This window comes from Lytechinus pictus, chromosome 8 (assembly GCF_037042905.1).
Source record: "Lytechinus pictus isolate F3 Inbred chromosome 8, Lp3.0, whole genome shotgun sequence".
In the NCBI taxonomy this organism is placed as follows: Eukaryota; Metazoa; Echinodermata; class Echinoidea; order Temnopleuroida; family Toxopneustidae; genus Lytechinus; species Lytechinus pictus.
The window spans coordinates 38016624-38088712 of record NC_087252.1 but is presented as its reverse complement, the minus strand read 5'-3'; the positions used below and the strand labels follow the sequence as shown (position 1 = coordinate 38088712).

Sequence of the window (72089 nt, the reverse complement as noted above, 5' to 3'; positions counted from 1 at the left end):
CAGATCATTTTGCCAGTACAGTTTCTAAAATTAGGGATGATATAGAGGGCACTGTTCCAAATAATTGTAGTGTATCTAACGTATCTTCAAATACATGTAAACTTGATTCAACTTTTGATAAATTCGATACTGTGAGTGAGAATGTCTTACAACGTATGATCTCCAAGTGTTCCTTAAAATCTTACACTTTGGATCCCATGCCTACATGGCTGGTTAAGAAGCATTTGTCTGTTTTACTTCCAGTACTTTCACGTATCCTGTCAATGTATACTGGTGTTTTCCCCAGAGAGTCTTAAGTGGTCCATTATAACACCGGTTTTCAAGAAGTCTACTCTGGACAAAGATTGTTTAAGTAGTTATCGACCTGTGTCTAACATGCAATTTGTTGGCAAAGTGATTGAGAAGGCTGTTTCCAAACAGGTATCTACTTTTGTTACACAGAATAGTTTACTCGATCCAATGCAGTCTGCATATCGTGAGGCACATAGCACTGAAACTACACCGATTAGTCTACAGAATGATATGAATTGTGCAATTGACAATAAGCAAGCTGTTTTGTTATTAATGCTTGACCTCTCATCTGCCTTTGATACGGTAGATCACAAAATCCTTTTGCAAAGTTGGCGGATGAATTTGGCCTATGTAATAATGCTCTTTCCTGGTTCAATCGTATCTTAACAACAGGTCTAGTCGAGTACACATAAAAGGGTCAATTTCAAGTAAGAAACCATTAGAAGTTTGGTATACCGCAAGGGTCAATTATTGGGCCTCATTTGTTTACATACTACATTCGTAATACTGGAAGCATCATCAGTCGACACTCTTATCAGTATCATGTTTATGCCGATGCCATTCAGATGTTCACCATTTTTTATCATATCAAGCCTGGAAATGCAGCCTGCACGTATTTTCGGATTTCAAAATCTTTGTCTGACATTCAGTTGTGGCTTGTTGATAATCTATTAAAATTAATTTCTTGTAAAACAGAGTTCTTTGTTGCTGCATCTCCTACACATCTTAATCGGTTCCTTGACCTTTCTTTTTCCTTTAATGACATAGATATTCCAATATCTTTAACCATTAAGGATTTAGGAGTTGTTTTTTATAGTGAAATGAAAATGACTAAACATATTAGATACTTGTGTCGTACACTCAACTGGCAAATATGTAATCTTAATCACCTTAAAAGTTTCCTTGATAAGGGCACATGTTATAATATTGTTAGGGCACTTGTGCTCTCCAGGCTTGACTGTGGTGGCTGCTTGCTTGGGGGTATTAGTAAACAACGTCTTGGAAGACTTCAACGCCTTCAGAACAAATGTGCGCGATTAATCTGTCAAAAACCAAAATGGCGTCATGCTACCCCTCTTCTAAATGAACTACATTGGCTACCTGTTTTTGATAGAATACATTATCGAGTACTTGTTCAAACCTATAAATATCTGTCAACTACACTTCCTTCTTACATTTCTTCATTATTTCAGCAACAAAGATATACATACTCTCTTCGTTCTGCAGCTGCTCCTTCCTATGTCATTCCAAAATAAAGAAAACTAGCCGGTTTCAACTCCGTTCAATCTCTTTCCCCCCGTTCTTGGAACAAACTCCATCTCTTCGAAACCTTTCTTCTCTTGACCTCTTCAAAAAACGTCTTAAAACACACTTATATAACCATAAACCTTAACTTGTCTTATGCCATCAACAGCGCTTTGTATCTTCTGAAAAAGCGCTATATAAATCAAATTATTATTAGTTTTATCATTATGACAATTAGTTATTTTTTGGAGGCAAGAAGTGTGGCGAGATCACCGATGATAATCAAATAAAACTCTAAATAAAATCAATTCCAATATCAAAAATTTCATACACTCTTGGTGATAACTATTACGTTATCTCCAAGATGATTAGATTAAATCTAAGATACGAAAGTAATATAAATGGTAAGTAGGCGGCAAACTTGCTGGAAAAAATAAAAGGAAAAGAATGGGAAAAGAAATTTAGTGAAATACGATATATATATATACATATATTAAATATCATTGCAAAACCTATAACAATATTAAAGATTTTACATATAAAAAAGCAACATGTTTGCTTGCTCGCAGCTTCTTGTTTGATGTTGCCATTTGCACCATGTCTAACCCCCTACAAATTTGATAATCATTCTGCCACTGACCGCCCCCCCCCCTCCCCCCGCCCTCCTAAACAATATTTTTTTTAAATGCTCACAAAGAAAAAAAATTGTGTCAGTCGCCCCCCCCCCCCCCCAACCATGGACACCGATCGACACCCATGACCACTATGTTAAACACGTATAGTGATGTGTGACTCGAGTCCGTGAGGGCCCCAGATTCGATGACTCGGTGAAAAATCCGGCACGAGACCAGGTAATTTTTGCGCTTATGCAAGCAGTTTTAATACTCCAAAATTTTTCAAATTTCACAAGATATTTTTAAACATCACTGACACAAAGTTCAGCCAAGTTGGATCACGGAGAACGTTATTAGTAGTCAAATGTCTATGCAATCCCTATGGTATAACAATAGTATGTGTACACCCACGGAAAAAATGGCTGCCTGTTTTCGCGATGAACAAGGCCCCAGTCTAGAGTCCAACAGAGGATCGCGCCGTGTGACCTCGCGATTGTGCTAGATTGTCAAGGGTAGTATTTACCTCGCGATTACCTCAGATTCAAGCTATGTGCTTTTTTGCCGAGACCGTTTAGATCTACAGTGGACAAAGGACTACCTGCGGTAGCCTCCTAGGTTACCTCGCGTTTGATGGTAGATCTAAACGGGGAATGAGAGTCGTGCCTGGTTCATGCTACAAGGATCGTCCCGTGTTTCTGATAATGATAAGAATCCGTTGGTAGCTGCCTTGATAACCATTTTTTATTTTATGAAATAATTCCAATTACATTTTATGCAATTTATTCACACATGATCTCGTGAATATTAATTATACATAAAATGATTCGACCGTTTATCAAAGAATTGTTCACAAGTCATGATTATTCATTATCTAGGACATATTCACAATATACAGTTGAATCAATGCTTTATCAAAGTCATGCGAGGTCTTGCCCACTGCCTTTGATATGCTATAATTGAACATTTTCTGATGAATACAAAATTTCGAAAGCATTTTTAAAGAATGTTAATACCTTTCAACATTTTTAAATGTATCAATTACTTTTTTTTTTTTTTTTTTAGTTTTTTGAAGATATTTTGGTACTCGGGTACTGATTATGGTAACTCAAGTAACAATATATTTTAAACCTTAATTTCTGATATATTTCATTATGTGTGTATCTGAATTTCACTTTAATGTAATAGAATACCTTCAGTGCATCCGATCTGGCAAAATATTTTCTCAAAATACATTTACACGTATAAGGGTTGTATAATTTTTTTTCTTTAATATAAAACGGGAAGGGTGCTTAGACACAAGTGAACACTTTATCTTGGTATGTTTCTGAGGATTTTTTTAATAAACTACGCATAATTTTAAAACTGAAATCAGCTGCATACTTTCGTCTTATAATTATTTTTGTGCGTTTGTATGCATATCTATTTTCTAAAGTACAGATATTTTGAATGAGAAAGTTGATGTTGATTGTTAATGTAATACATTTGCACATGTGCCGGACTCGGATTCGGACATACCGGACTCGGACTGACTGGACCCGGACACAACACTGGAACCAATTGTACACCTTCAGGCTTTATTTGGTGGTGTCAATTAAACTCCTTCCAGGGGTGCATGCAATCAAGAACCATTCCATTTTTCATAAAGGAGTATATTGTTTGCGCATAAATCGTGTGTAATGCATGAAGAAAAATATAAATATATATAATGCATAGTTGATATGACAGCAAAGTAAGCGAGTGTGGCTCTTTTCAAAATACTATCAAAATAAGCTGAAATCATTCATTGTCATAAAATGTCTTGTATTGGGGAAGATAATACAAAAAAACAATAATGATAATAATAATAATAATAGGCATTTATATAGCGCCATCTATCTAGACATATTCTACTCCGAGGCACGGTGTTATTATTATTATTACCCCGGCCTTAGCTCGAGCTGCCTTTCAGCGCTCATGCATTCAATGAATTAATCTTGTCGGGTACACATTCACCTCACCTGGGTTGAGTAGAGCACAATGTGGGTAATTTCTTGCTGAAGGAAATTACGTCATGGCTGGGATTCGAACTCACGACCCTCTGTTTCAAAGTCAGAAGACTAATCCACTGGGCCACAACGCTCCACGCTCCAACGCTCCAATACATACATGCATACTGTATATAAAATATGTATATAGCGCCTTTCCATTAACATACTCTAAGCGCTTTACAATGATATGACAAAAAAAGTAATTCTGCTCTCCAAGTGCTATAAACAAAAAGGCGTATTATTAAAAACACATATGTTTTAGCTTTTTTTGTCAATACTCGTAATGAAAAAACATGAACGGATAGTGATAGGGATGCTAATGCAGATACAGGGACCAGTGAAGCTAATACATTGCTGACCTTTCTTGGAGTTCATTTTAGGAATTTGTAAAGTAACGAAAAGGTTCTGATCTAAAACGTAATGAATAGTGAGATTGTTGGACTGGAGAAAATAGGCATGAAATATGTTGCGGTATCCGGTTATACAGTACATGTAGGCAAACAAAGCAATTTTACAAGTAATGATTTTTGGACCGGCAACCAGCGAAATTCTTTGAGCAATGGAGACACGTAATCACATTTTCTGGCCATTGAGATGATACGAGCTGCACGGTTCTGTGTGTGTCCGTAATGTAAATGTTAGACAACAGAGAATTGGAATTGTCCAGACGACTTCACACCAGTGAGCAAACAGCATGACGGCAGACATCATCTGTCAACATCTTCCTGACCCTAGACATGCTAGATATGTTATATAAATGAAAGTTGAGCGTTTTACTAAGGAAGTTTACTTGTTGAGACATTGTTAGCGACGAATCCCGTTCGACACCTAGAGGTCTGACAGATTCAGACGGATGAACAATATAATCACCAATTAACAAATGAATATGGTAAGGTAAGTAGTGCCTAAGTCTAGGAGAAATAATCAATAGAGATTCTGCTTTCTGTTCATTTAGGAGTAACTTATGTCTTACCATCCATACATAAACTTCCCGAACACATTTTTCCATCAAAGAAAAAGCATTGCGAAATCTAGCTTAGCAATGTGTGATCAAAATAATGGTATAATTGGACATAATCAGCGTATAAATGAAATTCAGCATTGTTGTGCCTTAGAATATCCCCAGTGGTCCTGAATACAAAGTGAAGAGTAGAGGTCCTAATACGGAACCTTAAGGAACTCCGTATTGCAAATCAACTCTCTGTGATAATGGGTTACCAGTTGACACTCTACATGGTCCATCATTCAAATGCTACCAAAACTAATTAAGTACTGCATCCGACAAAAAGAAGAGTGCAAATGACTGACATTTACACACATAAAATGTTGGACAACCAATAGTTGTGTGGGCAGTATGTTGCCCAGTGATGTTTTTGCACAATCATTTTAAGAGTGTATATATAGTGTGATCAATGATGTCAAAGGCCGACTTCCGGTCAAGCGTGACCATAAAAACACCTTTACGTTTATCCATGGCTAACAGCAAATCATACAGTAATATATACTACAGTAATGTTCTCCAGGAAGTCGAATGTGATCTTTTTGAAATCATCATGTTTGAAAAAAAAAACGCCATAATTATTTTCAGAATAGTAGACCATTGGTTAATTACGATCAATTTCAAAATTAGAGGTGAATTTTGTAATGTTAGTTTACAACAATGGTATGAGGAACAGAGCGATTGAAAATTTACTCGATTTTTTAAGTCCTTCACTTTTAGTAAATGGTCTCTCTTTTTTTTTTCATTCTTCAGGATCAATTTAAATACAATGAATATCAAATTTAAAGAAAGTGAGGAAGGTAGTGACCAAAAAGGAAGAAACCTTGTGTGAGGCCAACCCATATTAAACCAAAATTGTACTTAAAAAAATATTTAAAACATCATATAATCACAAATTCAATGAGAAAAAAAACAACAACAAACAAACACCTAACTAAACCTTAACCGAATGAGAATGGGGGGGGGGGAACAAAAATAAATCTAAGACTTAGACAATCAAAATGATGAACCGCGTGGGTGGGATATATATTTACCAGCACTCCTCTTTGCATTACGTGAGACCCCTAATTATAGCCTTAGGTATTCCCCATTCGAGTTGTTGTATGGGAGGAATGTCCGTGGTCCCATGGATGTGTTACGTGAATTATGGACAAAAGATGAGGTAACACCAGAGTTGAAAGATGAGTATGAATATGTCATAGAGCTTCGGGAGAGATTAGTCAAGTCGTGGGAGCTAGCTCAAGAAGCATTGATAGGTGCTGCAGGAAAGTTCAAGAAGCATTATGACAGAAATGCTAGAAACAGGAAATTGAGCATTGGAGATCAGGTGTTGATCTTGCTTCCCACTGATCAGAACAAGTTGTTGTTGAAGTGGAGGGTCCATTCCCTGCTGTTGGTGTGAAGTATGACTATAACTACATTGTAGATGTAGATGGTGTTTCCAAAACATATCACATTAATCTGTTGAAGAAATACTTTCCAAGAAAGGAAGTTAGCTTGTCAATGGCTGGTTGCTTTGATGTTGATACAGGGAGTAAGAATCTGTGTGATGACTCTGAGCTGGAGTGTGAGGATGATAGATACCAGTGATGCCATTTATGCAACAGAAAGAGTTTGTAAGGCATGTCAGGGTGAATGAGACTCTTGAAGAGGATCGTAAGAGAGAGATATCTGATCTATTATTTGAGTATAAGGATGTTTTCACTGATGTACCAAAGAAAACATGCGCAGCAGAGTGCAAGTTGCAGTTAACGAGTGACTAACCGATTCGTTCTCCCCCATATAAGGTGCCTCAGGCAGTGCAAGAGAGTGTAGAAAAAGAAATATACACCATGCTGCGGATGGGAATTATTGATCATGCAGATTCCCCATATGGCCATCCCATAGTTATGATAAAGAAACCGGACGGGTCCAATAGGTTTTGTATTGACTTTTGGCGTCTGAACAACATTACAGTGTTCAATCCAGGACCCATACCTGACCCCAATGATCTGTTTGTTAGATTGGCGCAAATCAAGTATTTCAGTAAACTTGATATGACAAAGGGTTACTGGCAAATCCCAATGAGGGACAGTAACAAAGACAAGACTACATTTAATACCCATAGCGGGCAATATAGGTTCAAATACATGCCATTTGGTTTGGTAACAGCAGGGGCACAGTTTACCAAGATGATGCGTAATATATTGCAATGTATTCCCAATGTAGTTCATTATATCAATGATGTTCTAATACATACACAGAGTTTATAGAAGAGCACATAGCGACCATCAGGTGTTGCAAAGATTGCGCGAGGTTAACTTAGCAGCGCATCCATCCAAATGTGCGTTGGGAATAGATACCATTGAGTTCCTCGGGCATATTCTTTGGGATGGTATTATCCAAACCAGTAGTAGGCTAACAAAGAAGTTTGTTGAGTCACCAAGGCCTCTGACTAATAAAGAAACAGGTACGATCATTCTTAGGTCTTACGGGTTATTTTATAGACTATATCCCAAATTATGCTGAGATTGCTCTGCCTTTGACAGATTTGACAGTAAAGGGTAAACCGACTGAGGTTAAGTGGGGAGAAGATGAAAAAAGGCATTCAGGAAATTGAAGGAGTGTCTAGTGACACGTCCAATACTTCATCTTCCTTGTTTTTATCAGTTATTTGTATTAAAGGTAGATGCATCTGACAGGGGTGTAGGTGCCGTATTAATGCAAGAACATTCAGGAGAAGAGTTTACAATCGCGTACGCGAGTAAGAAACTATTATCTAGGGAAGAGTATTACTCAACAATAGGAAAAGAGTGCTTAGCAATTGTATGGGCAATCAAGAAGTTTGACTATTATCTATGTGGACGTGAGTTTGAGGTGCATACAGACCACAAATCGTTGGTGTATATTTAAGCAAAGAGGTTTGAGAATAAAAGAATCATGAGGTGGAGCATAATGCTCCAAGACTACAGGCTTTGGCTTGTATTAGTGAGGGGTCAGGATAATGTTGCAGCAGATTTTATGAGCAAGATGTAAATTGTAGAAAGCCTTCACCAATATTGGGTGGATTCCGACAGAAAATTATGTGTGCTGCATTTCATATTTTGTTCTTTATCTGTGCTAATGTCTAAGGCTTACCATTATGTTATAGTTTTTGTTATGTGCATGTCATATTGCAGATTCATTTCATGTTTGTGATAGTATATACATTACTGCTTTTAAGAGCATTTTTCTAAATAAAAATGCAAGGAAAAAACATTTCTTTATTACAAATGTATCACTGTCAGGAAAGATACAGTTACTGTATTGCAGTTTTTTTGTAGACAACAATGTCGGTTTGTCATATTAAGAGTCATTTTAATCCATGTTGAAATTCATGTTTGATTGGAATTTTTTGCCTATATTTATTATTTCTTGTTTATGTATGCACATGGCTGCCATAAACTTCAGGATGAAGATTTACGTTGGAGAACTCTCAAACATATTTACTGCGAAACTTGCTACAAAATTATTTGGACTTTGCGAATTATTATCTTGAAGCCGTCATCTGCAAATGGTGATTCTTGGAACATTATGAAAAATGAACATTGCAATAAGAACAATGAACAGAACAACGTAGTTGCCTTGGATGCCGTTTGTTAAAATATCTAATCTTCAATGTGGACACAAAGTTCAGACTACATCAACATAGTGGAAAATTAACTTATTAATGTGCTTCAAAAGAGGATAAACCGATGGACAATAAAGATAATGATGATGATGATGATGATGATGATGGGTTCTTGTATAGCGCTGGTATCCGCCTCAGCTGGGCGCTCATGGCGCTTGCTCTTGCAATGGACGTTGATTAATGCCCCAACTTGGACTTTAGTTACTGCAAGTGCCTATGTGATTCAAGACTATATTCTTCATTGTGATGCTAATGTATACTAACTTCATTGCCGTTTAACAGCGTTTCTAAGGACTGTCAGTGGAATCTTCCATGACGACATTGGATCACGTTTAGGATATTCTTTTAATTGTCGAAAAATGTTTTTGGTAGTCATACATGTCGCATACATTCGTAATTCCGAAGCTTCGTAATTCCGAAGGTTCGGATATTCCGAAGGTTCGTTAATCCGAAAACGAAATAAGGTTCGTAATTCCGAAGGTTCGTTAATCCGAAAACGAAAAGAGGTTCGTATTTCCGAAGGTTCGTTAGTCCGAAAACGAATGAAGGTTCGTAATTCCGAAGGTTCGTTAATCCGAAAACGAAATAAGGTTCGTAATTCCGAAGGTTCGTTAGCATATCGAAAACTTGCATCCAGTGCACCGGACATGTCAAAACATAGCAGACGACGTTTGCAGACCTCGCGATCATCGCATGACTAGTGGTGTAGAGTGTTCCATTGCGGCTTTATGGGGGAAATAGCATTACAGAGGGATAAAATGTATACACAAATAATGTTTCAGAGTTGATTCGCCATATTTTGTGTCAATTTCATGAATTATCGTTGTTTGAATACTTAAAAAATCATTATAAAGTGAAAGGAATAAGCAAAACTTAATTGTCAGACTTACCTAAGCAGTGGTAAGCTAGGATGCACCCCTCGTATACATAATGGACCCGTCACAATATTCAGAGACTTATCTATAGTTCGGACCGACAATGTATATGTATTTATATATTCCTGATAAAATGTTCAGCACTGCAATGGAGAGAGCTGGAAAACCGCTGTGACTCGAACAACACAACGACGTACACAAAAGCTCTGTCCAGCCCTATATGTTGAATGCACGTCGAGTGTAGGTTTGCTCTTCGGACATCACTATCACAAAGAAAATCTCCCCTGATTTGATGATAAAAGTGCTCTATTTATTTATTAACCAATCCCTATGGTTCTTTCATGAGTATTTGCCTTACAATGTGCCCTTAATTATAATCTGAACGGAAATTTTTGATACCATCACCCACCGATGTGACGACGAATATAATCCACCCGGGTACTATAAAAATGTCCCCCAAACCCATTATCCCAATACATATTCCTGACTTTGGATGGTTTTGAGTGATTTTAATGTAATAAAGTGCCATATTTCCCACCAATTGAACTAAATAGAATTATGGTCATCTGATAGAAGAAGTTGTTAACATTCACTTCAGGGGGACAGAAATTCTATCTGAATCCTTGATACACATTTGTTTGTAAAAAAGTGTATGATGCAAGGGAATTATGCGTGTTATAAGGATGCGCGCGTGCAGCGAGGACCTTCTGTCCGCTAGTTTTCCATATGCCGAAAACGAAATGAGGTTCGTAATTCCGAAGGTTCGTTAGTCCGAAAACGAAAAAAGGTTCGTATTTCCGAAAATGAAATTAATTTATTTGGTAACAAGAACGGTGTTGTTCTAACAAGATGTCATGATATTATGCAATAATAAAATAACGAACGATGATACATGTGTGTGTTGTGGCCAAAAACATGTATTGCGTTAAGAATAGGCGGCCGGATCAAGCATACGCTTAATTTCGATTTTATCTGAGCAATTGCTGCCCAAGCAAATGGTTTAAAGATGCAGGGGATTAAGTGTGTTGGTCGCGCGCGAGTAACCTCCAGATGATAGGATTTGTATTGGGGGGGATGTCATTTTTAATAAGAGCTTCTGCTGGTAATAAAAATAATGCTAACGATGATCATGATAATCCCAAACGATGATCATAATAAAAATGGTGATAAAGAATATAAATGTTAATAAAATTGTATTGATCGTTACGCCTAGTGTTAACAATGTTAATCCTTTTTTTCATGATTAAAAAAGATGCTCGGAATGTTTACTTTTTATTTGGGGCGTTGTGGACAAGTGGATTAGTCTTCTGACTATGAAACAGAGGGTCGTAGGTTCGAATCCCAGCCATGGCGTAATTTCCTTCAACAAGAAATTTATTCACACTGTGCTGCACTCATCCCGGGTGAAGTGAATGGGTACCCGGTAGGAAGAAATTAATGAAATGCCTTCTTTTGGGCGCCTAGGCAGCCCAGCTAAAGCCGGGGTAATGGGAGAACAGTTTTTTTTTCAGAATTGAAGTTGCTTCCCTTGGTAGAAAATACCAATATTATTATTATTATCATTATTATGTCTTATTAGGCCTACATGAAATTTCCAAAGTTTGAGCTCGTGATTCACTCGCAATTTCTCACAAGGATGCCCTTTAAACAGTAATTATGTCCATAATTGACAAAAAAGTTAGTTTTACAACTTCAGATAAATTTTTTTCCAAACCGCTTGCTCGCTACGCTTGCGAAAATAAAACCTGAATATATATCTCATCAATTACAAATCAATTTAAAAAACTTTGCTCAACTTAATTAAGACAAAACATACAATTTTACACAGATGATAATATCATGGTGAAAATATCCGTTTGCACCAAAATGCCCGTTTTGGTATACAAGTGCACCTTTTTTTACTTTGCCAAAGGAAAATACGTTCCGCCGCCCCTGGTTGAAACATGAATCGTATTCATTGCTAACTGCAAAAAATTATTAACATGTCCCTTTTAGATCAGGTCAGAGCTTATATTTAAAATTTTGCTCGCGCTTCTTGCTCGCAGTTGTTATCTAGTTACTTATGCATCTAGTTTTGAAGATCACAAACATATTGCCCATCATATTTTCAAAAAAATATTTGAGCTGCCGGTCGGGGAAATTATGTGTGAAAAAATTTTGCCCCCCATTGGCGAAATTTTGATCCGCAGGGGGGGGGGCAGGGGGCACTTGCACCCCCAAAATAAATTACAGGGAAATGCTATTTGCTATTTTTCCGAAATGGGAAATTCCCTTTTTTCAAAATAAATACTCTTTTTAAATTACACATTTTAAATTAATTTTCGGGCGGGAATATTTAAATTTTTCGCATTATTCGATTGGTAAAATAATTATGTATCCTAAAGAGGTCACTAAATGCAGTCCTTAACATGTTCTGTTTTTGGTCAGTATATTTAAGCTCGCGCGTTGCGCTCGTGTTAACTTTTTAGTTAATTCATGAACCTAGGGTCCATGTTTTAATGATAGCAGAAACCTGCTCGGGATTTTTTATGTTCATTTCTTATTGAAATGCCCTAAAGTTTGAGCTTGAGATTCACGCTCGCAACATCTCGCAATAATGACATTTTAACAGTAATTGACCCCAAAAACGAACATTCATTCGGCCGCCCTTGCCTTTCCATCCTCATAACAATTGAACTGCAACTGTGTCCCCCCCCCCCCCCCACCACCACACTTACGAACCTTATTTCGTTTTCGGATTATCGAACCTTCGGAACAACGAACCTTATTTCGTTTTCGGATTATCGAACCTTCGGAACAACGAACCTTATTTCGTTTTCGGAATAGCGAGAGTGATCACGAATTTCTTTGTTGACCATAGTAGATTGCGAGAAAAATGAATACCCTCTAGCGATTATTTCATTCCGCAATAATGAACCTATTTAGTATTAACGCCACAAATCTTCGGATTAACGAACCCTTTTTCGTTTTCGGATTAACGAACATCGAGGTATAGGCAATTTACGTGTTTCGGAACAACGAGCCTTCGGAATAAAGAACCTTCGGAATAACGAGCCTTCGGAATTACAAATTGTAACCATACATGTTAGGTTTTGGTTTCTGGTTCACTTACATTACAGTGAAATAATGTTATTATGTATGCTTTGAATTATCTGGTGGTATAAGGTTGCATGTGGCAGTTCCATGATGTCAATTTTTAGGTTACAAAAAGGAAATACATGCTTATAACCATTTTATGTGTTAAGTTAGGAAGCAAATTGTAATCATGCATGTTTTTTACGTAAAAGAATACTACTATATGCGCTGTACTATGATTTGGAGTCATGTAAAATTATTTATTACGTTCAAAGAATCCTAAAAGGAACACTAGAGAAAACTGGTCAGATGTGCTTAAGATATTTCATGGTATTGATATTGTTTTGTTATGTGTTTCAGTGATAAATTTTGAAGAAGTCATTCCATATATATACATATATAAACAAAAGAAAAGGTGGCTGTTTTAAAATGTGATGATGTTGATCACGTATTATCTAAACATAAATGGTTTATATGAAGTACATGCAAAAGGAGTTTAGGAACTTCCTTTGGGAATTTCTTGACATCTTATTAAGTGATTTTGGTCATAAAGACGTTTGTACATATGTTTATAACACAGGGTTAGTCAGGTCATTTTTTTCATGTTCAAGAAGGCTGTTTCAAACATGCACCTGTTATTCAGGTTATTGTGCAAGTATAATTCTCAAACGTTGAAGAAAATTGATCATGATTAATTGTTCTCTTAAAATGGGGGTTAATTGTCATATGAAAACCTGAAAATTACATGTAGGTGTTTTATGTTTGCCGATGCTTGTTTTTTCTTTTATATTTGGAGCTTTTGCACAGGCCATGAATACGAAGATAAAAGACTAAACGCTCTCTTAGAGCCGAGAAATAATTTCTAGCTGGCTTTTGTCATTTTTCCTGTGACAACTACTTTGGCAAGTTTTTTCTCCAACTTGGTGAATTTCACCAAATTAACACCCGACAATCAGCAAGAGGCGACCTAGTACTCCTTAAATGTCGCACAGAATACCGTAAAAACGCATTATGCTATGACGGCCCTTCCCTATATAACAACCTACCAACTGAAATAAGATCTCAAATTAGCCTTGCATCATTTAAATTTCACTTGAAGAAGCTTTTTTAGCATTAGCTAGTCATGACCCATAATCATTCTTCTTTTCAAGCTGTACCTCAATCTTCACATATAATTTAGTATTCGGCCCTCTATTTTGATATTTTTGTTCGAATCACAACTTCAGCTTACTTTCTTAATTTTACAGATTTTGGCTAATTGTAATTGAAATAATACACGTCTTAATGCTTTCACGTCATCTGCTTTTTAAATAATTTTAATTTTATTGTTAATTACATGTTTCCTTACTAACTTACTAATTTATGTATGTCTCTCTTATGATGTTGTTATGTAAATGAATTGTTATAGTTGTTATGTTATGCTATGAACATTGTGACAGGGCCCCATGGGATATCAACACATTGTTAAATGGGCTTCCCTGTTTTTAACAAACCAAAAAATAAATAAATAAATAAAGAGCTGATATTTTAATTATTATGACTTTAAGTTTTTACATAGGACCGGGACCTCTTTGGACATTCCTATTCCTCTTGCTAGCAAAAAGAACAATTTAATCATATCTTATTCATTAATGCTTAGGGCGCGAAATCGGATGATATTATGGTCTGAAAACTGGACATTTCAAGCACTTTTTTAATTATAAAAAGAATGCATCAAGATAATATATTTTAACCATTAATGCGAGCGCAAATCGCGAGCCAAAATTGTTGATAAACTGTCATGAAAAGGGGATTTTAAGTAGTTTGTTGTATAATCAATATTGAGACATAACTTGCCAATCAAAATGCAAGCGTGCAGCGCTAGCTGATACCTCTTGACAATTTGTTTTTTTATTTATTGTTTCACATTCCACAAAAACATACATCTTGAGCATAATTATGAGAAGATGACAAAAAATACATAGTTGTAGTGTTTTACAAAGAAATACAATATCGTGAAATATGAGGAACCTATTAAAAAGCAAAGCTTGTAGACATACTGTATAGGTTCCCAGAAGAAAATAATTAAGGATTAAAAACTCATAACGCAATGAAGCGAGATAAATCAAATGTAGAAAAATAATACATTATAAAGAGTTCTACATGATAGTCACTCGAGCAAGGCGCTTACCCACTAGCGTACGATTGTAAAATAAATATTTTCAGCCTACATTTAAAAGAATATAAAGAGAGTGCCTCAATTATATGGGTGTCTAAATTATTCCAAAAGGAAGGCCCTGTAAAAGTAAATGATTTAAGGGCAAGAACCGTGTGCACTGGGGAAATGTGGAAATTGTGTACTTGTCGAGTTGGGTAGGAATGGATTTCTTGATTTTGAACAAGCAAATCAGAGAATACACTCGGTAATTCCTGTCTATTTAGTTGATACATACATATACCAACAAAACAATAATATAAATCGGTTACTTTCAATAACTTGTTTGAATAAAAAAGCGGATTAGTATGAGCCAGAAAGTCAGAAGAAGAAATCATCCTCACGGCTCTTTTTTGAATTTTAAGGAAGGATTCAAGTTTTGTCTTAGAGGCATTTCCCCCGGCTAAAATTCCATTATTCAGATACGGTAACAATAGAGTAGAATACAATGATTTCAAAATGTGATGAGGAAAATGAGGCTTAAGTTTATTAATTACTCCAAGATTTCTTAAGAGCAATTTACAAAGGTGATCAATGTGAACTTTCCATGATAATTTACAATCAATAAAGATACCAAGAAATTTTCGCATACATTCGTAATTCCGAAGCTTCGTTATTCCGAAGGTTTGGATATTCCGAAGGTTCGTTATTCCGAAGGTTCGTATTTCCGAAGGTTCGTAATTCCGAAGGTTCGTTAGTCCGAAAAAGAAATGAGGTTCGTAATTCCGAAGGTTCGATAGTCCGAAAACTAAAAGATTAACTAACCTTATTTCGTTTTCGGACTAACGAACCTTAATTCGTTTTCGGACTAACGAACCTTATTTCGTTTTCAAAGAAACGAACCTTCGGAACATCGAACCTTATTTCGTTTCCGGATTATCGAACCTTAGGAATAACGCCACAAATGTTCGGATTAACGAACCCTTTTACGTTTTCGGATTAACGAACATCGAGGTATAGGCAATTTACGTGTTTCGGAATTACGAACCTTCGGAATAAAGAACCTTCGGAATTACGAAGTGTAACCGAAATTTTGTTGATTCAATTTGTTATAAGACATTACCATTCATATAAGACCTGGCAATGTGTGTAATGAGTTGCTAAAAACCATATAATGTGTCTTTTTAAAATTTAGGGATAATTTTTTTTTTTTTTTTTTTTTTTTTTTTTTTTTTTTTTTGGTTGCAGCACACTGCGGTGTAGCTCACTTTTAGCTCTCGACATTTGTGTTTTGTATTATGTTCCTGTTTTGTTTGGTTGTACATGATGTTAATGAATTGATTTATTGAGACACCAGGGACCTGGAGGACCAAATCTGTGAGTTTTGTGGACTGCGTCAGCAAGGAAATTTGAGATAAGTTTTTTACCATGGAAGGACTAGTTGATCGTGTATGAGAGAAGCCATGATTCAGTACATGCATGCACTACCTCTACACCAGCCTTTTGATGTCCACTCAACCATGAACTTGAGTTCTAAATAACGTTTGTCATACATAAAGGAAGTTTTGAGCTCTTACAATGATGCTGTATAGAATACTTTCACTGCTATGTCTGCTGATTCTGTGTAGTCTAGGGACTGGGAGTGAATATGCAGAATCCCACAATGATGGCATCTTTTCCCCAAAAATTGAATCATGGAAATCTCATAAATACTGCGGGAAAAGATTATGTTTTTACCCCAACTCCAACGCAACATTTCAATTGCTATTATTGCTTGCTGGAGATGTAAGTTCAAATCCAGGCCCAAATAGCAGCAATAATGAAGACCACATAAATGCTTTGGGTGAACTCCGAACACAACCGTCACCAGAGGGCGCAACTTATGTATACGACAAGGCATCCTTGTTGGCATTTAATACAATTCACCTACAACAACAGCGACTTAACCCTATATTATGGAGGAGACTATCTAATCTCGGTATATCTCGGAGAAAGAAAACCAGACGAAGTAGACGACCCATATTAAGAAGGACTTACCATGATAACTCACCATCTAATTCAGTTTCATCCAGTTTGCATCAATCCAAAGCTGAAGTTGACATCTCAGATAGCATCAGTGTACCACAGGGCAATACAGTCACAGATGGGGAACGTAATCGTAGAGTACCATCAGATGATTGGGGTGAGAATCACTGTCCTCATCTTGTCTCCACTACCCCCTTGAAGAATCACGATGTATCTATATATTCATTCAATGGTAGAAGCATTCGGAATAAAACTGCATCCATGCAAGCGTTCTTTCATGATCACGTGTTTTATATTATCTGTATATGTGAAACATGGCTCGATGAGGACTTCAGCACAAATGAACTTGGCTTAAATGAAGAATTTTGTATCTTTCGCACAGATCGATCCCTCAACCGTGGTGGAGGAGTTCTTGTGGGAGCTCGACCATATTTGCTGCCACAGCGAGTGTCAGAATTAGAACACCCTGACCTTGAACTCGTTATTGTTGAAATAAGTATGAGGGAGTCGAAGTGGTTACTTTGTTCTATGTACAGACCACCAAATTCAACAAATGACTTTTTTGAGAAACTTGAATGTACTGTTGACAAGATTCAGGCAATCGGTAATAGATACCGGGGTGTCTTATTCGTAGGGGATTTCAACATTAACTGGACTGATCACGGTAATAGGAATAGAGATAATTTGATTCGTGTGTTTGACACTATGGAAATGACTCAATGTGTTCATGATATTACTAGACCTCGAATTGACAGCCCTCCAGAGGGAACGGTTATCGATCTTGTATTTGTTAACCGTCCAGAATTATGTCAGAGTGTTGATGTGGTAGAAAATTGTGTTGAGAGTGATCACCATGCTGTATCTATCATACTTCACGTTTGTAAACCACAACCACCAAAGTCTGTTATTCGAAGGTTCCTGTGTTATGGTAAAGGTGATTATGATCATTTGAATAATCTGCTTCACCTTGCCCCTTGGAATTTATTCATAGATGAGAAAAATATTGACCAAAGTTGGGAAGGTTTTATGGATGTGTTTCAGGCAGCAATTAATGAATGTATCCCTTCCAAAGTACAAAAAAGTAAAAAGTTCTGTCCATGGATCGATAAGGATATAAAGCAACTGTTGTTAAAGAAAAAACAATGCTTTAAACGTGCTCAAGCATGTAGAGAGGCTGGAGGTAGTAGTTCTGAATTGTGGTCAAGATATAAAGAAATCAGGAATAGAGTGAAGAATATTGTCAACAAATCTTATTGGAAATATGTGAATGACTTATTTTCATTGCCAGACAATAGGAAACGTTTCTTTAGCTATATACGCTCAAAGAAACGCAACCCCCCTCCCCAAATCATTAATGTAGATGGTAAACCAACTAGCAAATCAGATGAAATAGCTAAATGTTTCTCAGATTACTTTTTATCAGTGTTTAGTGATTGTGATGTACTACCTGAAACGCCCCGACCTTGTAACTTGGCGATTCCCCCTTTGAGTTCACTAAAGATTCACTCTCGTGAAATCGCAGATCTCATTAGCAAGTTGCCCATGAATAAATCACCGGGACCCGATAAAATCACGGCAGTTATTCTGAAGTCGGCAATTGTTCCAATCACACCTGTATTACAAAGAATATTCAATATTTCAATTTCACTTGGTAAATTGCCTTCTCAATGGAAGGATGCTCTTATTATCCCTGTCCACAAATCTGGTAGTGCATCTAATGTGTCAAATTATCGTCCAGTTGCTTTGACAAGCATCGTGTGTAAAATGATGGAAACCTTGATTGATAATAGGATTCGAGAACATCTAGAAACATATGGATTGTTAAGCCCCAACCAGCATGGGTTTAGCCAAAAGAGGTCCTGTGTAACACAGCTAATGAATTTAACTCATACATGGTATACTGCCCTTGACAAATCTCCTACCCCAATTATTGATACTGTGTTCCTTGATTTTAGTAAGGCCTTCGACCGCATGCCCCACGACATTCTTCTTAATAAGCTCTCTGAGAATTACAATATACAAGGTAGTCTGTGGAATTGGATAAAGTCGTTTGTATCTAATCGTTACCAGGTTGTGCAATACCGTGGTTCTTGCTCAGATCCTGCAATTGTTTCTTCTGGTATACCCCAAGGAAGTGTCCTGGGTCCGAGATTGTTTAATATGTTTATCAATGATCTAGTAAGAGTTGTCCAATCACATTGCCTGCTTTTTGCAGATGACACATTGATATATAGATTGATTAGAGACCCAGTTGAGACCAGATTCCTTCAGGAGGATCTAGATAGGGTTGTATCATGGTGTAGTCTTAACAAGATGCAGTTGAATGCCAGTAAAACCAAAGCTATGAGAATTGCTCCTCGTAAAAAGAATGTTGGTAACACTAGTTACATGATAGATGATGAGGTAATTGAACAGGTCAGTTGTATCAAGTACTTAGGGGTATTTCTCAATTCCCAGTTGAATTGGGATGACCATGTTAATCATGTTGTTTCAAGGTGTAACCGTATGCTCGGGCTCCTAACCCGTATGTCGGCTGGCCTCTCTTCACGAGCGCTTCTGACATTATACAAGTCACTTGTGTTGCCCATCCTTGATTACGGAGTGCCAGCTTGGATGGTCTATACTCAGAATCATATTGATATGCTTGAGCACATTCAGAGAAGGGCAACACGAATGATTCTCAGACAGCGACGTCAAGAGATGCCATATGACCAACGTTTGCGATTATTAAAATGGCATACGCTAAAATCTCGGAGGATTTTCTTAATGGTGTCCTTTTTTGTTAAATTGTTGTATGGTTTGATCGTTTGCGAAGTCGCAAGGGATAATATTGTAATACGTGTAAGGCGTTCTGACGTAGATGTTAGATTTGTACACCTAAAGGCAAGAACAGAGAGACTCCATCAGACTGCAATTCACAGATATCCCATAGTATGGGAAGCCCTGCCCTCTGAAAGCAGAGTTGAAATAGTCTCAGGAAACATTAATCATGTTCTTTGTGTCCTCAAGAGGGATATCCTTAAGTTCCAGTTAGATTAAAATATAAATTAGAATATGTCTAAAGATCCACAACACATTATCAAGTTTCTTTTTAATTTTCTAAACTGTGTCCAATTTATTATTTCTTTATATCTTTTATCTCATTCGTTGTAAAGTTATTTATTTCCACTGTTGGCTCAATTATATTCAACCGAATATTTGTTCCTCCTGTTTTCTTTGGTTAAGTCAAACATAAGTTGGTTCCCTTTTTTTTGTGTGCAACCTACCTGTCTTGTACTATTATGTAATTCTATTTTGTAACTCTATTATGTAATGATCTTTTTTTCACCCAATCAGGTGTGGGAGGGAAGGCCTGTGGGCCATGGCCATTAAGTTGACCTATTCCCTACCCAGGCTACCTGGTTGGGTGAGAAAGGGTCTAAAAATTATTTGTATTTTTGTATTTTTTCTCAATTTTGCATTGTACATGCTGTTTTGTTTTTGATGAAGTGCCGAATAAAATAATAATAATAATAATAATAATTAGCTTGTATCCAATCACACACAGAGCATAATTCAACATTTAGTCTTTCAAGAAGGATTTGAGGATTGCTGTGTGTAAAAAATAAGCTCGTGTCATCTGCGAAAAGAAGAAATGATAATAAAGAGGATGAGTTTTGGAAATCATTGATGTATAAAATAAATAGCAATGGACCCAAAAGGGAGCCCTGAGGCACGCCACATGCAATGTGCTGTATTTCAGAATTGGAGTTATTAATGACTACAAATTGACTTCTGTTTATAAGGTAACATGTGAACCACTTCAAGGCCTTTCCACGAATTCCATAATGAGAAAGTTTGTATAAAAGTATTTCATGGTTGATCGTGTCAAAGGCCTTGGAGAAGTCCAGAAAAATATCGGCAACATGATATTTTTTTATCAATTGCCTTGGTAACTTTATCGATTAATAACATTATTGCATGACCTGTTTAATGCTTTTTACAAAAGCCAAATTGTGATTTAATAAAAACGTTACAATTCGTAATAAATTTTATTGTACGAGAATATACTGTTTTTTCTAAAATTTTGGAGAAAGTAATCACCAGGGAAATAGGGCGATAGTTACCCAATTCATCCTCTGAACCTTTTTTTATGGAAAGGTATAACTTTAACAACCTTCATTTTATTAGGGACAATCCCACACTGTAGAGAAAGATTGTATATGTGCGTCAAGGGCATCACGATTTCATGAATTATTTTAATGAGAAAATCATAAGAAATACCATCAAAACCAGAACTTTTTTTCGCCGGTAGATTCTTAACTATTTCTATAATTTCGTGTTCAGAAACAGGTGAAAAGAATATGGTTCGAGGATTTCGGTTTGGCAAAAAAGAATAAAAGGGTTTGCTACTATTAGGTATAGTATTAGCCAAATTTGGGCCGATGTTTACAAAGAAAGAATTGAATGCTTCGGCAATATCTGTATCATCTGTAATTTCCTTATTTTGGTGGACGATCCTATTAATATTCTTTTTCGATCCTTCCTTCTTAAAAACTTGATTTATCACTTTCCAGGTTGACCTTGTATCTTTTTATGAGTTTCAAATAAAGAGAAAAAATAATTTCTTTTAGCTTGTCTCAGCACAGATGTTAGGGTATTTCTATAAATTGAATATCTAGATTTAGCGTCATCTGTGCCTGTAGATTTATGTTTATAGTATAGTTTATTTTTCTTGTTTATTGATTTAAGTAGAGACCGTGTGATCCAGGGAGAGCGTGGTACTTTTTTATAATTTGATTTGGATAATGTTCTTACTGGAAAATAATGGTCAAATAAAGGTATAGAATACTATTTAGAAATTCATCATAAGCTTGGTGTGCATCAGTTGTATTCAGTACCGTGGACCAGTCAACTTGAGACAAGCATTCTTTGAAACGAACAGTATTTTGTTCTGACATTCTTCTTGAACCTCGAAATTCTGAATAGTTTTGGTTAGTATTAAATATGTGGGGAGAAGAAACAAATAGAGGGAAGTGGTCTGTTAAAACAGATACTATTATACCCGTGTCTAAATAACCGTGGATGTTTGTGAAAACATTATCAGTAAGCGTCGTAGTAAAACAAAAAAATGCGAGTTGGCTTAGTGATGCAAGGAGTTAAAGAATTTGAGATCATAGTATCTAAAAAATCATGGCAAGCTGGCTTTTCGTAGTAGTGAAGAAGATCGATATTAAAATCACCCATTATAAAGCAATGTTTGTTCTGAAAATAGGGTGAATCAGAAAAAGAATACAATATGTCTGTAAAGTCAGTTATGTTACCGTTAGGCTGTCTATAAATTTCACCAACAAGTACATTTTTTCCTGATGCAATTTCAATTTCAATGAAAATGCTTTCAATTGTTTCTGTCATGCATGTCAAATCATTTATTACTTTAAATTGGAGATTATTTCTAACATATAAAGCTACGCTGCCACCGTGTTTATTTACTCTATTATTACAATCACACCTGAAAAGGGATATTTAGAAAACTTCATGGAATACACGAAATTAATAGGTACCTGATAAATCAAAATTTGCGAGTAGTCAGGCAGCTTATGTCATCTAATTCGACAAATTGGCTAAGTCTGATTTTTCAATTTTATGTGATTGGTGACATCACAAGGAACAACTTTCAACTTGGTGGCAAATTTCTAATGGTCATTTTGACCATGTCAGGGGTCAAATTTGGGTCAATAGGGGTCATTTTTTTAAATTGTCCCAATCGTGTCGAGTCATACATTAAATTGTTTGTATTGTTATACTAAACAAGAAAGAGTACACAACCATATATTCTTGACCTCTCGTTAAAAGTTATGACCGGAAATGTCAAAAGGTCAACAAACTTTCGGTAAATGGCAAATTACACTGAAGGTTTTAAGAAAGCTATTGTTTCGTGTATTTTTTTCTTTGTTGCATGTGTGTACTTATTTATTTTCGATTTTGATAGGTTCATGTTCAGAAGTCCTTATCCAGAAGATATAAAGTGTCAAGACAAGTTCAGGGAAAGAACAAAAGGTCAACAAACTTTCATTGGTAGCCAAAATACACTAAAATTGATTAGAATCTTAGAAGTTGGTTCTTTATTTTGAAAAGTCTCTATCTATGAAGACATTATTCATTAGATAAAAAAGCGGTCAAATGTGCTCACTTAGGAACAAAATAGATAAACAGAGATAGATCGACGTCGAATACATGTGGTATATACTTTTGCAGGAATACCTTGAACTGTTGAAACGACTTAACAAACCCCAATGCCCTTAAAATCTTATCGTCTTCATGATGTGATAAGTGCAACCAGCTCTTTCCGAGTTTCTTGATTTAGGAATTCAATTCAAGTTTAATTCATTTTCACTTTACTAGTCTTTGATATGTAAAGAAACATTTCATCAATTTGCTTTGTACAGAATATTTTAATCAACATAAATTATTTAATGTATTGGGGTTTATGTTAAATACTATGGTTACACTTCGTAATTCCGAAGGTTCGTAATTCCAAAGGTTCTTTATTCCGAAACACGTAAATTGCGTATACCTCGATGTTTGTTAATCCGAAAACTAAAAAAGGTTCGTTAATCCGAACATTTGTGGCGTTATTCCGAAGGTTCCATAATCCGAAAACGAAATAAGGTTCGTTGTTCCGAAGGTTCGTTAATTCGAAAACGAAATAAGGTTCGTTCTTCCGACGGTTCGATAATCCAAAAACGAAATATGGTTCGTTGTTCCGAAGGTTCGTTAATCCGAAAAACGAAATAAGATTCGTTATTCCGAAGGTTCGTTAATCCGAAAACGAAATAAGGTTCTTTATTCCGAAGGTTCGTTAATCCGAAAAATGAAAACCGGGAAAGCAGAGGAAGGGCAAGTGTGGTGGTGGGGGGCAATTGTTATGAGGATGGGAAGGCAAGGGCGGCCAAACGAATTTCCTTTGGGAGGGGCAAAGCAAAAATTGACACTCGTACGTCAAAATGGGCACTTTGGAGATATTTTCACCATGAGATTATCATCTGCGTGAAGTCATTGTGTAGAGGAAGGCCTTTTTTTTTAAGTGACTTCTGATTATGGAAAGATGTATATTTAGGCTTTATTTTTCGCGAGAGAGTATAATGACCAAGCGGTTTGGAAAAATGTCAAAGCTTAAGTTGTAAAACTCGTTTTTTGTGGTCAATTACTGTTAAAACGGCATTATTGCGAGATGTTGTGAGCGTGACTCACTAGCTCAAACTTTAGGGCATTTCAATAAGAAATGAAAATAAAAAACTCCGAGCAGATTTCTGCTATCATTAAAAAGATGTGCATCTTACCATGGACCCTAGGGTCCATGATCTAACTAAAGAATTAACACAAGCGCAAAGCGCGAGCTTAAATATTATACTGACCAGAAAAGGAACCAGTTAAGGACTGCATTTAGTGACCTCTTAAGGATACATATTTCACTAATCGAATAATGCGAGTGCGAAGCGCGAGCTGAAAAATTGTAATATTCCAGCCTGAAAATTAATCTAAAATTTATATTTTAAAAAGAGTATTTATTTTGAAAAAAAAAGGGAATTTCCAAAATTTGAAAAAATGTAATTTCCCTGTCATTTCTTTTGGGGGTGTAAGTGCCCCCTGCCCCCCCCCCCCCCAGTGTATCCAACTTTCGCCAATAGGGGGGCGAAAATTTTTCACCCATAGTTTCCCCGATCGGCAGCTCAAAGTTGATTTTTGTTTGTTTGTTTGTTTCTTTGAAAGGGTAGACTTAACATTCATAACATTCAATAAATAGCTTTATTCTTATAAAATAAAGTAAATATGTAATAATACATGTATCATAAGCCCATTTTAAATAGTGCGAGCGCAAAGCGCGAGCTATAATTTTTTTTTAAATATGATGGGCAATATGTTTGTGATCTTCAAAACAAGATGCCTATGTAACCCGATTACAACTGCGATCAAAAAGCGCGAGCAGATATTTTAAATATGAGCTCGGAGCAGATCTAAAAGGGACATGTTAAGGAATTTTTGCAGTTAGCCATGAAGACGATATATGTTTCAACCAGGGGCGGCGGAACGTATTTTCCTTGGGGGGGGGGGGCAAAGCCAAAAGAGGTGCACTTATATGCCAAAACGGGCATTATGGTGCAAACGGATATTTACACCATTAGATTATCATCTGTGAAAAGAAGTTGTGTGTTTTGTAGTAATTAAGTTGAGCAAAGTTTTTTTACTTGATTTCTGATTGATAAGATATATATTTAAGTTTTATTTTTCGCGAGCAAGCGGTTTGAAAAAAAATTATTTCAAATCTGAAGTTGTAAAACTCGCTTTTTGGTCAATTATGGACCTATTTACTATTAAAAGGGCATCCTTGTATTAAAGATGTTGCGAACGAATCACGAGCTAAAACTTTTGGAAATTTCATGTAGGCCTAATAATACATAATAATAATAATAATATTGGTTTTATTTACCAAGGGATGCCACTTCAGTTCTGAAAACTGTTCTCCTAGCGGACCCTGCTACTATTACTAACCTGGCTTTAGCTGGGCTGCCTAGGCGCCCCAGAAAGGCATTTAATGAATTTCTTCCTACCGGGTACCCATTCACCTCACCTGGGTTGGGTGCAGCACAGTGTGGATAAATTTCGTGCTGAAGGAAATTACGCCATGGCCGGGATTCGAACCTACGACCCTCTGTTTCATAGTCAGAAGAATAATCCACTGGGCCACAACGCCCCACATAAAAAGTAAACATTTCGAGCATTTGTTGTAATCATGAAAAAAGGATTAACATTGTTAACACTAGGCGTAACGATCAATAAAATGTTATTAACATTTATATTCTTTATCACCATTTATGTTATGATCATCATTAGTATTATTTTTATTTTTATTACTAGTAGAAGCTCTTATTAAAATTACATCCCCTCCAATACAAATCCTATTATCTGGAGGTAACTCGCACGCGACCAGCATACTTAATCCCCTGAATCCTTAAACAATTTGCTTAGGCAGCAATTGCTCAGATAAAATCGAAATTAAGCCTATGCTTGATCCGGGCGCCTATTCTTAATGCAATACATGCTTTGGCCACAACATACACATGTATCATCATTCGTTATTGCTATTATTGCATAATATTATGTTATCTTGTAGTGACAACACCGTTCTTGTTACCAAAATGAATTAATTTCATTTTTTGAAATACGAACCTTATTTCGTTTTCGGACTAACGAACCTTCCGATTAACGAACCTTATTTCGTTTTCGGACTAACGAACCTTCGCAATTACGAACCTCATTTCGTTTATGGACTAACGAGCCTTCGGAATTAGGAACCTCATTTCGTTTTTGGATTAACGAACCTTCGGAATTACGAACCTCATTTCGTTTTCGGACTAACGAACCTTCGGAATTACGAACCTCATTTCGTTTTGCGGATTAACGAACCTTCGGAATTACGAACCTTCAGATATAGGAACCTTCGGAATTACGAACCTTCGAAAAAACAAAGCTTCGGAATTACGAATGTATGCGTAATACTACCATGGAGCTATTAAACACAGACACATCGATTGATCAGTTCTCCCAACATCTCCTAACATCTTATTTGGATTAACTTACGAATAAGATAATGAGGTTAGGATTGAGGATGATATGATAAGTTGGGCTCCAATTGCTCCTTAATCAAATCTAATGTGTGACGGGTATATTAATTATTTCTGACAAAGAGGCAACATCGTGCAGGCATGCTCATTGTAGTCAGTCACGGGTGTCCATCATGCTGATGTGATATATTCTGGCCATTACTCGATCTCTGGAGCCAGGAATGACTTCATATTTCTGATTATGTGCTGTCATTAACACGGCTTGTACTATTTCATCAAGTGTTTTTTTTTTCCAGAGCATACAACGTGAAACTAAAATTAATACCAGTTCTTACGATAGTGATGTGCATAGATGCATATTTTGTTTTTGTTCTTTTGTCGCTCTTGTTTTGTTCCTACTTGCTGAACTACCTGGATGTTGCTAGAAAGAATAATCAAATATTGTCATTGAAGTAAACTACGGTTATACCACAGCAGGGGGGGGGGGGGCAGTTGGCCCCAGAAATTGTGAAGACTTGCATTTTTACTGAAAAATAAATATAATTGACCAAAAGTACGCACGAAATCCTTAAATTTCACTTAACAAAATGCAAAAGGGCCCCAAATGATAAGCTCAGAACAGCACATGCACCAGAAATGTGTAGTCCTTCTTGGCTCCAGAGATCGAGTAATGTTCAGAATATATCACATCAGCATACACCCATGACCATGCATGCCCATGACTAAAATGAGCATGCCTGCACTATGTTGCCTCTTTGTCAGAAATAATATAACCGTCACACATTATAATTAATGAAGGAGCAATGGAGCCCAACTTATCATCCTCAATCCTAACCTCATTATCTTATTCGCAAGTTCATTCAAATGCAATTTTAGGTATCTTTCTTAGGAGCTGGGAGCACTGATTAATCGACGTGTTTATTCTATACCCCAATACATTACACTAATTTTTGTTAATTAAAATTTTATGTACAAAGCAAATGAAAGAAATACTTTTTTACATATCAAAGACAAGTAAATTGAAAATGAATTGGACTTGAATTGAATTCCTAAATAAAATAAAAAAAATAGGAAAGACCTGATTGCACTTATCACATCATGAAGATGAAAAGAGCATAAGGGTTTGTCAAGTCGTTTCAAGGTATTCCTGCAATACCATGATACCACACTGAATGTATTCGACGTCTATATATAATGTATTCTTACTTTTCAGAATAAAGAACCCCACGAAAAATAAGACTTCTAAATTTCTAACCGCTTTTAGTGTATTTTGGCTTCCAATGAAAGTCTGTTGACCTTTTGACCTTTCCCTGACCTTAATTGTCTTGACCCTTTATATCTTTTGGATAACGATATCTTACGATGTACTTATCAAAATCGAAAATAAAAAAATACACACATGCATAAAAACACGGAAAAACTAGCTTTCTTAACACTTTCAGTGTAATTTGCCATTTACCAAAAGTTCGTTGACATTTTGACATTTACGGTTATAACTTTTTAACGGGAGGTCAAGAGTATATGGTTGTGTACACTTTCTTGTTTGGTATAACAATACAAACAATTTGATGTATGACTCGACACGATTGGGGCAATTTAAAACATTGACCCCTATTGACCCAAATTTGACCCCTAACATGGTCAAGATGACCATTAAAATGTGTCACCAAGTTGAAACTTGTTCCTTGTGATGTCACCAATCACATAAAAGTGAAAAATCAGACTTAGCAAATTTGTCGAAGTAGATGACATATGCTGCCTGACTACTCGCAAATTTTGATTTATCAGGTACCTATTAATTTCGTGTATTCCATGAAGTTTTCTAAATATCCCTTTTCAGGTGTGATTGTAATAATAGAGTAAATAAACACGGTGGCAGCGTAGCTTTATATGTTAGAGATAATCTCCAATTTAAAGTAATAAATGATTTGACATGCATGACAGAAACAATTGAAAGCATTTTCATTGAAATTGAAATTGCATCAGGAAAAAATGTACTTGTTGGTGAAATTTATAGACCGCCTAACGGTAACTTAACTGATTTTACAGACATATAGTATTCTTTTTCTGATTCACCCTACTTTCAGAACAAACATTGCTTTATATTGGGTGATTATCGATCTGCTTCACTACCACGAAATGCCAGCTTGCCAGGATTTTTTAGATACTATGATCTCAAATTCTTTAACTCCTTGCATCACTAAGCCAACTCGCATGTTTGGTGTTACTACGACGCTTATTGATAATGTTTTCACAAACATCCACGCTTATTCAGACACGGGTATAATAGCATCTGATTTAACAGACCACTTCCCTTTATTTGTTTCTTCTCCCCACATATTTAATACTAACCAAAACTATTCAGAATTTCGAGGTTCAAGAAGAATGTCAGAACAAAATACTGTTCGTTTCAAAGAATGCTTGTCTCAAGTTGACTGGTCCACGGTACTGAATACAACTGATGCAAACCAAGCTTATGATGAATTTCTAAATAGTATTCTACCTTTATTTGACCATTATTTTCCAGTAAGAACATTATCCAAATCAAATTATAAAAAAGTACCACGCTCTCCCTGGATCACACGGTCTCTACTTAAATCAATAAACAAGAAAAATAAACTATACTATAAATACAAATCTACAGGCACAGATGACGCTAAATCTAGATATTCAATTTATAGAAATACCCTAACATCTGTGCTGAGACAAGCTAAAATAGATTATTTCTTCTTTTTATTTGAAACTCATAAAAAAGATACAAGGTCAACCTGGAAAGTGATAAATCAAGTTTTTAAGAAGGAAGGATCGAAAAAGAATATTAATAGGATCGTCCAACAAAATAAGGAAATTACAGATACAGATATTGCCGAAGCATTCAATTCTTTCTTTGTAAACATCGGCCCAAATTTGGCTAATACTAAACCTAATAGTAGCAAACCCTTTTATTCTTTTTTGCCAAACCGAAATCCTCGAACCATATTCTTTTCACCTGTTTCTGAACACGAAATTATAGAAATAGTTAAGAATCTACCGGCGAAAAAAAGTTCTGGTTTTGATGGTATTTCTTATGATTTTCTCATTAAAATAATTCATGAAATCGTGATGCCCTTGACGCACATATACAATCTTTCTCTACAGTGTGGTATTGTCCCTAATAAAATGAAGGTTGTTAAAGTTATACCTATCCATAAAAAAGGTTCAGTGGATGAATTGGGTAACTATCGCCCTATTTCCCTGGTGATTACTTTCTCCAAAATTTTAGAAAAAACAGTATATTCTCGTACAATAAAATTTATTACGAATTGTAATGTTTTTATTAACTCACAATTTTGCTTTCGTAAAAAGCATTCAACAGGTCATGCAATAATGTTATTAATCGATAAAGTTACCAAGGCAATTGATAAAAAATATCATGTTGCTGGTATTTTTCTGGACTTCTCCAAGGCCTTTGACACGATCAACCATGAAATACTTTTATACAAACTTTCTCATTATGGAATTCGTGGAAAGGCCTTGGAGTGGTTCAGAAGTTACCTTATAAACATAAGTCAATTTGTAGTCATTAATAACTCCAATTCTGAAATACAGCACATTGCATGTGGCGTGCCTCAGGGTTCCCTTTTGGGTCCATTGCTATTTATTTTATACGTCAATGATTTCCAAAACTCATCCTCTTTATTATCATTTTTTCTTTTCGCAGATCACACGAGCTTATTTTTTACACACAGCAATCCTCAAATCCTTCTTGAAAGACTAAATTTTGAATTATGCTCTGTGTGTGATTGGATACAAGCGAATAAATTATCCCTAAATTTTAAGAAGACACATTATATGGTTTTTAGCAACTCATTACACACATTGCCAGGTCTTGTTTATATGAATGGTAATGTTTTAGAACAAATTGAATCAACAAAATTTCTTGGTATCTTTATTGATTGAAAATTATCATGGAAAGTTCACATTGATCACCTTTGTAAATTGCTCTCAAGAAATCTTGGAGTAAATATTAAACTAAAGCCTCATTTTCCTCATCACATTTTGGAATTATTGTATTCTACGGTATTGTTACCATATCTGAATAATGGAATTTTAGCCTGGGGAAATGCCTCTAAGACAAAACTTGAATCCATACTTAAAATTAAAAAAAGAGCCGTGAGGATTATTTCTTCTTCTGACTTTCTGGCTCATACTAATCCGCTATTTTATTCAAACAAGTTATTGAAAGTAGCCGATTTATATTATTTTTTTGTTGGTATATTTATGTATCAACTAAATAGACAGGAATTACTGTGTGTATTCTCTGATTTGCTTGTTCAAAATCAAGTACACAATTTCCACATTTCCCCAGTGCGCACGGTTCTTGCCCTTAAATCATTTACTTTTACAGGGCCTTCCTTTTGGAATGATTTAGACACTCATATAATTGAGGCGCCCTCTTTATATTCTTTTAAATGTAGGCTGAAAATATTTCTTTTACAATCGTACGCTAGTGGGTAAGCGCCTTGCTCGAGTGACTATCATGTAGAACTCTTTATAATGTATTATTTTTCTACATTTGATTTATCTTGCTTCATTGCGTTAGGAGTTTTTAATCCTTGATTATTTTATTCTGGGAACCTATATGTCTACAAGCTTTGCTTTTTAATAGGTTCCTCATATTTCACGATATTGTATATCTTTGTAAAACACTACAACTATGTATTTTTTGTCATCTTCTCATAATTATGTTCAAGATGTATGTTTTTGTGGAATGTGAAACAATAAATCAAAAATCAAATTGTCAAGAGGTATCAGCTAGCGTTGCACGCTTGCATTTTGATTGGCGAGTTATGTCTCAATATTGATTATACAACAAACTACTTAAGTTCCCCTTTTAATGACAGTTTATCAAAAATTTTGGCTAGCGATTAGCGCTCGCATTAATGGTTAAAATATATTTACTTGATTTTATTCTATTTATAATAAAAAAAGTGCTTGAAATGTCCAGTTTTCAGGCCATAATATCGTCCGATTTCGCGCCCTAGGCAGTAATGAATAAGATATAATTAAATTGTCCCTTTTGTTAGCAAGAGGAATAGGAAGATAGTCATCATTTTTATATGCATGTCCAAAGAGGTCCCGGTCCTATGTGAAAACTTAAAGTCATAATAATTAAAAATATAATCTCTTTATTTATTTATTTATTTGTTTAAAAACGGGAGGTCAAGAGTATATAATTGTGTACACTTTCTTGTTTAGTATAACAATACAAACAATTTGATGTATGACTCGACACGATTGGGGCAATTAAAAAAAATGACCCCTATTGACCCCTAACATGGTCAAGACGACCATTAAAAATTTGTCACCAAGTTGAAACTTGTTCTTTGGGATGTCACCAATCACATAAAAGTGAAAAATCAGACTTAGCCAATTTGTCGAAGTAGCCGGTAAATCATGACATATGCTGCCTGACTAGAGCGCGCAGTACGAGCAGAAAATATTAATATTTAGACCATAAAACTGACATTTTTACAGAGCACTTTTTAAAAACAATTTTTAAATTACACAAAATAATGAAAGTTCGATTTCCAAGGGGAAATACGTTTTGTATATTGACTTTAAAAATTTGATATTTAAACTCCATATTGAACAAGATATGAAAATCAGCTAATAGGCAATACTGTGACATGAAAGATTCTTTTTATTTTCCAAGTCTTCCCCTCATCTTATTTTATTCACTCGTCTTTCTCCTCTCTTTTCCCTCCTTTTTTCCTTTTTTTTTTCTTTCTTTCCTTTTTTCTTTTTTTTTGCTCCGCCAATAGGGGGGGGGGGGGCTGTTACACCCACAAATGTAATAATCGCCTACAAATGTAATAACGCCCACAAATGTAATACCACTTTACCCACAAATGTAATAATTTCACCCACAAATGTAATAATTTTTGATCGCCCAAAAATGTAATAATAACTTCACCCACAAATGTAATAAATTTGAAGGGATTTTTGGCGAATCCGTTCTAAACTAAAATCCTATAGTAATACGTTCATATAGCACAAAAGTGCAAAGTCTTTTTTCCAGACCCGGTTGTTTCAAAAATTATAATATAAGTCCAAAGTCTTTTTTCCAGACCCGGTTGTTGAAACAATTATAATATAAATCCAAACTAAGATACGATAATGATATTCCAGTGAAATAAAAATGAGAATCGAGCTTAGTCTTTTCTCCAGACCAAGTTAATCAAAACTGGTGGAATTAATGTCTTTGTTGTTGTTTTAACAACATTGTGAATATATGCGCTAAGAGTAAATTGAGAATCAAGCATAGTCTTTTCTTCAGACCTGGTAACTAAAAACTAAAACCCTGTAGTAATGCGTTCATATAGCACAAAAGTGCAAAGTCTTTTTTCCAGACCCGGTTAATTCAAAATTTATGATATAAGTCCAAAGTCTTTTTTCCAGACCCGGTTGTTTAAAAAATTATAATATAAGTCCAAACAAAGATACGATAATGATATTCCAGTGGAATAAAAAAATAATCGTGCTTAGTCTTTTCTGCAGACCCAGTTAATTAAAACTGGTGGAATAAATGTCTTTGTTGTTGTTTTAACTTATACGGCGCATATTGTGAATACATGCGCTGGAAGTAAATTGAGAATCCAGCAAAGTCTTTTCTCCAGACCCGGTTACTTAAAACTAAAAACTAAAACCCTTTACCCACAAATGTAATAATTTCACCCACAAATGTCATAATGACTTTACCCACAAATTTTATAAATATGAAGGGATTTTAGGCAAATCTGTTCCAAACTAAAACCCTCCAGTAATGCGTTCATAAAGCTCAAAGTCCCAGTCTTTTTTCTTCAGACCCGGTTATATAAAACATTTAAACAGTCTTCCAAATAAAGATCCCAAAATTAATTCTTCTTAATGTTGAATAACATAGAAGTTTAGCATAGTCTTTCCTCAGACCCAATATTTCAAATATCAAATAAAAAATAATAAATAATAATTAACAAAAACAAAGAATCCACGATCTTATTAATGTTGAACAAAATGTTAGTATAGCATAGTCTTTCCTCCAGACCCAGTTATAAAAAAATCATTCAAATACAAAACAACAACCAAAAACAGACCCCGCAATGTTTTCAACATTGAATAGCTTGTTGTTGTTGTTGTTGTTTTCTTGGGTTTTAAGGCGCGTATCATTCAGATATGAATATTTAGTATCAAAATATGGTGTAGTCTTTGTTCCAGCCCCGGTTATTTCAAAATAGCAAATAATAAAGAACAATATTAACAAAGACCCCACAATCTCATTGATGTTGAATATTAAACTTGAAATTATAGCGTAGTCTTTCTTCAAGACCCAGTTATTTTAAAATGAAAAGTCATAAAAAAGATATATAATAATAATAAAACAAAGGCCCCACAATTTTATTGATGATGTTGAATAACTGTGTGTGTGTGTATTTGAGTTTTGTCAGACGTGTATCAATCAGATATGATTATTTACGTCTGGGACCGACCTTTAGCGTCACCATCCGAAAGACGTGACCAGGGCTCGAACCTCGAACATCTGTATCAATTTTTAACTTCCCCACATAGCTTGGATTACATGCGCACGCCAAAACGCCCAGTCAATAATATAGAAATATAGCGCAGTCTTCCCTCCAGACCCACTTATTTTAAAATTACAAATCATTTTTTAAAGAGTCAACAAGTAACAAAGACCTCCACTATCTTATTAATGTTAAATAACATGGAAATATAGCGTAGACTTTCATCCAAACCCAGATCTTTCAAATAACAAATGATGAATAATAATGATAAATAAATAATAATAAAAAAACAAACAAAGACCCACATTCTTATTTATGTTGAATAACATGGAAATATAGCGTAGTCTTTCCTCCAGACCCAGTTATAAAAAATCATCAAAAAACAAACCAACAACAACAAAACAAAGACCGTGCAATCTTATCAGCATAGAATAGCATGGAAATATGGTGTAGTCTTTGCTCCAGACCCAGTTATTTCAAAATAGCAAATTATAAAAAACAATAAAAACAAACAAACAATATTAACAAAGACCCCACAATATCATTGATGTAGAATAACGTTGTTGTTGTTGTTGTTATCTTGGGTTTTAAGGCGCGTTTCATTCAGATATGAATATTTACGCCTATGATTACTTTGTTGTTTTTGTGGTATGCGTTATCACAGGGTTTGTATAGTTTGGAAGATGTTGGGGTCTAAGTTTTAAGATTAATGTTTCGCTTATTTTTAAGAGAACTGGGTGTGGGGTAAAGGCAAGACTCTAAACCCAAGCATTTTAACTGGGTTTAATTTTTGAAGATTGGTTTTAGCTTTGATTTTGTTTTCAATATTTGTTTATCTTTTAAATAACCGGGTCTAGACGAAAGACTAAGCATAATACTCGTGTTAATCCACATGAATAAGAATATGACAAAGTCTTATCTTTTTAAGATTGTTTAAATTATTTTTTAAATGACTGGGTCTGGAATGAAGACAACGCTCTAAACATGTGCTTTTCTACATGGTCTAAATTTGGAGGATTGTTGGTTCTTAGATTCGTTGTTGGGGGTTGGGTTTTATCACTTTTTTATTCTTGAATAACTGTGTCTGGAGGAAAGTCTCCAATCGATCTTCATGTTAGATTATTGGGTATTCGTTTTAGAATATTTGTAAAAACTATTTTATTTTTTTCAAATAATAACCAAGTCTGGAGAAAGGATGTTTGCTTTACCCATGCATTGTTACAATGTTTTGTAGGGGTCTTAGTATTATTTTTTAAAAAAATGGGTGTGGGGTAAAGATGTATTTTTTACTGGGTGTAACTTTTGAAGATTGGTCTTAGATTTTAAGTTTTTTTTAATTCATTTTTTTAAATAATCGGGTCTGGAGGAAAGAGTACGTTTTAAAACTCGTGTTATTCCACAAGAATAAGAATATGATAGGGTCTTACGTTACAATATTTTTTTTTCCGTAATTTTTTTAATGATTAGGAATGGAATAAAGACAACGCTCTAAACCTCTTTTTAAAACAGGTTCTTAGGTTGAAGGATTGTTTGGTCTTAGATTTTGTGTTTTTTAATTATTTATTTTGAAGAAAAAAAAACTGGGTCTGGCTGAAAGACTGCGCTATATGTCCATGTTATCCAGCATTAATAAGATCATGGGGTCTTTATACTGTTTTTGTTGTTGTTGTATTGTTATTTATAATTTTGGAATAAAAGGGTTTGGAGAAAAGACTAAGCTCGATTTTCATTTTTATTCCACTGGAATATCATTATCGTATCTTAGTTTGGACTTTATTATAAATTTTTAAACAACCGGGTTTGGAAAAAAGACTTTGGACTTATATTATAATTTTTTAAACAACCGGGTCTGGAAAAAGACTGTGGACTTATATCATGAATTTTTTAACAACCGGGTCTGGAAAAAAGACTTTGGACTTATATTGTAATTTTTGAAACAATCAGGTCTGGAAAAAGACTTTGGACTTATGTTATAATTTTTTAATTAACCGGGTCTGGAAAAAAGACTTTGCACTTTTGTGCTATATGAACGCATTACTATAGGATTTTAGTTTAGAACGGATTCGCCAAAAATCCCTTCAAACTTATTACATTTGTGGGTAAAGTCATTATTACATTTGTGGGTGATCAAAAATTATTACATTTGTGGGTAAAGTGCATTATTACATTTGTGGGTGAAATAATTTAATTATTACATTTGTGGGTAAAGTGTTATTACATTTGTGGGTAAAGTGTTATTACATTTGTGGGTGCAACAGTGGCTCGCCCCCCCCCCCCCCCTGGATCAGCCTATGCACTGGCTTATTTGATTTGATATTAATACATTTTATATCGTTTCGTTTTTCACTCTCATATTACCTGCACTATGACTAGGGATCTGTCTCAGAATGATATCACGGTTATAGCTGAACAAGCCATTACGGATCTATCATCATTACGGTCTTTTTATTCAGATTTGATGTAGTGGCAGGTGTTGAGTGCTAATTTTTAGGGGCAGGAAAATCACACTAAATCTTCCTTTTATACAAGCCATCCGTGCTTATGGTGTTAAGATTCACAATCTTCAGCCCTTGAAATGTATTTATTGAGATATATTTCTGCTATTTGTCAATTGAAAATAGTGAAATTTTGAGCAGAAATCTTGGGTTACCTCTGGCTAGAGAGCAGAGCCTTCAGTGTGGTCCCATGTACCACTTTTTGTGTTGGATGACTCAACCTTGGATCTGGAAGTGCAACAATACATATGTCACCTAGCGCTAGCCAAAGTCCAATCTACACCCAGCTCTCCATCATCAAGCTTCACCTTACACCCAAGAGATGTTGTAATGTATTAACCATGCTCTTATATGATTTTTGAACTCCTTTTCTTGAAAACTGTAGGCCTACTCAAATTATTACCGGCTTGATTGACCTCTTAACTTTCATTGCATGTAAGCCTAATTGACTGCATTAAAAGATGGCAACTGCTACTGCTAGTATATCAGCAAGCATGTCAGGTACATCAAAAGAAGCTTCCAAACCTGAATACAAGAAGCAAGCACCACTGAAGTTTACACTTAGTTCACAACATGGATTAATACCTAAGTCAAGTAAAGCTAAAGATATTTTGCAGGCACCAGAAAGAAATGTTGTTGAACAGAGTATAAATCTAGATCTACCAATGTGTGGAAAGTGTGATAAGTGCATCCTGCCTGACCCTGATGATTATGATTCTGGTATTGATAAAGAACAGGGCCATCCTCTATCGGTGGTTTGTGATGTCTGTAAAACTTATTATCATCGACAATGCAGTGGCCTATCAGATGAACTTTTTGAGATCATCAGCAAATTTGGCACGCAGGGCACTCGAGACATACCATGGCATTGCTCGATCTGTAAAAAGTATGCTCAAGTGATGTTTGACGAGATGATTGATTTAAGAAGAAGGCAAGATTTGTTAGAAAGAGAATTCAATCAAGTCAAAGAAAAGCTGAAAAGTGTTGGCGAACTCGGGCCAACAGTGGTGAGTGAAGATGACCCAAACCTCTATAGCGCCGTAAAGGAAGTAATGGAACAAGATAAAAGACAGAAGAATATTGTAGTCACCAATATGGCTGATGTCACCGCTACAAGTACGCAGAAAGCTGTATTGAAAGCCGCCAAAGACCTATTTCAAGGCAAACTCCAAGTAAGCTCTAGTGATATTGAGAAAGCCGAAACCATTGTCACAGAAAAGGGAGTTCTAGTAAAGGTACAGATGAAAAACTTAAAAGCTAAGAAAACGGCACTCTCTAATGCAAAACTCCTACAACACGATGAGGTGTCAAAAAATGTATACCTGAAGCCAGACCTGACTTACAAACAGCGATGCAAAGAAGCCAAATTAAGACTAGAACTGAAGCGTCGGAGGGAAATGGGAGAGAGGAATCTGAGGATAGTGAGGGGGAAAATCATGGAAATAGACCCCCCTCCAGTAAAGGAACTGAAGTAAACACTTCAATACTAAGCACCACTGTTTATAGCGCACCATTAAAGCACAATGAAGCAAACTTTTTAAATGATCCAAGAACTTCAGAGGTAAATCACCATGGAGAGGATCCACGAGATTATGAGTTATCTAAGTTCTCAAGGAAACAAGAAGCAATCAAAGACAACCAACCAGAAAAGCACAAGAACTTTAATAATGACATGGATCATAACTCCCAAAATAAAGCAAGTAACAGTAAACCAAACATTAAAGGAAATGTCACTAGAAAGAAGTTGAAATGCATATTCACAAATGCCCAAAGCATTGTCAACAAAAGAGACGAACTACAGAGTACTGTATACCAAGAAGAGCCAGATATAATAAGCATTGTAGAGACATGGCTAAATAGTAAGATATCAGATGCTGAGATACAAATTCCTGGTTATCAAGCCACTCGTCTAGATAGGCAAAACAGACCACATGGAGGTGTTCTATTGTACACCAAGGAAGGAATAGAAGTACAACAAAGGACAGATTCTGAGCTAAATATCTACAACGAAGCACTATGGTGTGATATCACTAGCCAAGGCACAGAACTAGATTTGTTAATTGGTATTGTGTACAGAAGCCCCAACAATACAAATGAAGAGAACGACAACTTAAACAAAGCCTTATGCCTGCTAAATAAAGTACAGAAAGACATCTTGATCATGGGCGACTTCAATTATCGTGATATTAATTGGGAAGCAGGCTCAGGCAAGTCAGAAGCTTTTTTGGATGTTATTATGGACAACCTGTGGACTCAACATGTGTCCGCACCGACGAGACAAGAATCACTCCTGGACCTTGTGATTACATCAAACCCTTGTGCAATCGATGAAGTAGAAATCATAGCACACTTGGGAAATAGTGACCATACTATGCTACGATGGGATACAAACTACTACGTAAATCAGAATGACACTGTACCTAAACGAGACTTCAAATCTGCCAACTTTGATGCAATCAGAAGTGAATTAGAAGAAATTGATTGGAATAACAAACTAAACAACAAATCAGCTGATCAGGCATGGAATGAAACTAAGGCTGTGCTTCATCGGCTAATATATGACTATGTACCTACAAAACAACAACGCAAAAAGAAGAAGACGCTGTGGCTCACGAGGAGAGCACAGAAATCGATTCGTCGCAAACACAGAGCATGGAAGCGATATAAATCCCAGAAGACAACTCAAAGATTTGAGCACTATAAGCAGTGCCAGAAAGAGGCAAAGCGTGAAGTAGAAGTAGCCAAAAGAAGCTTTGAGAAAAGACTAGCTGAGAATATAAAGGAAGATACTAAAAGCTTCTATGCATATGTGAGAACGAAACAGAAGGTAAAGGATTCCGTCGGGCCTCTTAAGAATGAAGCTGGCGAAACAATTAACCCAGGAGTTGATACAGCTAACGCCCTCAACAACTATTTTGTGACGGTGTTTGCAGATGAGAAAATGAAGCACCCATTCCTCAAACAATATTTCAAGGACCAAATGACATGTTTCTCAAAGACTTCTCGATAACCGATGAATGTGTCAGAAAGAAATTGGAAGCGCTTGATCCAACAAAGGCTGCTGGACCAGATGAGATACCTCCAGTCGTTCTCACGACTATGGCAAGCCAACTATGTGCACCCCTAGCTTACATATTCAACAAATCCTTAGAAGAAGGAATAGTGCCTCCAGATTGGAAACTTGCCCATGTTATCCCAATCTTTAAAAAAGGATCAAGGTCAAAGCCTAACAACTATAGACCAATCAGCCTAACTTCAACAGCTGGGAAAGTTATGGAAAGCATAGTTAGAGACAAGATTACTGAGCACGTTGAGAAACACAACCTTATCTTTGACACTCAACATGGCTTCACCAAAGGAAGGTCAACAACAACGAATTTGCTGGAGTATCTCGAAATCATCACAAAGAGAGTCGACGAGGGTACGCCAGTTGATGTCGTATACCTCGATCTAGCAAAAGCGTTTGACACCGTACCACACAAAAGACTAATCAGGAAAATTGAAGCACATGGGATCGGTGGTAAGTTACTACAATGGATCAAAAGTTGGCTCAGTGATCGTAAACAAAGAGTTAGTACACAGCGAGCAGAATCTGATTGGAGGGAAGTTACCAGCTCCGTTGTTCAAGGCTCTGTGCTGGGCCCACTCTGTTTTTTGATGTATGTAAATGATATGGATATTGGAATCAACAATGACTCAAAAATCAGCAAATTTGCAGATGATACCAAGCTTATACATGCCGTACAAACTGACAAAGACATACAAGGTATGCAACAGTCGATCAATCACCTCGATAGATGGGCAGCAAAATGGCTGATGAGATTCAACATAGACAAGTGTGCAGTTATGCATTTTGGATCCAACAACCCTCACCAAGTGTATTCACTGAATGGCTCTGCACTAAAAGAAACAGTCGAAGAAAAAGATCTCGGGATTCTTGTCAATAAATCACTAAAAGTTGCTTCCCAATGTGCAGCAGCGGCCAAGAGAGGCAATATGGTACTAGGGATGATCAAACGCAACTTTACATTTAAAAATAGACAAGTGATCCTGAAACTGTACAAATCGCTGGTACGTCCACACTTGGACTATGCAATGCAGACTTGGAATCCATACCTAGCAAAGGACAAACAAATACTGGAGAAGGTCCAAGCAAGAGCTACAAAAATGATCCCTGATATCCATGATCTATCCTATGAAGACAGGCTTGCCAGAGTAAACCTCACTACGTTATAAAGGAGGAGAGAAAGGGGAGACCTCATTCAAACATACCGAATCATGACACAAATGGACAAATCAAACCCGGACAATTATTTCCAGAGAGTAGAGTGTGCCAGAACAAGAGGACACTCTCTTAAATTTTCCAAGCAACGATCTAGATTGGATATACGGAAACACTTCTTTAGCCAAAGGGTTGTCAATCAATGGAATAAACTCCCACAGTCCACAGTTGACGCACCAACACTCCTGCAATTTAAGATACAATTATCAAAATTGGGTTTTTAAATGGGTTCTAAGAGCCTCCTTAACCCTGCCACACTCATCTGTACACCCTCGTCATGAAGACAGTGAGATGTGGCCATCAAGGTAAATTCAAGGTAAAAAAAGTATCACTTCATATGTAAGCTTGTCAAATGAGATTGCCTTTGAATTCGCTAAAAGTGTTTTGAAATGTACAAATATGATAAACATAGCACTAATCTATTACTTTTATATGATAACATTTCGCAATGGTTAGATGTATGTGACTATGCCCATCTCCAATATCAAGGGCAAAGATCGATTGCTCTTGATTCTGATTAAATAATGATTCTGAATAAGAAGAGGTCAAAATCTATATCTTTAAATTATTATGAGTACGATGTCTAACAATTCTGTCAGTCTTGAATTTCTATTCACGATGTACAGATTTAAAATAACATAAGGGAAATCAAATACTCTGATTTCTTCTGAAATGAGTGAAATTCAAACAAATAGCCAAGTATAATTTACAACGTTATCGGGTGAACTGCATTACAGATCAAAGTAAGGAAGCCTTGAACTGACATTAATCGTATTATGTATATTAATGTTATAGTTGTATGTGACTATGCCCATCTCCAATATTAAGGGCAAAGATCGATTGCTCTTGATTCTGATAACAAGATTATTCTGAATAATAAGAGGTGAAAATTTATATCTTTGAATTATTATGAGTACGATCTCTAAAAATTCTGACAGTTTCGATTCCATACTCAGGATGTAAAGATGTAAAATGACATAAAAGGAATCAAATAATACAATTCATTCTGAAATAAGTGAAATTCAAACGAATTAGTAGCCAAATTATAATTCACAACGTTATTGCTTGGACTGTATTACATAAAACGAAGGAAGCTTTGAACTGACATTAATCATACAAAATTCCTTTTATTGTAAAGGGTATGGAATTAAGACTTTAATCAGAGTTTAAATAATTTTGTAAGAGAAAAACGTGTCTTTGAACTGTTGTATTTACGTTGAAATTGTAATTAGGATTAACCAAATGATTGCACGTGAAATGCAATCTTTAATGATGTTTGTGTTATCCACTTATGAGATTTCCAGTTGAATAAAAACCTAATTCAAAATATTCATACAAACAGGGAATATAAAACACAAAGATTTAGAAGGATATATTACCAAGTCATTTGAAAATATCTTACGTTGCCAACTTATGGGTATGCATTGTCTGAACAATGTGTAAAAATGATGACCAATGGCTTATTTCATTTGATTTTGTTTTCCTTGTTTTAATTTTTTTCATTCTCATCTTACCTACACTTTGACTAGGGAACTGTCTCATGAGGCTATCACGTTTATAGCTGACCAAGCCTTTACAGGTTTATTATTATTACGAAATTTGTGAGTATCAATCATTTCATGTGTAAACTTGTCAAATGAGATCGGTTTTGAATTTGCTCAAAGTGTTTTGGAATGTACAAATATAATGAACATAACTCTGATTTATTACTGATATGAAATTTTGTAATGTTACGGATGTATGTGACTGTGCCCATCTGCAATGTTAAAGGCCCAAATAGCTCTTGATTCTGATAACAAAATAATTGTGAATAAGAAGAGGTCAAAATTTCTATCTTGAAATTATTACGAGTACGATCTCTAACAGTTCTGACAGTGTTGATTCCCTACTCACGATGTAACGATTTTATATGATATAAGAGGAATCAAATACTATAATCTATTCTGAAATAAGTAAAATTCAAATAAATTAGTAGCCAAATTATAATTCACAACGTAATATTGCGAGGACTATACTACATATCAATGTAACGAAGCTGTGAACTGAAATTAGTCATATAAAATCCCTTTTTAGTATTAAAGGCTATGTAATTAAGACTTTTATCAGAGTTTATATCATTTTGTAATAAAAAAAAATGTATCTTTGACTTTTTTTATTTAAGTTATTGTAATTTGGATTAACCAAATGATTGCATGTGAAGTGCAACATTTTATCAAACTTTACTGATGTATGTTTTATCCATCCATTTATGAAATTTTCTGTTGAAAAATAACCTACTTCTGCAAGTCTGCTCCGAAAACCTATTCTAAAGCGTTCACACAAAAAGTAAATATGAAACAAAAGATTTAGAAATATAGATTCAGAAGAGGTCCAAATTTATATATTTAAATTATTAAGCTTTCGATCTCTAACATTTCTGAGAGTCAAATGACTCACGATGTAAAGATGTCAAATGACATAAGCGAAATCAAATACTCTGATTTTTTCAGAAACAAGAAACATTCAAACGAATTAGTAGCCAAATTATAATTCACAACGTTATTGCGTGGACTGCATTATACAGTGCGACCCAGAAAAAACGAAACCGAGATTAAGCGATGATCTATCATAACTTAATCACAAATACAATAGACAAATGACCTACCATTGTAAAGCTTAGAATCTCTCCTTTCATCTGAAATTACTTAAATTATTTCTCATTCACGCATGAGCGAGCAAAAACAATTTGAAGAGGGGATACCAAAAAGTCATTTGGCGGGCCGTATCTGGGTTTTAAAAAGAAAAACACATTTTTAAAAAGTTCAATATCTGCTCTTAATTTGATACCTCAATTACAGAAAATGGTCAAGAAATAACAAAGTTCTGGTTATTTGAAATAAGGCTTGAATTTCAATAATGTCATAAAATGAAGAGGTTTTACAGGCTAGCGTTCAAACTCACTCGACACTCCGTTTTGTTGACGATCAGCCATGCATTAAGTCTTTTCTTAACCAAGCAATAGCTTCTGTGGGAAACCGGTGAAAACACGTTTATTAAATGAAATTCTGGAAATACAAGCATTTTTTCGAAGGAACATAACTTTTTTACTTCTTGACCATTTGTTTGTGATTAAGGTAACAAATAAAAGAGCAGATATTGACATTTTTAGGCATGTGATTTTCTTTTTGAAATTCAGATACCCCCGCCAAATTAGTTTTTGGTATCCTTTCTTCAAATTGTGTTTGCTCACTAATGCGTATGGGGAATAAGCTAAGTAATATCAGATGAAAGAGGAGATTCTAAGCTTTACATTGGTAGGTCATTTGTCTATTGTATTTGTGATTAAGTTATGATAAATCATCGCTTAATCTCGGTTTCGTTTTTCTGGGACGCACTGTATATCAACATAATGAACTTTGAACTGACATTAATCGTACAAAATCCCTTTTAGTATTGGAGGGTATGGAATTAAGACTTGAATCAGAATTTAAATAATTTTTTTCAGAAAAATTAGTGTGTCTTTCAACTTTAGTATTTAAGTTGTAATTATAATTTGGATATACCGAATGATTGCATATGAAGGGCAAAATTTTCCCAAACTTTACTGATGTATGTTTTATCCATTCATGAGATTTCCAGTTGAATAATAAACCACTTCTTCAAATCTGCTCCGAATAATTATTCCTAAGTGTTCATACAAAATGGAAATATAAATCAGAAGACTTAGAAAGCTATAAAACCTAGTTATTTGACAATATCTTACGTTGCCAATTTATGGATATACATTGACTGGACAATGTGTAAAAATGTTGACCACTGGCTTATTTGAATTTAAATTCATACATTTTTTATTGTTTTGTTTTTCTCTCTCATCTTACCTACACAATGACTAGATATCTGTCTCATAATGCTATCACGGTTATAGCTGAACAAGACTTTCCAGGTCTATTCTCACTAGAGTCTTTGTAAGTATCACTTCATATGTAAACTTGTTAAATGAGATTACTCTTGAATTTGCTCAAAGTGTTTTGAAACGTACAAATATAATAAACTATTATTGATATGATAGCATTTTGTAATGTTATAGATGTATTTGATTATGCCCATCTGCAATATTACGGGCAGATCTTGATTGCTCTTGATTCTGATTACATAATGATTCTGAATAAGAAGAGGTCAAAATTTATATCTTTAAATTATTATGAGTACGATCTCTAACAGTTCTGACAGTCTTGATTCCCTACTCACGATTTAAAGATATAAAATGACATAAAAGGAATCAAATACTATAATTCATTGCGTGGACTGTTTTATATGTTTTCGATCATACCGAAATGAGAGACAAGTCGCAAATCACTTCGACAAACCAATAAAAAAAATCCAAATTTTTAAGATTTTTTTTCTAATTTGTCCATGTTTCATAATTACTCTGTGAAAAAAATGAAAGAAATTGAAGACAGGAAAGTGATAAAAAAACAATTTACCTGCGAGTGTCTTTTTTTCGGTCAGTTCGAAAATTTATGATACTTGGCACGCTCGACTTGATCAAATTTTACCTCATACTAAGCTCCACCCCTAGCAACGTACGCCATTGTTGATTGACTATTCATTTAAACTCGTGTACAGCTGGCGGCGGACGAACGACCGGCCGCTCGCTCGATCGATCGATCGGTACAATGATTCAGCTTCAAAAGAAAGATCAAAAGCATCGATTTCAATGCGTATTCTGTAATTTAAAAGGGGGGCTTCTTGACATAAGTTAACAAACGGGATACAACTTCTAAGGGGTTATTTTAGGTGATAATACAGAGTTTTCGCAATCCTCTACAACGCAACATTAGAGTCCGGTAACACAACAGTTAACGATTAATCATAGACCCGATTTTCTAGATTGATTGTACATTATAGTCAATACAATCGAACATAGAAAACTGTTCTACAATCATTGATAAGCTTTGTGTTACAGGCCCTATAGATCTTGATTTTCGTGTGCAAAATTATTTCATACGATACCAGCCTGCCATGCCATGCCATTTGCCTGCCTGAGCTCGCGGCGGGACTGTACTATCATGAATATCATGACTCCAGCTGGCTGGAGACATGCGAAATGTAGATTATAAAATGGATGGGAAAGTGGTTTTTCAGACATATCGAGTACATATTGAGTAAGGAAAAACTTACTGAATTCAGATTTAGATATAAATCATAATAGTCCATCGAATCGATGTTGCATCTAATGTGGATTATTTGTGGATCACTGGCAATTGATTCCATGGTTCAGATCACCTCTCCAGCTGAACCATTTCGCATGCGCTGATATGTACACAGCATATGCAATAGGCTTATTCGTCTGAAACACACCCAACTTTGCGTTTTACCCCTTTCCCTACTCTTCCTACACAAACGATATGCCTCTAGCACACAATGTAATTGGCATTATGTATTACTTTCCCCCGAAATGGGTGATTAGATTCAAATTTTCGGGGGAACCACTTCCATTGACGAGTGGATACCAGGCGCGACCGTGGGGTTTCGAAAAGCATCCTACACAAGGGAAGCAAGTCTTTTCCAGATTATGAAAATGCATCCCTTAACAAGAATTTGGCTTGTGAAACCCTACAAGACTTGTATTGGAAATGAATCCGCTTTTCAGTGTTTTAAACATCGTTTTTGACACCCTAAACGTTATTATATAGGCCTATACGTAACGTATTTGCCCACTCTTTCCCTTTTTACGCGTGGTCGCGCCTGGTATCCACTCGCCAATGGAAGTGGGCCCCCTAGGCGTCCTCTCGAGCTCTAGGATGAACCAAATGTGGGTCTGGAAAGTCGTCCTAAATCGGATATGTCGCTGTTACCATGGTATTTTGCACACGAACCACAGATATTGATGTTTCCGGTGCAGATGCGAAAGCTAATCAAAATCCTCATGTCACATAATTCAAATTGCTGGACAGCCTTTTACGACGGGCCCAAAAGTCTCTTCCAAAATCAACTACCGTCGTAAATAAGCGTTCGCGTTCTCTAACGAAAGGTCGGGAACGGTACCAGGCGGGGGCGTCAGCGATAGATTGATATCTGATATTCTAGAGTATTAGCCTGGCTATAATTGCGAAATAAAAGTCATTCAGAACACGGTTTGTTTGTGAGGATTAAAGGTATCCTTTCTTTTAAATTTCACTCTTTCCTTTCCATAATATTCATAAACAAGTTCTGAGTCCATACAATGTATTGTATTGGTCAGAAAGAACTGTTTTTAGAACTGTTTTTATTCTAAAAAAAAAATATATAAAGATGAGAAGTTTTGCCAAGTGAGCTTTCTTTGGAAGTGTTTTTTAGAACTGACATAAAAATGAAGAGCACCACCTTGAGACCAAATGAAATCAATATCTGCTCATAAATATTCATATCTCTCGCCTCTGCGCGAGTCTGAAGCAAGTGCCGATCTCAAGTGCCAATGCACGGAACGGGCGCATACCGCGGAGTCGAGTGTGTTCCTTTCCTGGTTTCAATTGCGACTTTTTCTTGCAATTCCACAGTAGAAAGGGTGTACATTCGTGCAGTCCCTCGAATCATGGACCTACTATATAGCGATGCAAATACAAATAACTTGGAAACAACCAAGGAGCTACTTGAAATGACCATCATAATAATTGTGATGTTATGCACGTTATTTTATATCGCGGAGAATATTAATAGACCTATATCTGGGCAGAGTATCAGGTGCCGAGAGGGAGAGAGAAAGAAGGGGGGGGGGGTGATCTCCGATGAAAAGGGGAAATGAAAACAAGGTCTGACGGCTTTTTCCTTCCTTTCATCTTTGCTTCGTTGATCTGTATTGTTTCTCAATTTCTCCAGGGTATGGAGGGAATGAGATCGGGTGCTTGTGAAAGGGAGAGAAAGGCCTATATTCTTATTTATTATATTTTTTCTAGTTTTTTATTTCTATTTTTTTCTTATATCAGGGGTGTTTTGATTTTCAGCTGAATTTCAGCTTATATTTGGCTTTCCTCTGTACAAAAGTATGGGAGCTCTTTCTATCTCAGATTTTTTCGATACTCTTCAGCTTTTTTCAGATCTTTTTATTTGTGACCACTCACATCCCTGTTATATCTACATATGTATTTGTGTTTTGTTCCGATTCACTGAATTGTTATCATTTTCTTCAGGTTCTGTATTTTGATTTTTTTCATTATTATCACGTGTAGTAATATACGTTGTAATTTCTTAATTGTCTTAATAATAGGGCTATGCTACATTTTTTAAAGGAAAAATTAGAAATAATTTTGTATTGAACTAGCTTGGCCGCCAATTTCGTATGTTGCTTTGTGTGTCCTATAGGCCTATATAATGTTCTCTATCCACCACTGAATTTGTCAATATACTGCCTCACCGTATTTATCAATTAAATTGGACAAATACCGCGTGGCCTAGTGTTTTTTTTTTTACAATATCCAGGGGCGGATCCAGCTCTCACTAATAAGGAGGGAGGGGACTGAAAAATATTTAATATTCCCTCATTGGCGTACCTGGCATATTTATTGCGTAATCAATAAACACAATTTTTTTGTAACAACTCCCCCCCCCCCCCCCCCATATGGAGGAAAATTGTGAATTCACAGAATCCCTTGTTATGTGAGTTATTTCACCACTCATTTTTTTTTTTTGTACCATTTTGAAATGTGTCTGTACCAATTAAAATGAAGTCACTGATTTGCCTTTTTCCCTTGACATAAACCGATGCATGCGAGTTTTACACACAAATGAAATAGTGCTCGCTCAGTTCACCCTGATAAAAGTTTGTTGTAAAATAACAGAAACATATCAATGAAGCTGTGAGGAAAATCCGTAATAGATTAAGAAAGTTATTATAAATTTAAATTATGGATTTGTGACGTTATAATCGAGCAGCTGCCCATTATGTCATGCAATAATTATATCATGCTTGAATTTCATTTTTTAATGGTTCCTGATGACTTATTTTCTGTTTTCTTTTCATGATCGGGTGTAAAATGATTTGTCTATTGGTGTACAAAAAGTAAAGTAAAAACGATTTTCGATTTTCTGAGAAAATGACATTTTATTAATTTTTTAACATTCGCTATGTAGAAATGCTGCTCGCAAATGACGTCACAACTAAAAAAAAATTATGATAACTTTCAATTCTGTGATGGATTTATCTCAAATCTTCAGCAATTTTAATGCTATTTTTACAATAAACTTTTTGTTAGGGTTAACTTCCGCTTTAACATTTTGTCAATATTCTGTTCCGATTCACCAAATATCGACAAACACTTTTTTGCTATTTGTCAATATGACGGCCATTTGAGCAAAGAAAAAACAAAACAAAAACAAAACGAGGGGGGTTAGTCTCATATCTGGAATTCCCGGGAACTCTTTATTAGTCAGATGATTGACCAATCAGACGGTTAACCAATCACATTCTTCTTATTCTAATGAATATTCATAACGGACAAGAACATCTGGCATACGTGTTGTAAAATCAATAAATAGAGCTAGATGCCCCACAATCCCGGCATTTCCGTTCAACTGCAGACAAGCAATCATCGATTCGTCTTGTCTTCACTCTGTTTCTCATTTTGTACTTTCTTTGATTGCGGTAAGTGTTATATACCATCAAGTGATTTATATTTGCATTACTTTCATTTACACATAACGCAATGTGTGCGTTTGTGTGTGTGTGTGTGTGTGTGTGTGTACATGGGCTATGGGCTATGATATGGTTGTATAGCGTCCTTTATTAAGTAGTCTAGCTTTTGATCTTTGATCTTCATCAGGACTGTAACTCTGTAAGCATGAAAACACAGAATACAATATGATGGCTTAAATCAGAGGTACATGTAGGCTATAAAATGGTGATGTTTCAGTTTGCTTTAATAGAGTATCGGCACCAGCTTAAATGGAGAAGGGTGTTCTTCTGAGTATTGTGATACCTCATTTATCAAAATCGGTCAAAAATTGAGAAGGTGCCGCCAAAAAAAATGATTTTGGCTCCATAGGACCACCCCCCTTTGAAAACGTGTGTATTATACATTTCTTGACATATTTTGTAACATTTCTCGGCAATAAATGCACAACGCGTATAAACATTTTTTACCGCACCTCTCACTGACTTTTAACTTTCAAGTCTCGTACAACTTTTGAGACTGAATTTGCGACACTCGGGTGCGCGGTTCCAAAGTTGTGCAACATTTTGGAAATAAATGTCGGGCCTAAAATTGCCCCAATAGATGATTTTGTGTACAAAATCCAGTGTAAATTCTTTATGTAGCCACAATTGAAAAATATTTCATTACTTTTTTTACGTCTGCTGACTAAAAGCAATTGATTTCATATTATTTACGACTGAAAAAGTATCGCTGACGATTTCCGTCGAAAAAAAGCATTAAAAAACAAAGAAATACATAATGTATAAAAATTATGTACATGGATGTTTAGAAATGGCTGTCTGATCCAGCTTGAGTTGAGTCATGGATCACATCCGAAGGGTTTTCTACAAAAGTGCATAAGAAAAATGACCTGTTTAATATTCAACGTCACATGATCTAGTGGCCCAATAAATGATCAAACTTGATTTAAAAAAATTCACCAAAAGTATCAACTCTGGCTTCGATATTATTAGATTCATTGGATTATTAATTGGTCTATAAAAACTTATACATCAACACGAAATTCACCCAAACGGATACGGAACATATAGGTTATTACAAAAATGCACTCAGACACTTCCATATTTTGCTTATTTGGGGCCACGCACACCCAGATAAGATGTTTAGGGCGACACCTTCTCATTTTTTGGCCGGTTTCAATAAAAATGGTATCAAAATGCTCAGGAGATGAACCTGCATCAAATAAGCAGGTGCCCCAAGAAATTTGGAACATTTCCATTTTTTACCCAGTATAGCCCACCTCTACTTAAATGTATTACTTAATTTGTTTATATGTATAAAGGTTTGTGATCGAATCGTAATCACCCTTGTTTATGTAATCATCATTATTGTTAATAACATTGTTCTTACCATTCATATTTTTTATCATTAATAAAATTAGCATTGTTTGTACCATCATAACTAATACTCTTAACACTACTGCTACTGTCATGACTTTTACTTCTATCATCATTTCTTAATATCATAATAGGCATTTCTGCTAACTAAACTAAATATTGCACATCAATACAGACAATGAAACAAGGGGATTTTACAAAGTAATCAAGGACAGTATTAAAGTAACATTTTCATTTGTATACGGCCTAAGTTTGAACTGAAAATGAAATAAAGATTTCCGAGTAATTGAGGTACAGTTGGGTTATCTAAATAGTTCTTTTGCAGAAATTAAAGTAGGTCTCAATGATCTAAATTTTGGATCATTGAAACTTACTTTAAAATTTACAGAGTGGACTTGGAGCTTCAAAAGTCACACTAGATATGATTATTAGTATCATTATTATTATTAATATCATGTAGATATACGTTGGGGTAACTCTAAGTTTTCAAATTTTCTCAAGTGTGTGATGAAATACATCATAAGAGGTTTTTGATGTGAGAGATAATGGGGGCGTCGTGGTCTAGTGGTTAAGACCATTGGCGGCGGAAGCCAAAATATTCAGGGAGGGGGGGGTCCACCTAAGATTTTGGGATGGACACAGGTAAAAAAAAATAGGGGGACAGGACCCCCCCCCCCCCTGCTTCCGCCGCCTATGGTTAAGACTCTCGTCTTTCAATCTGAAGGACGTGGGTTCGATTTCAAGCCATGACGTGTTTTCCTTCAGTAAGAAATTTACCCACATTGTGATGCACTCGACCCAGATGAGGTAAACGGGTACCGGCAGGAAGTAATTCCTCAAAAAGCTGTGCGCACCGGAATCGGTAGACCAGCTGAACCGGGGTAATATAGGAGCGCCTTGAGCACCTAACAAGGTGGATACGTGCACTTTACAAAATCCTCTATTATCATAATGGGTACTTTATTTATCATAGAAATATGCGATTAGGCCAGATTTTCTTTACATTTATTTAGCCGACTCCGTTAGGCATTCAAGTAAACCATTATTCTTTTACTGTTGTTCGTAAGTTGATGGGAATTCTTCGCGGCATGGTCAATTTTTTTTTTTCGAAGAAAAGGCAGTTAACTTTAAACAACAGGTGTATAGAAAGAGACAGTTTGTTCGATTATTGGTTAATATTCAAATTTAACTACGTGGGCAGGTGTAGTTCAAATACATGTCGGATTCTTAACACAACTTGTGATGTGTTTGAAGTTACTTAAGAAAACCAATTTTATTTGCTCATTTTTGTTTATACATCCATATCCATAATAGATTATAGAGAATTTGTACTGATTTTTTTGTTGGATAATAGAGTTAAATACACAGACCGGAACCAAAAATGAAAACTTATCATAACATTTCTTACAAAAATGACTTGATGACATTTTCAGCTTTTGACTAGTTTTTGTGATATCTAATTACGCCTATTTAGCGCAGCTTTCCAATTTTGCATTAAGATCACGTTTGTCAACTTCTCCTGACAAAACAATTTAGGCCCAAAAAAGAGCCAAATAGGACACCACAAAACCCATCGTTTTCACTATTAGTTCCTGTCTGGGTCTTTAAACTTGAATTTAAATATGAATAATGTATTCGATCAGTGTCTATGGTTGATGAGTGTGGGTAAGTGTGATTATGTGTGTATGAGCGCGTGTGTGAGGGTATGTGGGGTGTGTGTGTGTGTAAGAGATGATGTGTGTGAGGGGGTGACGGAAAATTTAAGAGATGTCATATATTGCGTTTTTCGCAAGGGGACAGAGTTTCAGCTGCGAAGAGTTACTACGTTTCTACTGCGCTAACCATTTGCACATTTGCTATACTGGAAGCCACATTAAACCTTTAGTCATGGTAGTTGGATAGTTGTGAAGAGATGTGAAATGTAATATCCAACAATGAGCATTTTATTTGATTTGTGCACTAAGCCATGATATGGAAATCCCAAAATGTTTCACAATAACATACTGCACGTCTACATTTGTACATTGTATACATTCATTCACACAGTGTATAGAGATTGTAAGCTGATAGAGTGTGTATACTTGAACTTATAGGTAAGTACGTAGCTTAAGAAATCTATTTTAATTGTTAGGAAAGCAAAAGCATGACTTTGATAACTTATTATATGAATATATTTGATCCACGTTACTTTAAATTGGCTAATATTATGAACATGATCTTCGAAAATAATGCCCTACCGAATCTTTCTGATGAATTCCCTGACGCCATCCCTACAACACATGTAATGTAGCTCGTCTCATTTTCATGTTTTTTGTTTCAAACATTTTTTGCTAGGAATAGTTTGCCTCTGCATTTCCCCCCATTAAGTTGTGCGTTTACATTGTATTTATGTCTTACACTAGCTGTTATCATAAAATTACCAGCTGCTTATATGTCGTTAGGCAAGATTAGGTTTTATGCATCCCATGATTGGAAAAAAAGTAGTACCATTACACACGAAATATAGTCATTTCGGTTTTCAAATTAAGATGAGTATGTACACCATAACCGTGATACGTCGTTCTTTTATAAACTTCAGGCTTTAATTGTAGCTGAACCGAGAGCCGAAGCAAGTTAATCGCGTTTACACGTAACAAAAAAGCAGATTCTGCATCGGCTCGATGCAAAAGCCGATCACAAGCCGGATCCGGATCCGCGGAGCTTCTCTATCCGGCCCGCGAGACTGTGTTTTTTTTTTTTATCGCACAATATGAAACATAGCTCAATATGATTACATTGTGTATTCATGAAACCGTAATACAAGTAATGGCAGTCAAATTAATTTGACTTTTAAACAAAGTTTAGTGGAGTCTTTTTCGTCTGCTCTACTTTCTTATTAGATGACCAGCGCTATTTTGAAAAAGTAGTTTCACATCAAACGTTGATAACACGCTGCATTTGAAAACACGTGCGCGCACATTCCAACACGCGATCAATTTGGTTAAAATGTAAGCTTAATTGCCGGTTCAGGTCTGCGGATTTCTCAGGGGTTTATTAGTCATCATTAATTGTTAGCCAGGTCAAAATGGCATCAAATTCTGCAAATAAAATAATGGTGGATGCTGAAAATCGTTTTTTCCATGAAGAATGGACAGACAAGTATGCATTCATTTTGCCGCAATGGAGCACAAGGCCAATGTGTTGGCCAATCTACTTTGACTACAAAAAAATATTGATAGGCCTACTGTACAGACCATTTGACCGCATTAGTCTCGACTTTAAGACGATGCCGACCTCATGTACCGGATTTAGACATTTGATGGTTATTTGCAACGAAATTACAAGGTTTGTAATTTGCGCGCCTTTAAAATCGCTCGATGTTGAGACAATCTGCGAGGCACTCATCCAAAAAGTCATTTGCAGTTTTGGACCACCATCATGTCTTGTCACTGATGCAGCAGCTTCTCTTACATATAAGAGTAGTATAGGAGGTGGTCTGAGAGTCCGGTTGAGGAGCAAATATTGAGGGTATGTCGCGGAAAACAATAGAATAATCCCCTGAGAACATAAGAGAGTGGAATTCTCAAACAATATGTGAAGAGGAGTGAGGGAGTGTTAGGAGAGTATATCGACGATTGATAACAATAAACATTATGCGGTCTGTTTGGACTTGTTCTTTTGTTGCGATGAGATCAAGGAAGAAATAATCGATAATAGGAAGAGTGGTCATCCCCCAAATTATACAATAAGAATGTTTTATATACCAACCAGTGGTTTGGAATGGTCGTGTGTGTTTTAAGGAATCAATGCGTATCTTTCCAAGCATAAAGTGTTGTTCATTTTTGTCTCGCCTGCATAGCAGAGCGAGACTATAGGCGCCGCTTTTCGACGGCGACGGTGGCGGCGGCGCACAGTGGGTCAGAATAAGTTGAAAGTGCGCCAAAATTATGTTCCGAGTTATATTTTTACTTTAACATGTTGATTAAGGGTAATTTTGGGCGTAGAATCGACTGAATATAATTTAAAGCCGATGTGACGTCGCCTTGATACCAAATTTTGATTGGCTACTTAAAACCTATCTGTGAAAAGACAAATTACGCTAAACAATGTGTAGTATATAAACTTTGTGTTATGTGCTATTTTCAGATTGACCAGAGTGAATGTTGGTTTATGCTTCTCACGTGCCTAAAAAGTGTGTATGAGATGCCGAAAATAATTTTATGGCATCAAAATGATCATTAATTTTATTTATAAAAAAACACCTTTGAAATCTGAAAAATATTAACCGTGCTTTATCAAGCTGTGTTGACTTGTTTAAAACACAGAGTATATATAACACCACGTATGTATCACTATGATGAGGGTTTTTGGCAGAAATTATTCTACAAGTAAGTTTTATCTCTGGAATAGTTGTGGGTATAGCCCTTATTTGCGTTAGCGACCTTTATTTTGTTTACATTATGCCCGGAATTCATGTCATTTTCATGGAATGGAAGGGGAATCGTCCTCGCTGTGCAAAAGCGAACGGCAATGTACACCCATACGGTGCTCTAAGACGACTGCCCGGTATAAAAATTACCGTTTTTGAACAGGTTTTTGGGGTGTTGTGTCAAGTAAAATCGGCTCTAACATGAAAACGGGCAAAAACGGGCAGCTAAATTTGGTATCGACTTAAAGCTTAGACATCGGGAAAAATGATGCTTATAGAATTTAGATGGAAATCCACGGAAATCCAAACGTTTCTAATGTAAATGCAAAAAACATGGATTTTCAGCCCATTTCGAGGAATAATCATCCTATAAACATCCTGAAAGGTGTCTTTTATCTACTTTGAACCCTTTGACACGAAAAAAAGAATATATCAGGATTATGTGGGAGCCATTTCGGATTCCTACATGAAAAACCTCCAGTGAAATGGCCTGTTTTTCAACTAAGTTGTCATATACGCGACATTTTCCAAAATGTCACATTTTACGATTTGAGGTAGGAAATTAACAACCTTTATGCAAATTCCAGAATGAAATATTTTGCTGAAGTATTCTTCGAAGTGTTGTCTTTCAGCTAGGCATGACAAAAATTAAAAATCTGAAATTGCCCAAAATGACTTTTGGCGCACTTTTGTTTCGCCCCGGCCCACTGTGCGGCGGCGCACAGTGGGCCAGGAGAGAGCAAAAGTGCGCCAAAACTGGTTTTTGGTCATGAAACAAATTTAGTTTTTTCATGTTCTAAGCAAAGATAAGAACCTGTAGAATGTCTCCATACAATATTTCTCCATGAAATTGATTATTAGTTGCCAATTTTATTCAATATTTTCGGAAAATGACTATTTACGGCTACCGCATGTGTAAATGACACGTTTTAGATATTTCACTGTTTTAACAAAACGAACTGCTTAATTTATTTCTAATTCACGGTGCTCTTTGATGAATGATTGTTTTAAGTGATCGAAGATTTTAAAGATATAATGATAATCCCTTCAGAGGTAATTTTGGACGAAACCATTTGACAATGGGGGGTTTTAGCTATTTTTTTTTTCCATGAGCATTTCTTTTACAAATTGCTGCCGATTGCTGCGCTGTAAATACCATGACGGTCTTTGTTATAGTTCATGCTTTACACTGATACCACATTTAGCTGCATATACGTGCATTTTCTTGAGTTATAACCAATTTTCCAACCACATGTTCGCCGTATTTATCACAAAAATCGTTCCAAGTTAGTGTCCCATTATGCGCGTGCCGAACTTTGCGGGTGACATTAAACTATTAAACTCCCCGTCGCGCGCTGGGAGAGAGAGAGGGGGGGGGGTGTCTGGCTCAAGTGTCTGGCTCTTGTGACTGGTATCTGCCAAAAATATTTTCGTTAAACATACGTAAAGACAAACTTTCATTTCCACTTCCACTAACTATGTAATAATACATGTAACACAACTTCATGTTGATGCCAAACTGTTCCATCCCGTGTTCCATATCTGATATGCTGTCATCCTGAGAAGATTAATTCTTGAGGGATTCCCGGGTAAGATTATTAATTTGTTTTGTTGTTCATAAACCAAGTAGGGGCTACTTTATATCGCTATAACACACATGACTAGGGATGTGATAGGTCTCACGCAGTTTTCTGACAAAATATAAAAATGTGTATAGGACAGAGATGGGATATACGTGGGCTCTATACATATATAAGTTGCATTATCATTACAAGTATTTATCCCCCCAAAAGGGTTTGTAACTTCACATACACGTAGAATTCGTTTATCTCTTGGCTCATTCTAAATTTGCTATAAATTATTGCCCGATCAAGAAGGAAGTGTATATTATAATTTCAAGGATTGTTTGGTTTATGACTCTCATTGACTTTATATGTATTCCACAGACTAATGGTAACAGGTGACATTGTGATTAGTAGCAATTTTTTAAGAGTACAACAATCACAGCCTCTTCCCCCTGATGTTCAAAGTATGCTAATAGTCCAGTCAATCTAGCCAGAATAGGGGGGTAACCCACCACTAATTGCAACACAAGATATTCCACTGAAATGCTTTCCAGGAAGGTCCCCTAAACAACATACTAAAAGTTCCAAGAAATCCAAGCAGTGGAAATTTATGAAATTTGCATATTATGCAAATTAGCCATGAAAAATTAGAAAAAGAAGGGAAATAATCCAAAGATTACAAATTAAATGTCCAAAACAATTTAATTTAAGTGGAAATTCATGATAAATAACTGAATTCAATGTTTTTAATCAAAAGTGCAAAAATTTCTACCTCATTTGCATATTATGCAAATAAGCATCCTTATATGGAAAAATTTCAAGATATTGTGAATTTTCTCATACAGACTGCTTGAAAACACTTCATTAATGTTGACATTAATATGCTACTATATCACTAAGCATGATAATTCATCCCAATACCTGAAAATTAATTTGCATATTATGCAAATTAGCCATTAAAAAAAATAGAAAATGAGGAAATTAATCCAAAGATTACAAATCAAATGTCCACAGCAAGTAATGTTGAACAAAAGTTCATGATGAATAAATAAGTTCAATGTCTTTATTTAAAAAAGCAAGCAAATCTGCCTCATTTGCATATTATGCAAATAAGTATCCTTATATGGAAAATGTAAAGAAATTTTGACTTTTATCACATTGACTGCAATGAAAACATTTCAGTTTTTCAAATTAATATGCTGCTATCACTAAGCATTCAAATCTATCCTAATATGATTTATATTCCAGGAAAAATACTGGAAATATATTCTTCGCTTCCTAAGCTCGTTAGTCTGACAAGATGATGGGATTGGCAAGAACAAAGCACAGTATTTGAATTGGTGTGTAGTTTGTTAGAGTTGAAAACCCTTTCTTATGTGGATGGGAACGACTTAGACTTTCTTGAAATTTCACCGCATAAACATGATAAAGTGAGGCCAGGAAAAGCAAACTTATGGCAGGTAAGATCTGATGAGTAGTCTCATTAAGAAGTGCAGCAGAGATTCCGTCTGGCCTAGTAGCTTCATGCAGGTTTTCTTTAACATTTTCTTCAGTAGTCTGGCTACACCTGCTTGACTAAACAATATGTTATCTGGCCATATCTGGGTCAGGACTGGGTCCCAGGACTTCAGCGTCATCATCATCATGATCAGTGGTGAATACTAAGACTAAAAATATTTGCCTTCCTTTAATAATGATATTCCAATGCAGTTGATAGCTATTGATATTAAGGGCTTCCAACATGCTAATTGTTACAGCCTAGATCATTGTCAATCCGGTCAACAAATTATGTATTATAGGCTTGTCTACAAACCCTCTTATGGTCCTCTTTAATGCATTGTAGCAATTCTGAGCTTTACCTTACTGATGCTTTTGGAGCTCTAAAATGTGCAAGCCTTCCTAACCTTTCTCTAAAACTCTTGACATCTTCCGACACAACTTATGTCCATTGTCTCATTGAGGCAACTTGTGTCGGAAGAAGACATGGTTAACGGTGTGTTCGTGTTAAAGTCCTCTTGATTGGCATTCAGTCTCCTATGCTCGACTTGTCGGATTTCAGTACAGAGAGTTGTATGATTGTCCAAAGTACATCTGCATGACACTATTAAAGTCAGCATTCCTCCAGAAGAACATCCTTAGTTGTACCATAAAATGTTTATTCCTCTGGACAACCTCACAGTATACCCATGAGTAGCACATTGTGGCAAATAAATCCTGGAAGTGGTACACACTATCTAATCAATGTTGGATGATATTTGATGGTGATGTTAAGGGTGTTCCATTATGTTGTGTCCTCTTGTTGGAAAGGCAATAATCTGGCTTAGTCCTCCATCAGGTTTGTTCATTGTCTCACTGAGGAATTTCTGTTTACCATAAATATCAGGAAATTAATATTATTATTTGCATACGACTTACTTAGAAACTATAGCTTTAATATTTGGAGATGGTTGCCATAGGAGATTTATCAAAGAGGAAAGAACAGAAAATGGATGCTTCATCATGAAGCAGCAACTGGATTCAGCAAGAACGTCTATAATCACGATTCGTGTATCTGAGATAGATGCCTATAATGCACTTTAAGCCTTCATCATGAATTTATGAATGGCTTTCATGTCGCTCGTATAGGCAAATGCCCATTGTTACTCTTATCATGCTTATCAAGCATGCCCAGAGATCTTGTGATCCAAGCAAGTTCTCATATTCACCACCAAGACAAGTGATGATGATGATGATGGGTTCTTGTAAAGCGCCGGTATCCGCCTCAGCTGGGCGCTCATGGCGCTTGCTCAAAAATAGGAAATATCTCACAAATGTCAATGTCTTCAAACAGTGCTTAGATCATCATTCAGTTCAAGTACTGTCCTGGTAATGCTACAATTGAGTTATTCTTGTCTTGGGATAATGTTGCAGTGGGGAACAGAAATGTCTTCAGGTAAGATTCAAAAGTTGATTGTGTCTCTGCTCTCCTGATAAATTGGGGAAGGCTATTCCACAGATTTGGTCCAGAGATGTAGAAGGCTCTGTCACCCAAGGTTGTGTGGCTGAGAGATTCCCTCAGCAATGCTTGAGCTGCTGATATGAGACTGCGTGTTGGTCTATGCTGAGATAAGAGCTCTGAGATGTAGGGTGGAGATTTATCGTTAAGCGCTTTGAATACAAGGATCCCAAGTTTATAAGCTAATTGGTGTGCTACAAGGACCAAATATTCGAAGCTAATGGGCTTTTATTTATACGGGTGTGACATCTTGTGCTGATCACTTGGCAATCCAGGAGCTTGCTAGCGTGGACTATACTCGCAAGAAACGCAAAGTCTCTACAAAGTCAAGAAGAGAGCAAGACTTGGATGGAAATAATGAAGCATTCAAGCAGTGGGATCCATGTAGAATGGACTCATCATTGTACAATATGAGTGGGGTAACTGCTCGTGACAAAAGTCAATATCAACCAAGCAAGAAGTGTAGGGAAGGTCATCATGGTTAATACACATAATCTACATGGAATTTTAGAGGAAAGTATCACTTATGTGTTTCCTTGAATATTTTATTATTATTATTATTATTTTGGCGTCACCTGTGCCTGGGAGGCGAAAAGCGAACTGAATCACTATGACCCGCAGGTCTCTCCTCCCGATATAACTGATTGGGGGGAATATTTATAACATGTCGGATGCTTATTTGCATAATATGTAAATTACACTTCAGATATTAAGCTGAGTATTAATGTATTAGCCATTCTTAGTGATCACATCATATTGATCTAGACTGAAATGTTTTCATAACTGTTTTTGTGAGAAAAATCAAAATTTCTTGATTTTTTTCCATATAAAGATGCTCATATATATGCAAATGAGGTAGATTTATTTACGATTTTTTTTTTTCATTTGAATATAAATAAATTTGTAAAACTTATCATGGGCTTCAGTTCAATTCGTATTGATTTCTGCACTTGATTTCCAATATTTGGATTATTTTCCTTATTTGTAATTTATTATGGCTAATTTGCATAAAATGCAAATTTTGTGATTTTCCATATGCTTGTATATTTAAGGACTTTTAATATGGTGTTTAGGAAACCTTCCTGTAAGGTATTGCCATATTCCAATTTCAATAGATAATCTACTTGCAATTTTTGAAGGATGTATCACCAGTGTGTTTTCTTGAATATTTATAACATGTTAGATACTTTTATTTGCATTATATGCAAATTACACTACAGACACTAGGCTGAATACAAATGTTTTCAAAGTCCTTAGTGATTGCAGCATGTAAAATCCAACATTAACGAAATTTTCAAGCAGATAATGAGAGAAAAATCACAATACCTTGACATTTTTTCCATATAAGGATGCTTATTTGCATATTATGCAAATGAGGTAGATTTTTTTGCACTTTTGACAAAAAACATTGAATACAGTTATTTATCATGAATTTTCGCTCAAATTGAATTGTTTTGGACACTCAATTTGTAATCTTTGGGCTATTTTCCTTATTTTTCTAACTTTTTATGGCCAATTTGCATAATATGCAAATTTCATAAATTTCCACTGCTTGGATTTCTTGGGACTTTTAGTATGTTGTTTAGGGGACCTTCCTTGAAAGCATTGCAGTGGAATATCTCGTGTTGCAATTAGTGGTGGGTCAAACCCTATATTGACTGGACTATAAAAGATCCTCTCACCAAAGACATAATAGTTGGTGAGATAGCAGAGAGAGACTCTGATTGAGAATAACTTTGTATACACCGTTCTTGGTGAAATTGTAGGGCCTTGTACTGGTTAACCTGCAGAGGACCCGGCCTCTATTATTTATCATTTGAATCATTATTTTAAAGATTTCACTGTCCACTTCTGGTATCAATCCATTTTAATTCATGTAGTTGTGGTTAATCATTGTACCAAGGGAATGAAAATACTCCTTTGCATTTTTTTTTCAATTTCACTGTGAATTTTACAATTCCGGATTTATGGTAGGGCGCCCTCTTTAAGCGTTACTCAAGTCACCAATTGAATTGTTTGTACCCTGAGCACAGACTTTTCTTGTTTGTTTGCCTGTTTGTGTGTTTGCTGTTTGCTAAATATACTTAATTATTGCTGAAATTTCTCTAAAACTAGTTTCTAAAAATTTAAAAATTATTGTAGAATTAGAAACATGTAATTTCTTCTCAAATGTTAACAGCCAATCAGAAAACAGTATTTTAACGACGTCATCAATATTTGAAAAAACTTTTATTCGTACAAATGTGTGAATAATGGGTTTTGGCGCACTTTGGGTTCATTCTGGCCCACTGTGCGGCGGCGTGAACATCAAATCTTAACCTTAGGTTAAGTTTTTGAAATGACATCATAACTTAAAAAGTGTATGGACCTAGTTCATGAAACTTGGATATAGGGTTAATCGAGTATTACTAAAAATCCAGCCTGAGTTTCAGGTCACATGATCAAGGTAAAAGGTCATTTAGGGTCAATGAACTTAGACCATGTAGGGATAATTATTTTCAAAATCTTAACCGAAGGTTAAGTTTTTGAAATGACATCATAACCTAAAAAGTATATGGACCTAGTTCATGAAACTTAGACATAAGATTAATCAAGTATTAGTAAACATCCTGCCTGAGTTTCAGGTAACATGATCAAGGTCAGAGGTCATTTAGGGTCAATGAACTTTGGCCAAGTTGGGGGTATTTGTTGAATTACCATCATAACTTTGAGTATTTATGGATCTAGTTCATGAAACTTGGACATTAGGTTAATCAAGTATTGGTAAACATCCTGCCTGAGTTTCAGGTCACATGACCAAGGTCAAAGGTCATTTAGGGTCAATGAACTTTGGCCAAGTTGGGGGTATTTGTTGAATTACCATCATAACTTTGAAAATTTATGGATCTAGTTCATGAAACTTGGACCTTAGGTTAATCAAGTACCACTGAATATCCTGTGCGAGTTTCAGGTCACATGACCATGGTCAATGGTCATTTAAGGTCAATGAACTGTGGCCGTGTTGGGGGTATTTGTTGAATTACCATCATAACTCTGAAAGTTTATGGATCTAGTTCATAAAACTTGGACATAAGAGTAATCAAGTATCACTGAATATTCTGTACGAGTTTCAGGTCACATGACCATGGTCAAAGGTCATTCAATGTCAATAAACTTAGGCCATGTTGGGGTAATTGTTGAATTGCCATCATAACTCTGAAAGTTTATGGATAGAGTGAATGAAATGTGGACATGGATGTAGTTGACAAGTCTTAAGTCAACGTTCAAATGTCATTTATGGTCAATGAACGTGGTATTATATCATTATATGAATGGTGTTTTTGTGAATGATTATTTTATAGTAGTTTTCAAAGTTAGCACTACTGCTATATTAAATCGTGTAATGCAGGCGAGACTGCCAGAGGCGTTCCACTTGTTAGTTCATGTTGCTGTGGGTCCAAGATTGTGCAATACAATGGTGACGTCATGCATTGAATAGGCATGGTAAATCAATAATACCAGCATTGTTCACTACTCTAGTTTGAGACTTGTATTCGTATAGTTACTCAGATCAAAAGAATGGTTAATGTACATGTAGTTAATGATACAGAATCCTTAGTGTAGTTTGTAGTTGGATTGGTATATGATATGTTTTGTTGATTGTGTTAATTAGTATATTTTGGAGGTTGCTAGGCAACGACTAGGTGTTTATATTTGCTATTGCTGTTTAACTGTACTACCATGCAAAAATCTCATTGTCTGCTACCTGATTGAAACGTTTAAAAAGTTGGTGTTCATTTTTTCACGACTAGATGTTTATGTTTGTTGCTGCTGTTTCATACTGTATCACCATGCAATTAGAACCACCTTGCTTGCAGGCAAAGACCCATCATACCCTGAATGACTGAGTCATATCGATTATTTTGAAAACCGGTGTTCGACAGCTTTAATTCGATCGAACATCGATGCATCGAATTTTGAAGGCGGGAAATATCGAGTAATTTTTTTTTTTGCTCCGGCCGTCGCGTCGATGCGCTATGCACGCACTGCATGCACCTACGTATGCGCTGGCCGGGTGAGTGCACAAGCAGATGACAGAGCAAAGTTCGTTTGTATTTCCATGATCACAAAACACAAAAAAGCGGGGGACCAATGCAGAATTCTTCCCAAAATATCTTCAACAATGATATTTGCAGATTACAACTTATAAGTTTAAAATTAAACAATATTAAAGACATGAATCACGCAGAGTCGATCCGAATGATTCGCAATCCAGACTCGCACACACCAGCCCCGTCCGCAGCCCCGTACACTCACTCTCCCGAAACGACAGGCGTGCTTGCCAGCGCCAGCCAGCGGAGAGCGATGTAACTTAATTGCCTGAGATTGTGTAGTTGGCGGAGTAGTTGGATCCAAAACGAGCTCCAAATTGATGGGAATAAATACGTAATTGTCTCTGGATGGTCATTTGAATTGGTATACAATGCTGATATAACGATTGTGAGGAAAGATTGTGGAATATGGGTTATGACGATGTTCGAGAATTAATCCTGATATGATAATCAATTTTTTATTTTAGACGCAGGGCATGCGATCGAAATAAATACGAACGTCTCGGATCGAGCTCTAAATTCATATGAATTATTATTGGGTGTTAAATAATTACGATTTAATAAGATTTTATGGCCATACTAAGAATATTGACGATGTCAGCAAAGTATGTTATGTTCATATGGAAGTATTAATAGTATTATACTGGCATTATTTTTATTCCATCTCTGGACATTTCCGAGAAAAGAAGCACAATGTGCATGCGCGTTCGATGACGTATGACATATTTTCCATTCATGAAATCAGAGCCCAAAGTTTGACACAAACTAGCTTCAAATTGATGGGAAAAGAAATCAAACGCAATTTTCTCTGTTTTGTCATGCAAAATGTTATTATTTGGTGATATTACGATCTTGAAAAGAGTTTCTGCATGTTGACAATGGTCGAGAATCAATCCTGACGTGATAATCATTTTTTTAGACAAGTGCTCTCACTCAAGTCGATCGTCATGTGATGTCCGTCATTGAAAATTGAAACAAAATACAAACGTTTCACATCAAGCTCTAAATTCATATTAATGATTATCATATGCAAATTATTGTTAAATATTACGATTAAATAATGTTCTATGGTCATGGTATTAATATTGTTCATAAAAGCAAGGTTTATTTTAAGTTGATCGCGTCAATTTTCCGGTAATTTTCTGGTTTTATAAAAGCACAGTACTGCGCATGCACGATCGATGGTGATGAATCCATTCATGAATTCATCGTGCAGAAATTATCTCGGCACGAACAGACGAGTTAGACTCGAACTATGATCGAAATAAACTTCAAATTAATGGTGAATAGGCATCATAATTACACAATCTGTTTCATTTTGGGGGCAATATAAATCAAGTAAGTAGTAGTCAAGTTGGACATTACTGTTTATTTTGATGAGTGATTGTGTGAACCAAATAGTAGGGGAGAGAGATAGGGTTCCCATGCACCCGAATGATATATTTTTTAAACCTACATTTTTGTAATCCGTAAGATGTGTAGTGAATGAATTTTGATGTTCCCAAAACGAAATATTGTCCCATGGGGTTCAAATTCAAGATGGCGTCCAAACTAGCCGCCATATTCATGGGATTTGGATTTTCGTACATAGATTCCGACACAAACATTCATTTGCCACAAAATTAGTGTCATATGAAAGATAACTAAATTTTCTGCAAGTTGATACTATTCATGGGTGATAAAATGGTAATTCGGCTGAGATTTTAGTACGAAAAGTGCAATTTTGAGATTTTTTTCAAAAAAATTGAAAAATTGCGAAATACATGATTTACCATAAATCTGAAGAAAATAAAGAAATCGCCTCGAGAATTTCTAGAAAACTTTCCTAATATACAATTATTAAGTGGACGAAATTCCAAATCGATGTCGTTCTTAGTCACAAACTGATTATGTCTCAAACTTGAAAATTCAATTTTCAGAAATTTAGCTTTTTTTACTGCATATCGGAGACTTGGAGATATTAATGTATATTGTCACATTTTCAACCCAGAAAATGGAAATAGGCCTTCATAAATGCGAAATTATCTCTTATTTTGTTGGTAGAATTTACTACAATCCCTTTATTCTTTGATTTCAAGTCGGTTGATATAGTTTTTAAAAGAATTTGGCAAAAATTTGTGTGTTTTTGTATAAAAAATTGCAAATGCACTGTTATTGATCAGATTTATTATGAATATCAGTATTAAATGCACAATCTCAACATTCGATATGAAAGAGGATGTATCAACGAAAATATTTGCAGGCTTCATGCCACCATAAGTATCTTCATTTGCTTCAAATAGAAGGAAAATATGCTGAATGTATTGAGCAATTTTGCGCTAAAGTGAGGCCAAAATGCAACCTTAGTGTGGCAGTCACATCCATGAAAACGATTGCAAAGTGATGAATGGTATGTCATTCAAATAATACAATAGCTTGGATCAGCCTCTCGCATCGATTGTGTAGGTATGACTAACACACCGTAATGTCCAGTATGTAATGTGCATGGTAAAAGAAATGTTTCTGATTCAGAAGGATGCAAAGACAAAAAAAGGTGTTTCTGTTACATTGTAAAGAAATTTATTAAATATTGTCTATTGGAAACAGTTATAAGATACACTAGCACTGCAGGTAAAATAGATGAAGTTCTTACACATCAATACACAGCTCAAAGGAATTGTCGAAGCTACCCCCACTTTATCTGTATTTTGAATCTATGGCCTGTATTCCTAAATCAGGTTTATCTTCGAACACAAAATTAGTGTCATATGAAATATGAATAAATTTTCTACAAGTTGGTATTATTCATAGGTGATGAAAAGGTAATTCGGCTGATCTTAATAAGATAAGTGCATTTTGAAATTGTTTTCCCCAAAAATGAAAATTTGCAAAATACTTGATTTACCATATATCTAAAAAAAATAAAGGAATTGCCTTGAAACTTTCTAGAAAACTTTCCTAATATACAATTATTAAGAAATTGATTATTTTACTGCATTTTACAGACTTAAATTACTATATTGTCATTATCTTTACCACCCCTTTTCACCAAATTGATAAATTTTTCTAACCTTCACCTTTATAATCCTGGAGTCGTATACTGAATGAATTTATTTTGATGTTCTGAAAACTTGAATATTGTCCCTTGGCCGCCACTTTGACGGCCATCTTGGATTCTGACAAAAGAACTCTTACAAATATTTTGAGGGTATTCTGAGTATGAGAAATTAATTGAGTGGGTTATCTTTATTCTTTACAATTTAAATCAAACAATTCTGATACATTAAAGTGCCAAAAATGACAAAAACCTCTTTCTGTTGACCAATGTAAAGAAGGGGAAGGCATTTTTGGAACATTGAGATGTGTATGGCTGTGTTATTAATCTATTTAATATTTTCAAAAGTAGAAAATGTGGTGACGAATCAGTACCACGGAAAAGGCCTCCTGTAAATTGCATTTTACAACTTCCAACAATTAACTTATATCATGTCAAAATGCAAGCTTTATGGTTCTTAGGGAGGACTTTGACAAACAGGCAGTCAATCTTAGAAGTCATTGGCAGGCTCATGTGCTACATTTGGGCGATCTTTTTAGCTAAAACTTTGTGCCAATGTGATCTTGAAAGATATATTCCTGATCCAGAAGTTGTAAACTTTGGACTGGAAAAGCAATTTTGCTTGCTGCAAAATTCAAGAGAATTTTATTCTCTTTGAGAATAAAAACATGGAATTTTCTTGGTTGCCATCCGGGCAACCATGATGGCAGTTTTGGTTACCAACGTCATCCGGGCGACCGCTAATTTCGATTCCTGCTTTGGAGTGGGGATGGTGGATGGAATTTCACTCACGTGTGATCCGTTCCTTTTTCAAGATTCCTCCGTTTGGCTTTGATACTTCGTAAGACCTGGGTTCCTCACAGACTTTGGATGCTTTAGCTGGTATCCAAGTGTGTTATCTTGGATGTATAACTCTCACTGGCTGTCCTACATGCAGAGGTGGTAGATCAGAACTTGCATGTCGATAATGCACTTCCTTCACCTTGCCTTGCCTATTCAAGAGAAAATCAGTGGCAGTAGAATCTCTCGAGAAATAGTGACTTGATAATGTGGTTCTGATGGGTCTACCAAATAACATTTCTGCTGGTGATCTAAAGTAACTTTCGACTGGTGTTGCTCTCAGGTTCATCATTGCTAGTTGACTGTCTTGGCCAGTCTGAGAACATTTTGTCAACAGATTCTTGACTGTACGAACCATCCTCTGAGCTAATCCGTTTGATCTTGGATAGTGTGGAGAAGAAGTAATTTGCTTGATATTCCACTTATTTTTTTCTGCTGCCTTGCTTGATGTTTCTGGCACGTTTCACTCTGCTTTATCAACTGGTCGATGTCCTCGTTGATGTTTGACAAGAACACCGTCTCACGAGCAAGTCAGCTGGTACTTTCGATTCCCATGTGTCCTAGGTGAAGCTGTCCAAGGATATCATTCCTCAGTGACTTCGGTACGATGACTTGACTTCCCGTGAAGAGTATTCCATGTGATAATCCGATGTTATCTCTATACGACCAATACTGCATAAGGGATTTCAATAACTCTTGGATTGTTTCAGGCCAACTCTTAGTAACTATCTGCCATAATGATCTAGGTATTGGATCATTAGCTGCTTCTCTCTGAAGTTCTGTCCTCTTGTGTTTTCTGAAGAGTAATAAGTCGATCGCATATGCGAATCTTTTTCCTAAGAGCAGATGGATTTAACTCTGACACCTAACGGTACATCGCATGCTTCCTTGGGATTACAAAGTCAACTCAATGAATCGGAAAGAATCATGTTGTTTCCAGGTCGGTAATTGACTTGAAACCTGTTTCCTTGGACTTTGATTATAAGCGATCGCTGTAGATGCGGCAGTGCACTTGTAAGAATTTTTTCCATATAATTTCCAGTGGTCTGTGATTGATTATGACTGTGAATTCCTTCTCGAACTGATATTATAGAAGCGTTTGATACCAAACATTAGGACTAAGATTTCCCTCTATGTTTGAGTAGTTGGACTGTGCAGTGGAAAGACTTTGGATGCAAACGCAGCAGGTTACCATCCTGAAGCAAGGCATGCTCCTAGATTTTTCATTGATGTATCCATCTCGACAGGCCTCTCTCTCTGGGTCATAGAACTGTAGGCATGCACCTGATGATACTGCACATTTCAGGCTGTTCAAGGAATGTTCATGATCATCGTCCCAGATGAACGGTACTTCCTTGTGGAGAAGTTATCGAAGTGGTGCTGACTTTTCCCACAAATTAGGAATATATGCTGCTAGGTATTTGAACAATATTAGGCATTTCTGAACATCATCCTCTTCGTCCTTGGGTAATAGTACTTGGGTAATGTGTTGGCTTCTACCTTGCTAGGATCTGAGTAGATATCTGATCTAGTGCACTTGGAGCCAAAGAAGTTGATAGCTTCTTTCTTGATTGTGCACTTGGAGCTGTTGAACACTGAGCCTTCTTGCTTTGCCGTCTCCATGAACAAGTACCGATTCTTGTCGTGTTCCTCCACGTTGATCTTGTCCTACAATTAATGTGCTGCAATTGCGTGGTGCGTCTATGGTAGGTTTAGCGATGTCCTTGACATGAAACATCGTTTTTTCCTTTGAAACTACCAATAGCATCGAACTGCTCTGGAAATGCTTGTTCGAGATCCTCATCACTTGTGATAAGTATTTGTTCAGGTTTAGGGTTAGGTGTTGGTGTGTCATAATTGTACATTGAGTAAATTGTGATAATTCCAAGGTCAGTGCAACCTAACAACCCAAGGATAGCTGAAACCTTGACATCTGGTACATAGAATGTCTATGTTGAACATTTTGGACTGTAACATTTTATGTCAAATTAGTGTACCTTTACATTTGATTGGAATCTCACCATAAGCTTCAAGTTTTACTGGTGTTTGTTTCAATAATGATTCCCACTTTGAACTTTATATTTCCTCGGCGTACGGACTATGATAATGTTAGTACTTGCACTTGAGTCAACTCTTAGGTAGAGCTTATGTTGACCGGCTCTGTGGGCATATGTAAATGTTAGCAAATGCTACTGTGCCTTCTGAATTTACAACTGTGTGTGGTCCATTGGTATGTATTATGTCAAATTGTGCAAAGTTGGATAGACTGCCTTTAGACTGATAATGATCAGGATCTGTGATAGTATCGTGTGCTGTGTCCATTTCGCTGATTGGTTAGTTCTTTCGACGTTTTGATTTTGATCGTTGCAGACGAAGGTGCTAAGCAGACATGGCAGAGTGTCTAGCCTGCCGCATGCTTCATGCAAGTCAGAATACAAGCATACAAAATGTGTCTAAGATCTGTCAGCCTGGCTGCATGAAACAAATATCAAACGACACTCGATTATGCATGAACAGAATAAAGCTATGTAAAATGCTGATTGAATATAAACATTATCGTATGTTCATTCGAAACTGGTCCATGTGTTAACTTTATTATAGAGTTACATGTCCAAAAAATAATATAGCATCATTTCGGATAATAAATCGTATTGTAACGCTATAAGAGAATGAAGAATTTGAACTAAGTGTGTGTTTGAAATACACAATACACTTTCAACTTCCGTTAGAGACATAACCATATTGAAAATGGAGGTATTGATTAGGGTGGTAGACTAAATGAACCTGTGGGCATGACCAGTAAAAGTCAGATCTGAGTTAGTATGGAGTTTATTCCGTAGATGAAACTATATCCAAAAGAAACCGACAGATATACTTTCGAAGTTAAGTATTATCAGGATGCTTTTGACCAAATATTCATGTTGCCTGTCATGCTTACTGACAAGACTGAATAATGTGCTATCGTAATCTAAAATTAAGTTAAGGAGAATTGAGATTTCGCCACATTGGCTGCTTGATAATCCAACAGGAATAGTAATGTCCTTGTCATGACACTAGCGAAGAAGCAAAACTGAACATGAGGTAATTGTTAATTCAGATACTACTTAATCTATTTATGTATAACAAATTAAACAATAGAATAATTTTGACAGAATGATGTAACGTTTTTAGAAAGATTTTCTAATGATTCTAAATTCAGGTCACCTTGAGCTGATTATAAAATGAATATAAAAAAAAATAGCATCATAATTTCAAGATGATTCATTTACGATTTAGCAGCATTGGCCAGGTATAACAAGAATCATTTATAGATAAGTGAGCATAGAGGGATCCCTATCTCCTTGATTTTCCTTTTAAACATAATAGCATCAACTTACTCTCTCCAGACTGTCCATTCGCTAGTTGATGCGTTGTTTCTTGAGGCTTTTCTGGTTTGTAGAATAACCTTTGCTCCTATCACTTTGATTCTGGTTTGCATTTGTTAAGATTTTCTCAGGTTATATTAGGCGAGCGGCGGGAGGCCAAAATTTGGGACTTTAATCCCCCGACTGGATCAAGGCAAAAACATGCATAATTTTGAAGGAAATTTTCTGAATTTTTCAGAACTGAGAATTAAAAGTGTCGCAGAGTGTAGCGTCACCATGGAAACCAGCCTTGAATAGGCCACGCCCATTTTTTGATAAATGCAAAGCAGTAACTTATTATTTATATTTGTTAATTAATTAAACTAATTTATATATAAATATAGAATTTACAAGGATAAAATCACTACAGATTGAATATGATAACGCCTAGCAACCAAATATATATTTCATACATATTTGATTTGAAAACTGTTGCCTAGCAACATTATTTTCCATAGCAACCATATTCACTTTTCAATATTCTCTTATTTTTTTACCAGATTAATTCATTTTATAATTTTTTGTTTGTTTTTATTTTGTAAAAACTTAAAAACTAATGAAGGTGGAATTTAATGAAAAAGTGATAAAAGAGGAAGACTAAGATGTATAATGCATTTATGATCATGAAAAATTACATTATTGCCATGTTTGATTAACCCCTGCATGTGACAGATATCACTAATATGTTTGTGTGTACAGTGTATTTACGACTATACGCATCATTTAATATATTTTATAATATTGCTATAGATCATTCTTAGATACCCTGCTGTGTCATGTTATCTGTTTTATTCTTTAAAAATTGAGTATTCATAGATTTTTCTATTACCTATGGAAACCATTTTATGTTGCCTAGCAACAATATTTTCCCTAGCACCCATCACTTTT

The 72089-nt window shown here is 35.8% G+C and overlaps 1 protein-coding gene across 1 annotated transcript; it reads left to right on the top strand.

Moving 5' to 3' along the window:
* Positions 1-38248: 38248 nt before the first annotated feature.
* LOC135155303 (uncharacterized) lies at positions 38249-39586 on the top strand. Its single transcript, XM_064104256.1, has one exon. It carries the CDS (start codon positions 38249-38251, stop codon positions 39584-39586), a length of 1338 nt encoding a protein of 445 aa, XP_063960326.1.
* Positions 39587-72089: the final 32503 nt, after the last annotated feature.

Coding starts and splice junctions, on each gene's coding strand:
- LOC135155303 (XM_064104256.1), top strand. CDS start 38,249: ATGGATCATAACTCCCAAAATAAAGCAAGTAACAGTAAACCAAACATT.